Genomic DNA, 72,089 nt, shown 5'->3' on the forward strand with positions numbered 1-72,089 from the left:
GGCTGCCCATATGCTACTGGACTCAGTTCAAGAGAACTTCATTGGTTGCCCCTGGACTCACTTCAGTTCAAGCATTCATTTAAATGCTTTTAGCATTTAAAGCCCTTTACAACTTAGAGCCAATTTCCCTGAGAGACCACTTTGCCTTATATACCTGCCTGGCAAAAGCTTTTCTCTGATGCGATGTTGTTAAGAGTTCTGTATGTCCCAGAGGTACTCTTGACTAGGGAGGGCCAAATCTGTCAGTTTCAGTTTCTCTGTTTCTCATTTTTCCAGTCTTAAATGCAGCTCTCCACAGCTTGCAATTTTTTTTAAAAAAAAGTTCTCATGAAAATTCATCAGCATTCTAGTGTGAATTTTTCCTAATATACATATTTTGTATACAATTTATGCAAAGCAATGTTCCTAATATAATGCATTTTATATGATATTTTCACTAATGTATGCATTTATATAAACACTTCACACTAGTATATGCATTTTGTACACATTACTTGGCTAGAGAACTGCACTGCAAAAATCAGAGATGTGTGAATTTCAAAGTATGGCTGTGTTTTGATTCATGTATTGTTTTGGAAAGTGTAAATTTGGAAAGTTGATCTTTAAATGTGAACTAAATCAAATTTTTCTGCCATCCCTAGTCTTGACATCAACTAGAAACTGTACTTTTAGTGTTGTGGCTCCAGCTCTATGGAATCAGCTCCTGATCAAATTTATACAAGTGCCTAGCATCTTTGCTTTTAGGTAGCTGTCGAAAACATGTCTTTTTAAGAGGGCTTTCCCTGAAGAGTGACTCAGTTATATTACATTGCATACTATGTGGAACCAATGTAATCTGATGTTTCAAAGATTTGCTTTTTAGATGGTTACATATATATTTATTTTTACTATGTATTTTGGGTTTATGCTTTATTTTTCTGTTGTACACTACTTTGAAAACACATGTTGGAAAGCAGTTTATAAATCCTTAACTAAATAAATAAAGAACAGCACCTGTGCAGTCTGTAGCAGAACCTGCTGGAGCCAGATCAATATTAAACTGAGAATGTTCAGTATCCCCATTCCAAGTATACAGATACAGATACCCATCCAATATCAAGAAGTCATAAAATTTCTTCTCTTCAGTCTCTTGAGAGACCTCAGTTGTAGCTCTGCGACAGAACATTTGCTTTGCACACATAAGATTCCAAGTTCAGTCTCCAACATCTCCAGGTAAGACTGGGAAGGACTCCAGTCTGAAACCCTATGTTATAGAGAAGGTCCATAGCTCAGTGGTAGAGCATCTACTTTGCATACAGAAGGTCCCAAGTTCAATCCCAGGGATCTCCAGGTAAGGCTGATAATGTTCCCAGTCTGAAATCTTAGAGAATCATTGCCAGTCAGGGTAGCCAGTAGTGATCTAGAGGGACCAATGGCCTGATTCAGTATAAAGTAGCTTCCTGTGTACCAAAGTTGAGCTCCAGTGAAGGGCTTATCACAGTTTTGAAGACTGGAATGGGTTTTATCAACTGCTCCATGAGGTTTCTATTTAATGTGACTTCTGCCTCACTAGCATGCCATGTAAACAGGAGTTTTATTCAGAGAAAGGCAAAAGAAGTGTCCATTTTAATTTATTTTGTTTAGGTTATTTTAGATTGCCTAATGACAAAGGTTTTCTAGACTGCTTACAATGCAGAGCAATTTGATAAAACACACACACAAAGAACTACAATAAAAATGCAATAAGCAGCCACAAATTAAGAAAACACAACAGGTCAAATTGCACCACTTAAAACAGAAAATGTTGGAATAAAACACAGCATTAAATCAACTGAAAAGAGAGGGTAGAGAAGTACAGTCCACTGAGCTAAAATGTTAGAACCACAATACATTTTTAAAGGCAGAGAAAATAAAAGGTTTTTGCCTGGTGCTGTAATGACATTAAGATAGGCATCACTAGCCCTCCACAGCTTTTCCCTTTTGCTGCTATTAGTTTTCTCTCAAAGAGACATGAGGGAGTCAGCTGTAAGTCATCTAGCCTGGTGAGATGCCCCCATCTGGTGAGATGAACTGTATTTAAGCCAGAATGCAGAGCCTCCTAGGAGTGCAATAAGATCTGCATTTGCAGTTGGAACTTTATGGGGTCTTAATGTTCCTGTTGCTTTGTACTTATGTATTTAAGTTTAGATTATTTATTTTGCAATATTGCATTGATCTTTTTTGTTAAATGGTTGGTTTTTGTCTTATTTTAATTTTGGCATGTTTTGTAAGCTGCTTTATCCCCTAGCCTCCCCACCCCTCAATGTTTGCTATTTTGATACTAGGTTGGTGCTAGTTGTAAGCTGCTTTGGGCACAGCTCACTGTGAAAAGGCAGCATATAAAGAAAACCAATCAACCATTTCCTATGGAAGGAATCCTCCAACCAGACATCAGGATTTAGAAGGCTCTTCTGCTTCTTGCCGCTCACTATTAATTTGGCTCGTTTTCAGTTTATGAATATTTGTTATGAGTTGGAAGAGTATCTGAAAAGTCAGAGGAGTGGACTGAAAGTGAGAGGGAAGGATGAGTTGACAGACAAGAAAGGAGGTGGCTCTGAGAGAGAGAAGGGGGGCTCTAACCTATTCTTTAATGGTTGAGACTTAGTGGGAAGAGGAATAAAGAGACTGCAGAGAAGTCAAATGTCATAACCATTGTATCCAGCAGTGATCTGGATATGGAATCAGAGGCTGCAAGGGCACCAGATGGGGAGATGGGTCAGGGCTCAGATATGACTGCTGAAGACAGGGAGACCATTGCACCTGAGGCTGTTTGGAAGGAACTCCCCTGAGGAACCTCTTAGACCACCAGGACCAGAGCCTGAACCCTCACAATTCCCTTCCCCCAAAGAAGCAGATACCTCCCACTAAACATCACTAGTCCAGCAGTGAAAGGAGTGCATCAGGAGGGAGGTTATGGAATAGAGGGGGAGTGCCTGTCTACAGGCCACAGGTTGGGCCTTTAAGGCTCTGAAGGTCTCTCATGGGAGTGGAGCCTGAAGAAGGCTTAAAAGTTCTCAGTCTGATCTTTGTTGGAGCAAGTTGCTCATGTGGTATTGTCTGTGATCTGGCAAGCTTCAATCAGTCTTGTCTTGCCACTGTCTCTGTGAGATCTGACATTGGACCAGAACATGACATGGAATAAATTATTCACTGCAGAGGATATAGAGACTGTATCTGTTCTTGAACTGATATTTCTGGGGAAGGAATCTGAAGAATCAAGGCACTGGTGGTAGCAAGAGATAACATTCCATGCCTTGTTGATACATTTAAAAAAATCACTTACCAAGGCTAGATGGTATCCACCTGAGAATTCTTAAAGGACTCAAATGTGAAATTGCCAGTCATCTAGCAGAAGTATGTAACTTGATTGGTCTCTGTACGTAAGAACTGGAAAGTGGTCAATTGTAATGCCATTTTAAAAAGGAGGGGGCCCAGAAGGGGGATGCAGGAAATGACAGCCCTATAGCTGCACAACTGGCTTCACATGGCAAACAGTACCATAAGTCAGGTGCTAGGGCATTTTAATGGGGGAGAATCCTGACAGTCAAGCACCATCACTGTTAGCTGCTACCCTGGGCCCGTTTGATAGCCTATCAAGGTCCCTTTGAATTTTATTTCTGTCTTCCACGGTATTAGCTATGCCCCCCAATTTTGTATCATTTGCAAATTTGATAAGTATGCTTTGTACCTCCTCATCCAAGTCGTCAATAAAATGTTAAAGAGCACTGGGTCCAGGACTGAGCCCTGTGGTATCCCACTCATTACTTCCACCCAGTTTGAGAAGGAACCATTGATAAGCACTCTTTGAATATGATTCTGGAGCCAACTGTGGATCCATCTAATAGTTGTTCCATCCAGCCCACATTTAGCTAGGTTGCTAATCAGAATATCATGGGGCACTTTGTCGAAAGCTTTGCTGAAGTTGAGATATATTATGTCCACAGCATTGCCACAGTCTACAAGGGAGGTTACCCGATCAAAAAATGAGATGAGATTAGTTTGGCAGGATTTGTTCTTGATAAATCCATGTTGGTTCCTAGTAATCACTGCATTGTTTTCAAGGTGCTTACAGATTGCCTGCTTTATAATCTGCTCCAGGATTTTTCCAGGGATTGATGTTAGGCTGACTGGTCTGTAGTTCCCCGGTTCCTCCTTCTTGCCCTTTTTGAAGATAGGGACAACATCAGCTCTCCTCCAGTTATCCGGCACTTCACCGGTCCTCCATGATTTCACAAAGATAATAGAGAGCGGTTCTGAGAGTTCTTCAGCCAGTTCCTTCAATATTCTAGGATGCAGTTTATTGGGCCCTGCCGATTTGAACTCATTTAAACTGATTAGGTATTCCTTGACCATTTGTCTATGAATCTCACGGTCCAATCCTGACCCTTCTACTTCATGTTTCCTGGGAGGGTCATAGGCCCTTTTTTGGGAGAAGACTGAGCCAAAGTAGGAATTGAGGACTCCTGCCTTTTCTTTGTCATCTGTTATCATTTTGCCATCCTCATTGAGTAGTTGTGCCACCATTTCTTTTCTGTCTTTTACTATGGACATACCTGAAGAAAGTTTTGTTGCTTTTAGCATCCCTCGCTAGCCTCAACTCATTCTCAGCTTTAGCCTTCCTGACACCATCCCTGCAATTCCATGATACCTGCCTGTACTCTTCCTTTGTGGCCTGGCCTTCTTTCCACTTCCTGTATGTGTCCTTTTTTGTTTTCAGGTCATCTCAAAGTTTTTTGTGAAGCCACATCGGCTTCTTCTGCTGTTTCCCCCCTTTTTTCCTTGTTAGAATTGCTTGCCATTGCACTTTTAGAGTTTCCTTTTTTAGAAACTGTCACCCATCTTTGACTCCTTTTCTCATTAGGGTGGCTTGCCATGGAACTGTACTTACAATTGTTCTGAGTTTATTAAAATCAGCTTTCCTGAAGTCCAGGGTGCGTGTATGGCTACTCTCAGCTTTTGCTTCTGTTAAAATCAAGAATTCAAGTATGGTGTGGTCACTTTCCCAGAGTTCCCATAACTGCCACTTCATCCACCATATCATCTTTATTGGTTAGTTCAGTTCTTGTTGGAGAGAGATAATAAAGTTCTTGTCTAGCTTCCTGGCTTGTGTGACTTGCCACCAACCAAAACAGCCACTGGGATATTGTCTCAGGAAATCAATTGCTGTGGTCATTATTATATATATAAAGCACGTCTAAAGAAGCTTTCTGTTTCCTCTCCGCTGAACTCAGCCTATTAGCCTCATAATTTATTAGAACACTTTTATCACACCATGAACACTCACAGTTAAAATAAAACATTTGCCAAACATCTGGATTTATATTGATCTGTGTCCACTTTCCTTCCTGCACAGAAGAAAATTAACTGAATATTGTTTCCAATAACACAATGTTATAAAATGTGATGGCTTGCTGGCAAGCAGGGTTTCTCAAAATAATTAACACATTATGGTAAAAAGAAAATACTCTGCTTCCTTGAATTATGTTGTACAGGAATCAAACCAGGCAGCAATAAGTCTTTAACAACTCCCAATAAAAATAAAGTAAAATAGTAAGGCAAATGTATCATTTCCATGTATCAAGGAGTGATGAATGCTGGTGAGTTGTGGATAGGGCCAAGACAGACAAACAAGCCTTGAGGGATGACCCCTTTATGGATGCACAGTCATTCCTTTTAAGGCAGAGATGAACAAACGTTCTACGTGAACTGTGAATGAAGAACCTCCAGACATGCTTTTTATTGCACATTTCTGATTATTTGTGCTGAAGAGGCAGTTATACGTGACCCCACTTTCAATACTGTTTGTGCCTGCAAAGGTTTTAGGAGAGGCATACTGCTTTGTTTCCATGCATTGCTGTTCCATAGGTTCCTGCTAAAATCCGGTAACTTTTCATACCACAAGTGATGGCAATCATGCAGTAAAACTGGAGAAGCATCACAGAACTAATGAAGCAGAATGTTGTGTGGACGGTCCAGTATAAGCCCTAATTAAGTATATGGTCAGGAGGGGGGGGAAGAGGGAGGTGCTGCATCTCCTTTCCCCCCCACACACACACACACTGAGAGCAGGAGGGTTCCAGTCCTGTGGGGTGCAGGGCATTCCCACAGGGAAGGGCTTGTGAAGGACCTGCAGGATTGAATCCCAGCTCACCTTCTCCAGATACGTCCCTGCCAGGCCTCATGACCCATTTCCAAGCCCCTTTTGCTCTGGCAACTGCCTGGGCCTACCTCTGTCACCATGTCTCCTCACTTGCTTCTCCACAGCCAGGGCCCAGATTCATTGGTATGGCCAGCCTCCTGCAGCACAGCCATGGCAGCAGCTGGTGGTAGTAAGCTCAGGCAGTTGCCATGGCAATGGAGCCTTGGAAATGGGCAACAAGGCTGGGGGAGTTGAGATTTTGCTCAAAAAGGTTCTCTGCTCATAGTGCACTCTTGCAAACAGGTCCTGCTTGCAGGCTTCCCACAGGCATCTGGTTGGCCACTGCATGAAGAGGATGCTGGATTAGATGGGCCACTGGCCTGATCCAGAAGGCTCTTCTTATGTTCTCAGGGCACTCTTTTGCAATTGTCTTCCCCAAAGAGAAGGGACTTGTAAAGGACTGCAGGACTGAATCCTCAGCTCATCTGCTGGTGAGGATTTGATCCTGTGGCCTGCTGCTTTACAAGCTGTGGCCCTCATACCCTTGGGCCTTTAGTTTGGTGGTATTGGGCCTTTAGTTTGGTGGTATCTACCCTTTGCAACTCTCGAGATTACCACATCAGACATGTGCTGTCTCTATTGCCTTTTTAGCACCTGTTGAAGACCTGCTTTTAAAGCTTAAAGCTTTTTAAGTGGAGATCTTTATCCCAGTCTGTATTTCTATTGTGGAAAGCTATTCATAAATGGAATCAAATAAATAAATAAATAAAATCAAAGGGGTTTCCTGTTGACCATTGTTGGCCATGTTTGCATCAGTAAAAGAGTCTCTCTCCCACCGTTCTGCTTATAGCTTAAAATGGAGGAGCAATGCCTGGGTTGTGCTGGGAACTTTTGGTCTGGAAACATGCTAAGAGTCACAGCTATAAGCAGAACGGTAATTGGCCTTCCGCACTATTGAGGATGTTGTACTTTTTTCTGTGCATATTCCACTATATTCCATCCAAGCTAGTGGAAGAGGCATAGCTGGGTGAGAAGGGAAGTGTATGGGAAATGACCGCAAGACATCTCGATGTATGAGGAATCTTAGTGTGGCATGCTCCATCCCCCGACCCATACTCCTGTCTCATGCCTCTGCATCCCAGCCAGGTGGGCTTGCTGCTTTCTTTCTCACCCAGCTCTGCCCACATTTGTCTCTAGCCCTGTTCACTTACTGGCATGCAGTCCCCAGAAGGTTACAGCTGATGGCATGCAGCCCTCAAGCTCAAAAAGGTTCTCTGCTCATAGTGCTATCTGGAAAGCACATCGAGAGCTGCTTTGGCTGTACTATGTTACACTGATGTGAAAGGAGTAAGAAACACAAGTGTCTTGCACTTCCTGATCCTCCAAATCATCATCATATCTGAAAAAGGCATTCAACAGGGAGATCTGCATGCTCCTGCATTTCTCTCAGACTTTTCCCCCAAACGCAAATTTCACTTTGAAGGAATTCAGTGGTACTTCAGGAATGAATGGAAACCTAGTGAGAAAATGCCATAGGCTTGATTAAACCCATTTAGCTGTTCTTTGCATTCCTTCAAATGTTTCACCTGAGAAGCACCCCCTAAACTCACGTTGAACTTTTGCTTTTAACTGTATTTCTCAGCAGCTCTGTTTCCTACAATTGCCAGTGCAACCTGTCTCAATGGGGTTGAAATCACCAGAAACTTTGGCAAGCTCCATGTCTTTTCAACTTAAAGCTGTGGGTATGTTGCATTTCAAGAATCAGCCACACTGCACTTGGTGGTATACGTTAACTGGGTCTTACTTTACGGCATTAAGATCTAGGGCATCCCACACCTAAACTCTTGTTTTCCTCAAACAAAGAAGATTCCACTGAGTCACGCTTCTGCAAGTTGTTGCCAACAAAATACAACTTACCAGCTACACCTTGTGACAGGGATGGGCAACCTTTTTCAGGGTATGGGCCTCGTTCCCTTGTCTGCAACCTTCCAAGGCTGCTTATACAGAGGGGGTGGAGTCAGGCTTAGAAGTAGGTGTGGCTAGAAGTAAACATTGGGGAGAGCAACGGATGTAACTCTTGCCTTCATGCAGCATCCTACATTCTAACCTTGTAAAATGTTGAGATTTTTACAGCACACACCCACAACACACATACAACCTCCTCATAGTCTATCCAGTCAAGCAAGAGGCATGATCATGATTTAAGGGCTCTTTCTAGCCCGACAAAAGCACTTGAAAAGAGTTCAGAGCAGTACCAGTAAGGATTGTGCCTTGGGAGTTTCTGACTTGGAGAGAGTCCTGAGGACTGGATAGAAGGGTGACATTTGGTCCTGGGGCCAGAGATTCCCTACTCCCCTGCCTTTTGAGGAGTTTAGCAACTGCCCTGTGTCTGCAGTCCTGGGTGGTTTTTCAAGCTACCTTGAACCCACTAACAACCTTATGGAGTTAGTGGTCTATGTTCAGCTTGATAGATCATACGTTCTATAGCCATGTGCTAAGTATCTCAGATGGTGTCCACCTATACTGCAATCTAGAGTGTATTTTAGCCCTGTTCAGTTGTTCTAATTACATGTGAAATCAACATGTAAGGGAGAATGGGGCTGTGCTAAATATCTCCACCCTCCATCATGTGCACATAGTAGTCACTCCTCCTGACACCCATGCACACAGTGCAAATGTCTGCAGGGCTGAGGCTTTCACATGTACCATTGTATTTCCCAAAGGCTTCTGTGCAACCTGGTGTCCCAATCATGCAGAGTTCCAGCTTTCACATGCCCTTCCTGCAGTCATCTGTGCTGTATACGTCGAGCATGTCACTAATGGACATGACACCATGGAAAGGGGGCTGCATGGCATGTGTGATGTGGGGACAGGGTTATTTAGTACAGCCCTCTTTCCCCCTTGTATGTGGATTTAACACTTAAGTAGAATGTCTGGATTGGTCTTCAGGTTGTTTTTTAGGGATTTGTTCATAACAGATGAACAAATTTGCTTTTAAAGATCCAGGACTTTTTATTGATGGATAATTTTTTTACTATTGTAAAAAAAATGCATTAGCAACTCACAGTCCCATTTAATTCAAAATCATTTGTCACTTCATTGAAAAAAAGAAAGTTTTGTGGCATGTAGGGTTTACTAAAGACACAAATGATACCTTTTCTCATTTATTATGCAACACCTTTCTGGTTAGTTCATTTGCAGTGGCAACAGATTGACCTTACAGTTTAGTTTTCCATGAAAATACCTTGACTTGCTCCCATCACCACTACTTATATTCATAGCATAGACCATGGTTTAGAGTGCAAAGATGCCACAATTCAATAATTAACAGAATATAACAGAAAGGGGAGAGGAAAGAACACAGTAAACAAGGTAGTAATAAGTGCAAATGAGGGTATGACTAAAGAGCATTAAAGTATGCAGATTTAGGTTATCACTGTAGAAACGACAAAAGAAAGCTCAAAGAAAAACAGCTAATATAACTGTTCTACATCTCATAGACTTCCTAAAAAGTAAATGCAGGAAATGTTTCATGCAGATGAGAAAGGCCTTTAACAAGGTTTAATCATTAGGGAATAATATTACGTTGACACTGTCTACCATAGAAGGCTGCATGTTCCAGAGGTTGTTACAAGACAGGTCTCTTTCATAGTGAACATGCCACAAAATCAAATGCTGGGTTTAGAACAGTGTTTAAAAGCAACAGCTATGAACTAGGTATGGAGGAGAAATTCAATTTTGCTTGCATTGTAATAAGAAACCACCTGCCTCAAACCAATTCTTGAGCCCTTCAAAATTCGTACTCCAAATTTTGCAGCTCAGTTATCCAACCAGTGTGTACAGAAACACATATATTAGGGGGAAATGTGCTTAAAATGCATATATTAGTGAAAATAATTTACGAAGATGTATTATATTAGAGAAATCACTTGCAAAAATATGTATATTAGTCAAAGCTACATACAAAATGTGTTTACTGGGAGAAATTCACACTAAAATGCAGATGAATCATGGATTTTTTTAAAAAAAAATCTGCAGATTGTTGTACAAATGTGGAGAACTGAATTTAAGACTGGAAAAAAATGAAAAACTGGGAGAATTAAAACTGACAGATTTGTGGTCCCTACTATGAATTCAGTCCCCCAGTTTAAAAATCAATTTAGGCTTGAATTCATTATATAATGTTATGCTGGTTAACCTGGGACTCATCTGTAATATAGGGATAATTATATTGTCTGACTGTATAGGGTTGTTACCTGGATTATTGTGAGTCTTCAACAATACATATTAGTCAACGAGTGAGACCTTCTGATGTTACATGTGAAATGCTAGTGCAGAGGTAGCCAATGACATGCCCTCCAGATGCTGTTGGATTCCAACTTCCATCAGCCTCAGCCTGCTTAGCCAATCATCAGGGATGATTGGAGGTATAGTCCAGCAATGTCTGGAGAGTACCATGTTGGCTACCCCTGTGCTCGAGGATATACATGAGTCATGTGAGTGGCAGAATCAGAGGGCCAGCTCAGAGATGGATAATTTTATTTGGTTGCCATTTTTAAAGAAACTGACCTGATTTGCACCTCCCATACTAATGCATGGACAATAATTATCATTTGTGTGCTTCTCCACGTTTTGCAATACAATTCCTCTCAACTCAAAAAGCATACCAAAATGTGTAAGGGAGGATGAAACACCATGTAATGTAGGGTAAAATGTAATGTAATGTAGGGAAATGGACCTTTAGTGTGGCAGCATCTACCCTGTAGAATTCCCTACCCTTAAATATGTTTTTAATCTTTTTTAAAAAAGATATCTTAAAAGCTTTTAAAAATGTTTTTAAAGAATGTTTTGTTTTAATGTATTTTAAAGTCTGTTTTTATGATGTTTTAAAGTGTTTTTAGTGCTTTTGTTTGATGCCCTGGGCTCCTGCTGGGAGGAAGGGCAGGAAATAAATAATAAATAAATAAATAATAAAATGCATTTAGAAGTGTGTACGTTAAGATAAAGTCTGGGTTCAGGCCTGGTTATGGGACTGAATCACCCTTGATCGCCCTGATGGATGTCCTTTATCAGGACAGGTGGGAGTGTGACCCTGTTATTCTTACTTGATCTCTCAGCGGCTTTTGATACCATTCACCATGGTATCCTTCTGGGCCAACTTGGTGAGATGAGTATTGGAGGCACTGTTTTACTGTGGTTCCGATCCTATCTCCAAGGTTGCTCTCAGAGAATAGCATTGGGTGATTGTCTTTTGGCCCCTGGCAGTTGTGCTGTGGGGTGCTGCAGGGTACCATCTTGTCCCCCATGCTGTTTAACATCTATATGAAGCCCTTGGGAGCGGTCATCAGAAGATTTGGGGCGAGCTGTCAGCAGTATGCTGACGATACCCTGCTCTATTTCTCCGTAACATCTGAATCGGGAGAGCCGTGCAAGCCCTGGACCTCTGCCTGGACTCGGTGGTGGGCTGGATGAGGGCCAATAAACTGAGTCAATCCTAGCAAGACGAGGCACAGGTTGGTGGTTTCCAAGTTCAGATAATTGGTCAGTTGCCTGATTTGGATGGGGTTGTACTCCCTTTGAAAGAGCACGTCCATAGTCTGGGGTGCTCCTAGATCCATCTTTGTGACTAGAGGCCCAGAAGACTTCAGTGGCTAGGAGTGCCTTTTACCAGCTTTAGCTGGTAAGACAGCTGTGACTGTTTCTGGACTGGGATGGCCTGACCACTGTTGTCCATGCACTGGTAACCTCCAGGTTGGATTACTGTAGTGCGCTGTATGTGGGGCTGCCCTTGAGGTTGGTCTGGAAGCTGCAGCTGGTGCAAAATGTGGTGGCGAGACTGCTCACTGGGGCAGGGTATCGCCAACATGCCACCCCGCTGTGGAAATAATTGCACTGGCTGCCCATCTGCTACCAGGCCATGTTCCAGGTTTTAATTTTGGTGTACAAAGCCCTATACAACTTGGGACCAGGACACCTGAAAGAGCATCTTATCCCTTATATACCCAGTTGATCACTGCGCTCTGCAGGTGACGGCCTCCTGCAGATACCATCTTATCAGGAGGTCTGTTCTGCACAGCATAGGAAATGGACCTTTAGTGTGGCAGCACCTACCCTGTGGAATTCACTACCCTTAAATATTAGACAGGCACCATCTCTGTTATCTTTTCAGTGCCTATTGAAGACCTTCCTCTTTCAACAAGCCTTTTAAGTTGAGACCTTATCCCAGTCTGCGTCTGTGTTGGGATTGCTTTTTAATATGTTTTTAAACCTTTAAAAAATGTTTTTAACCTTTTTTAATGATGTCTTCAAAGCTTTTTAAAAAATGTTTTTAAAGATGTTTTGTTTTAATGCATTTTAAAGTCTATGATGTTTTAAAGTGTTTTTAGTGCTTTTGTTTGCCACCCTGGGCTCCTGCTGGGAGGAAGGGTGGGATATAAATCAAATAATAAAGAAATAAATAAGCTCTCCTATTGTGCTCACCAGTGTGGTGAAGTGATTAGAGTGTCAGATTGGAATGTGGGCAATCAGGGTTTCCAGTCCCTGCATGGCCATGGAGCTTACTGGGTGACTTTGGGCCAGTCAGTGTGTCTCAGCCTGGCCTACCTAACAGGGTTGTTGTGCAGATAAAATTGGGAGGGAGAAAACCATGTTTGTACAACACCTTGAGCTCTTTGGAGGCAAGGTGGGATATAAATGTAATAATAAATAAATAAAAATAAATGCGAAACTGCATGTTGGAACTGGCTCAGTAACAGAAGTGAAAGCATTAACTGCAGTCTGGATTTGGCTTACATATATGAAAAGGTTAAGGCTGGTTAGATACACAATTTAGCAAAGATCATTATTTCCATTACAGATTCCAATGGTTAATGTTAATAGAAAAGGCTACTAAAATACTGTATCCAGAAGAGTTTATTATAGCCATGCAAATACATGATGCTATCATGAATAATTATAAAAAGTGTTAAAATATATGAGATAGGTTTTTGAACCAGCGTTTGAAAGGATAATAGATTCAGCAATAGTAATTGAATATAATTAGGTAATAAAGAGAATCTTATTTTATTTGTTTAAAAAATCAGTTTTTTATTAATGACAAGCAGGGTTCAAGTAGCATAGAATGAAACTGTGCACACAATTGCTTTATAACTGGTATAACATTATGGAATTGGTGGCACCTTTTTTCAGAGGCCAACATGACACACAAACTAAGAATACAATCCTTTACTGAGATGCCATAGGATTTGGAAGAAGCCCCAGTACATTGGCAGAACACAAGATGTGCCACCATTGTGGCAGGCAAAGTGGCCTAATTTCATTCCATTTCAGTGACCTAATTATAAGTCTATTCTATCCCATTTTCTGTAGATTTTTTTAAAGAATGCATGAAGAGCCTACATTTCAATTGCATTCATTTTATCCATACTTTTTATGTAAAGCGCACACTTTTAAAGTAAAACTGCACTTTTCAATGCACCCATGCTTAAAGGAAATACTCATTTTGTACACATCTTTTTGGTAAAGTTCATACTAGGGCGGGGGAGCTTACACACTGGAACTGAAGGGCAAAATCCAGAGAAGTGTATAACCTGACTGGGAGCGTTTCAGGAGCATAGGATTGGGTTAGTCCACTGCAAAGTAGACCAAAGTTTCTCTTCCATCCCTAGGTAGAAAACTTCATCAGCAGGGTTGTTCCACTGCTGAAAATACACTGGTGGAAGGGCTGAAACAGAACAGAGTTATGAGCAAGATTGACATTGCAATCCAAAGCCCGTTTGCACTGGTTGTTCGACTGAGTGGAGGGACAATCCTTCCAGCCTCCACCCACACAATAATGCCAGCTCCACTGGATCCCAAGCCAGCCCCACTGTCAGGCCTGATGCAGGCCCAATAGCTGCGCCAGCTCCAGACAAGCATAAGATATTCTAGTGGACCTGCTGCTCCATTCTGTTAAGCCCCAATAGGCAATAGCCCATTGCACGGATAGGCAGCCCAGAGGAGGGGCAGACTTAAGCCATATCCCATACTCCTTCCATTCACAGGCACATCACTGTTGATGGTACAAATGTACACCAAACACAGATCTGACACACAGGAAGTTTCCTTTCTGTTGAGGTGCACAATGACAGTTGATTATAAATTCTTTTCTACAGTCAGTTCCATTGAATTGAGGCACGACTTCTAATTGCTCGTACTTTTTCCATATTATACTTCCTTAATTTTTTTTAAATAGTGGAACAGATGCATGCACATGTGCACACTGCAGTTGCAATGAAACAAAGATTAAGGTGGGAAACCCCCTAAAATAATGTTCAGCTTACATCTTGAAATCAAGATCCGTCTTGAATAGGGATGGCCTTGCAATCAAATAATGTTTCCTTTTGGAAGGCTTGGAAAACATGTTTTGTTCATGCTAAGTTACTGATCATATGCCTGAAGGCCCTAACGACTTTAATATCTGCAGCATGTGGGTCAGCTTTCTTACTTGACATCTATGTACTATATATTTTGAAATATTGTTTATCTATAAACTTATACATTTGGACACCACTTAAGTTAACTTAACCAAATTGGGACTGTTGGTTCCCGAGGTCATGGAGGAGGGTTTTTTTATTTTTGGATACCCCTCCATGCCATTTGAAACAAAATGATGACATCACAGTTAACAAAAAAAAACCCTGCAGTAATATAGCTATAGTAACCAAAGGTAGCATGATGGTTCACAAAGTTGAAGAACAGATTTTGTTCTATTTTTGGATATCACTGGGTGCCATTTTGAAATAAATTAGCCTTTCAAAAAAGCACTGATTTGGATGACTCTTTAAGATATTGTAACCAAAACTGGCACAATGGCTTCTGAGATTGAGAAGCAGGTTTTGGTCTATGTTTGCATAACATTGGATGTCATTTTGTAGGCTCATCCTTTCAAAACTGAAATGATTTGGACACTTCTTCAGCTATCATACCCAAATTTGCCACAATGGTTCCTGAGACAAAGGAGCAGTTTTTGTTTTCTTTCACTAAATTTGGAGACCAATCTAAATCAAGATGGCGGACTGAATCTTTCAAAACTGCATTTATTATTAGTTAATATTGTTTTTGGCTTCTCAGAATTCCTGCACACTAACAGGTACTCCCCGCTAGTTTGCTATATAGACATCTTATTGAGGTGAACATTTTCTGGCCTGAATTGCTTATATTGACAGGTGAGGAAGTAATATGTGGGAAGTTCTGCCTTGAAGAGGAATTTGGTTTAAGGTGGAAGCTGGTGACCTTTGAGCTACTTTGAAGTGTATGGTTCTTAGAGTTTAGTTGCCCATTGTATGTTTGGTTGACTTTAGACAGTCAGCAACTCGAGGTCAAGGGAATTATGAGTTTTTAAGGAATGTGTTATTTTATGGATTTTATGGATTTTTATTTTTCTACTGTAAAGCACCCTATGACTTGTGCAAAGGAGGGGTATATAAATTATCTAAATATCTCTGTCTTCAGAATACTGAGTGTTAATCATCTGATCAGCACTCTTTGACATTCTATATGTATGTATGATCATAAAATTAGAATTAATGTTTGCAGTCATTCACCAGACAAAATGACAAAAGACACATTAAATTTGCTTTAAGGTTCAGAAAAATAATTTTACAGTAAATATATTGTTTTAATTCAGCTGGGTTTCATAGAAAGTGGCAGTACAAAAATAATAATCAGGAATCTCCTAAAAAGGTCAGGCTATGGTAATCAACCCAAGTAATTCTGTGGGACTCTTTGGAGAGGGGTAGAGAGGAGATATAGTTTGGATCCTATTCTTGTAAAGCATATTTTGTACACCTTAAAATTCAGTCTTCATCGAATATTTTATATAGATATATATAGATAAAGATACACACACACATGCTGCACATGCAAGAGGTAGCCCTTGCCTTTTAAGGCAGCTCACAAGATGTATTCAAGTGGTAAAGTAATCTTGCAATTTCACCCATGAGTTGAGGGCTATGCAGGCAAATGCACTAATTTCATTCCCCCCGCCCCTTCCCCATCACCCTTCATGAGTTGAAGGGCTTTTATTTGTATTGATTCTACATTGCTCTGGAGTCTCCACAAGTACAGAAGGGTCTCCACTTCAGACAGTGGCCCTTCAACTTACAGAGGGTATGGGGACAGGGATAGAGGCACTGAGCTATTGTGCTTAACTCTCCCCCCCCAGCAGGTGGCATTTACATCTGAATAGGCTTCTGTCTGGTGCACTGCCTTGGCCAAGCACCAAAATGGTCCCTCCCTTCTAGGGGTGGTGGTGGTGCAAACTCACCCTGCCCACAAGCCACAGGCCAGAAAATTACCAGTGCCAGCTACGCTACTTATAGTGTGCTGTGCACTGAACGTAATTTACCTTTAACACTGAGGATCTGGGAGAAAAAATTCAGAGATCAGTGACTGTCTTTAAGGGAATGCATTTTATTCTGGGGAATTTGGCCTGTGGGGAAAGCTTATATAATATCATCCTTGATATCATATTTGTTGCTGTTTTTGATTTCACCTAGAAAGGCCATATTTTCATCAGAGGACTTGGAACTGACAGGAATTAGACTTACCCCAGAGGGAAATCTACTTTTAAAACTCCAACATTCAACAGTTGCCAGCCAAATGCGTCTAGAATCCTTATTCCAGCAAGGGTTTAGACTTTTCTTAAAACAATTGTCTCTGTTAAATGTTCACTTCTGTCATGTATTCTGGTTTTGATGTTGATTTTTACCATTTAATGCTTGCCTTATTTTCCTTCTTGTAAGCTATCTGGGATGCATTTTACATAGAAAGGCGGGGTATAAAATAATTAAACAAACTTTTGTTTTAACATGTTGTGTTAATGGCTTTCTATGTTCACTCAAGCTACAAAATGCCAGAAACTTATAGCTTTTAAGGGTCCTACCCTTAACAAATATGTTATTTAGGCAGTGGCAGCTGTTGGCTGCATGTCAGTGGGGCAGTGGAGTCTGCTCCAGGTTTTAGTGAAAACTTTCAAGGAGTTAGGTTTCAGCATCTTGGTCAGCTCCTTGAAAGTTTCAACTAAAACCCAGAGTGTATTCCACTGCCCCACTGACATGCAGCCAACAGCTGCCACTATATTTAAGCAATATTGAAAAGATATGATATCCTATGCTGTAGTTAGATCAAGCTTCACCACTACTTTGGAGCCGGATAGTTGTTATTGGCAAACTGGTAGACCTAAGCCCCAGACTGGTCTGTTCACTGGTATAGATATATGGAGTGTGCAAGTGAAACTAATTTGCAATAGAAGCTACCACTTCAAATGACCAGTAGGAAACCAATACCATCTACATAGCATGAATAAGTATGCTGAATAAACATAATATTTGTGGAACCCAGGTAAGCTGTGCAAGGCATTTATTTTGCAAAAAGTGCAGCTGTCAAATTCTGCCAAAGCTCCGAAAGTGTTCTGAAGAATCACACTTGTGTTGCTGGGGTTTTCTTTCATTATAAAAATATTTTATTTTAATTTTTTTTAAATTAAAAATACAGTATGATTTACAAATATTTTAGAATTGCTTCAGCATCTAATAATTAAAATGCCGTTTCTTTAATGGCACTAATAAAAAATAATATTGCCTTGAATGAAATGTGGATCAATCAGCTTGGTTGACATCATATTGCAATTTTGATTACTGGCTTGAAGGAATGCATTGAAAGCAACCCTGTGTCTCATGGCTGGAACATTAGTAGGTATCATAGCATTATCTGCTAGCCCCATGTCAAAATCTCTTAGAGTCTTAGAGTCACAATATGAGACTCTATTAAATTAGTACAAAATGTTAAGCCAAAACTGAGTGGGGATACTATTATTTTAATCCCTTACAAAATGAATATATCCATCATTAACTTGCAAAGACATTTTTGAGTATTAAAGTGAGAGGTCAAAGACATATGAGTGTAACTCTTGTTCCAATTATCATTGGTTATAGCTTTGCTCACTATTCTTATCATCACTGGTTATGGCTTTGCTCAAGATGACTCATATACACCCTAACTTTAGGGTGTATATATTGAGAATGAATTGAAAAACCTTGATATTATCCCCTATTGCATGTTAGTTTTAGTGTTTTGTTATTTCTTTAATCCAGGAGAGATGCACAGAGTCCATCTCAGATACTTAAAAGAAACAATGGAAGACCAAAGTTTGACTCACTGGGCAGGAAAGAAGGGAAAGAAATTCACATTTTCATGTGAAATGACCTAATTCACACTTTTCAGAACAATATGCAAACTGAAATACAGCTGTCCTTTGAAATTTGCACTTTCCCAAATTTTGTGCTGCAGTTCTCCAAGCAAGGAATGTGTATAAAAGTGCATATATTAGGGGAAAGTGTGCATAAAAATCCATGTATGAGTGAGAGAAAAACATACAAAATGCATTATATGAGGAGAAATTGCTTGCAAAAATATGTATATTAGAAAAATATGCACTAAAATGCTTATGAATGTTCATGAGGATTATTTAACAAAAAATGCAAACTGATACGGAAATGTGGAGAATTGAAATTCATTGGGAAAATGACAAATGGAGAGAAACTGAAATTGACAGATTTGCCTATCCTCCTTGGCAGCGACTTTATTTATTTATTCATTTATTATTACATTAGTATACCGCCCATAGCCGAAGCTCAAAAACAAATATACAAATATGCAAATTTAAAAACACATTTTTAAAAAACAATTTAAAAACACATGCTAAAATGCCTGGGAGAAGAGGAAAGTCTTGACCTGGCACCAAAAAGATAACAGTGTTGGCGCCAGGCACACCTCATCAAGGAGATCATTCCATAATGAAGACGAGCAAAGGATTAAAAAAAAGACACATGCATGAAGTGTTGGCAACCATTTATTTTGTTCACAACATGGGCTGACAGTAACAGAGTAGTATCTACCTCCTTTATGAGATTGTGGAGATCATGACTACTTTCTGCATGTATTATGAGATGAGTGAGAACAGGAATGAACTATGGAGTGCAAAATACAAGTTACGGACAAGAAAGTATTTGGAGCGATGTATGGTGGATGGGGTGGAGAAAATATTATGTATAGGGAGTATAAAAATCAATAAAAATCTGTTTTAAAAATGGAATTGCCCATCCTTACCTTATTTTTAAAAGCTTTAAATATGGGTGATTTATATCCTGCCCTTCCTCCCAGCAGGAGCCCATGGCGGCAAACAGAAGCACCAAAAACACTCTAAAACATCGTAAAAACAGACCTTAAAATACATTAAAACAAAACGTTAAAAACATTTTTTTTTAAAAAAAACCTTTAAAAACATCTTTTAAAAAAGGGTTAAAAACATTATTAAAAAAAACATATTTGTCAAGAATAGCTAACTTTGGTCAAGCTGAAATGGGTCAGCCAGAGAGAATTCTGGGAGCCTGTGCTTCCATAGGACTCCCTACTGTGGAAGATCTGAAGCTCAGTGTCAGACAGGCAACTTGCAGCTTCGCAAGGGGATGCAACTGATCCCTAGCTGTTATCCCTTATCAGCTTCCTGGGATTAAAAGTCAGGAAGAGGGGGTGTTGTAGATCAGGACCCCTGGGTGATGCTGTCTAGCTCCCTTATCTTCAAAGACTTCAAAGAAGTAGATCCCCTGCAGGGGCGGGATAGGGCTATTTGCTTTCCCCCCTCCTTGTTGACGGTTGAACCCCATAAAAAAGGAAGGATAATCTTCCAAGTTCAGTTCCCTATTTTCCATCTACCGGGACTCGCTGAAATATGACAGAGAAAGTCTTTTCAGGAACCAGGCTGATCTATGTAAGTATAGGACCTAGCTTAGAGAGTCCTTTATTTTATTCCTTTGTCTGTATTGAACCTCTCCCCTTTGTCATGCCAATGTACCTCATGTAACCCATCTGACGGTGATTAGCTTTAAGGAATCAAACTATTGTTCTCTTTGTATATACTATCCTGTTTATCTTTAAATAAAATATCCTTTTATAAACGGTGTGTATTGGATTGGAACTGAGGATTCTAAATCTAGTCCTTGATTGCTGGACGTTACCTATTACCTTTATTAATGAGGGTTAATCTCTTAGAATTCACACTGGTCTCTGAGGTCCCTTCCCTCAGAGAAAGAACCTGGAAGGAAGGGTGGTGGTGGCACTACTAGGAATAATTACTCCTGAAGGAGGGAGAGTTTTGCCTGAGAAGCAGAGACCCAGGAGAGTGGGACTGTTCTCAGAAGCAAAGATCCCCCTTGGGAGACCAAGGACAAGGAACCCCAGGGGGACAAGTCTTTGACAATATTAACAAGCAATTCTAACACAGACACAAACTGGGATAGGTCTCAACTTAAAAGGCTTGTTGAAAGAGGAAAGTCTTCAAAAGGCGCTGAAAAGATAGCAGAGATGGTGCCTGCCTAATATTCAAGGGGAGGGAATTCCACAGGGTAGGTGCCCCCACACTAAAGGTCCATTTCTTATATTGTGCAGAACGAACCTCCTGATAAGATGGTAACTGCAGAAGGCCCTCACCTGCAGAGCGCAGTGATTGACTGGGTATAGAAGGGGTAAGACGGTCTTTCAGGTATCCTGGTCCCCAGCTGTATAGGGCTTTGTACACCAAAGCTAGAACCTGGAACTTGGCCCAGAAGCAAATGGGCAGCCAGTGCAACAAAGTTGTCTCTGTTGTGGCTCCCAGACTGTGAAACACCCTACCCTCTGGCAGTTTGGACAGTGGAGACCCTGAAGGCTTTCCAACACAAAGTAAAAATGTTCTGATTTTGGGTGAACCAGTGATGCCACTCTGTTTTCAGTTCTTTGGGCTGTTCTCTTATTGTTGATGTATTCATGATTTATTTATTTATTTTAATTTCTATACCGCCCAAAGCCAAGAGGCTCTCTGGGCGGTGTACATAAGAGTAAAACAGCAACATAAAATACAAAAACATAGAAATAAATAGCAAACTCAACAGAACAAATAATTAAATAGCATTAAAATACAATAAAATACAATTAAAGTGTAGTTAAAACAAGCAAAGACTCACAAACATACACACACCAATCTCATTCACACCACACAGCATACATCCGGCGACAATGTCCCACGCCGAAGACTCTCCTCGTGCAGTGCAGCAGCAACTATGAAATAGGCTGGGACCTGGTCCTGCAGGGCGTGGCAGCTGTTAATAGCAGCAGTCCAGCAGGAAGGGTGGTGGTGGTGACAGCCAGGGGAAGCAGCACAGCAGCAGCAGATGACGAGGGGCTCTCCCTCCCTGGCAGCGCAATGTTCCTCTTCCTGCAGGCAGAAAGTCTGATAGCTTTAACTGATATACATATCTGTAACTATTATTTATTTTATGATATTCTGGAAATGGCCCTGGGGTCACTGTAAATGATACTTTCTTTTTATTTATTTTAGTAAAATTTGTATACCACTTGATTGTTGAAACCTTTAAGCAGTTTTCATAAAACACAAAATATACAATAAAATGATCTATAAAAAACAGGAATTAAAAACAAGTTGACCTAAAAACAATCCCAAATATTAATAAACCACCAGTTAAAAAATAAAAGGTGGTATTCAGTGTTAGTCCTACTCTGAGTAGGTGCATTGAAGTTAATGAACTTAAGTTAATCATGTCTATCAACTTTAGTGGGTTTACTCAGAGTAGGACTAGCACTGACTACCAACAATTAATTTAACTGTGTCTGCTCTGAGTAGTACCTAGCTGAATACTCCCATAATGAATAATAAGTAAATAAATTATCATTATTATTATTATTATTAACAATAACAACTACTACAACAATAATAACCCACCCTTCACCCAGAGGTCCCAGGACGGGTTACAGCAATTTTAAAATACATAATTAAAACAGTTAAAAACAACCTAAACAACATTACAGAAAATAGGGTGGTTCCTGAAAATATAAAAATATAAAGCTCAATTTTGCATCGTCCTCTTCCTCTGTTGCTTGTAATATCTGCGACAGTAAATTAAGCCAAGACTAGGGAACCTCAGGCACATCGGCTGAATGTGGCCCTCCAGGCCTGTCTACCTGGCCCTTGGGACTCCGTTCCCCAGGCCACACTCCTCACCAGCCCTGGTTCACATCCTCCTTGAGTGCTTTTTCCTGGCTGAAATGTGTCCCTGAACTGGGATAATGCCTCTTGCTTATCTGGAGAGAGTGTGGAAATATAAGGGTGCAGAGAAACATCTGAGATTTGCATGGCTGGGATGTAGCCTTCTGTACAAAGGGAAGAGTCACATCTATTGCTCTGCTTCCTTTTGCCTCTGACCCCTTCCACCACTGGCATGCGGCCCCCAGGAGGTTGCCCATGAGGGAATGTGGTCCTTACACTGAACAAAGGGTTTAAGGTGGCTTAAGGTGAAGCATATTGTTGTGCTTGCCTTTCCCTCTGCCAACTCACGACAATATTAACTGCTGTAGAACAGCATCAAAAATTATGAGGGACAATTTTACATATCTTTACTTTTAAACATATGCTGAATGAATGGTTAATTATTTGAGACAATTTAAAGATACCTTAATTTCTATGAAGCATAAAGCCGCCCAGCTCTTGATAAAATGTACAGTTCTACAGCTCAGTTTGCTATCTTTAAAATTACTTACTTCATTTCAGTCAGCTCAAGATTTTCTTTGCCATGATTGCACTCCTTTCACACCCATTATGTCTCCTTCACCTGGATAGAAATAGTTTTACCCATTATTATGTCACACATTTTACACGTTATGCATGGTATACTAGGCCAACATCTTCATATTTCATTGGCACAATTTTAAAAAATAAAGTCAATTTACTCTGAATATGTTATAACAAAGTTTGATGGTTGTTTGCTTTTAACAATTTTTTAACATTGCATTTCTAATCTCCAGTGCAGTATTAAAGTAACAATTAGTACTTGACTACAATCACTTTTAACATCCAAGCTCCTAGTTTCTACATTTAGAGCTCTCAATTTCTGTAACTATTTTTTCCAGAATCACCATGGGTTGACTTTCTTACTAGATTTGTACATCTGAAACTTGCCATGTTTGTTCCCTATGACACAGCCCATCCAGGCTCCACCCATTTAATAAAGTTTATTTTAGAACCCAAAGGGGGTGGAATTGGTTGATGTTATGACAGATGTGGGGAAATTGGTGCTGTATCCACAGAACAGAGAAAAGGGAAAAAAGCAATGCTAAAAATAATTTTTGGGTTAAATCAGGAATGGGAACCCTGTGACCCTCCAGATATTGTTAAATTAAAATCTCCATTATTCCTGACCATTAGTCATGGTCATAAGGCATCTTCCTGTGTTCCTATCTTCCTTGTGTAGCTTTTGCCACATGCTGAAGATTTTATTTAGCTTATATACTGTTTTTGTCATGAGTGTCCTCGAAGCAGTTTGCATAAAAATAAAGAAATCAGATCATTACAAATCACAGAACAAATTACAAATGAAATCACAATTAACATAATAAAATATCAACATTGATATCAATAGTAAAACTGCAATATATAAACAATAACTTATCAGCAATACCAGTAATAAAACCACAAAATCAATACTATAAAATAAAGGCCCAAAACAATATAGCCATAGCCACCATAGGAAAAAAACCAGGCAAATTTTCATCAAAGAGTGAACTCACAACCTCTTTATGCTGACCTTTAACAATGAAGGCATTTTGTTTGGTGGGACCCAACTCTTTTGTTCAATCTATATTGTTATGCTTTGGTTGTAACATTTTATGTATTTTACTTGTTTTTATCATTGTAATTGTCCTGCTTGTGTTTATAATTGTATATTATGTTGCTGTAACCACCTTACAGTGAAGGGCAGGTACGAAATCTTACACATGGCCATCCCGATCACGCAGAAGAAGAATACAGCCATTAGGTACATGAAGATGGATTAACCAATTGGCTATCAGATCTCTTGAAATGTTTCAAATATCTATTTTCTTCTTCCCTGGAGGAAGATGTTCACATTGAATATTCTGGAGAGAGCAACCATTTTATGACTGCTTCACTGTTGAACAATTTCTCCTGAGGAAGAACATAGATGTTTGAAATGTGATGGGAAATCTGATAACCAATTACTTAATTAGTCTTCTTCAGCCTATTGGCCTCACTTTTTCTTCATCCTTCTGCCCAGCATTCTCAACCAATGACTATGAACTGAATTATCATGCTAATATAAGGAATTTTAGTTGACCTTCAGATCATGAAACAAATATTGCCCTTGCTGAATGATGAAACCTATTGATAGCCAATATGCTCTTAACAGAAATCCCCAGACTTAAGTCTGCTGGACTGACTGGGCCTTACCTTCTCTACCTTTATTTGAATCATCACAGCTGCTATCACAACAAAGCAAAAGGAGAAAGTTCATTAAATTCTTGCACTTTGTCAGCTTTTAATAGTTCTGATTGCCTAATTATCTGCTCCAGTGCAACGGTAAAGTATTGCACATTTCATTTCCCCCTGAAGGAATGAACACAGTCTCGTAGAAGTTACCATCTGCTGCTTTTTCTTTAAATACTAAGGTGGAAAAACACCCCATCAATTCTCCCAACTATTGTCAACTATTTTTCATTCTGGTTTCACAAAGGAACCATATCCCCATAAAAAGTAGTTCACAGTATAATTTTAAAGAACTTTGGACATAGTCCAAAGGTGCCCTTAAGACATGCCACCCTGGGCTCCTACTGGGAGGAAAGGTGGGATCTAAATCAAATAGTAAGTTAATAAATGTACCAGGACTTCCATGTGGGTACTACTGTAGTCTAGCAGCTGCTTGATTTATATTAGACAGTACTTCTAATGTTCTCTCAAATTTCAGTGACAGCTTATTACAAGAGTAGCCAATGTGGTGTCCTCAAGATAGTGCTGGTCAGCATGGCCAATGGTCAAGGATGATAAGCAGTCCAACAGCCTCTGGAGGGCACAACATTGGCTACCCTTGGCTTGTTTGGTTTATTGTTTCTATAAAATTGTGTTTGGCGTATAATTCTTTGGACTGGATAGGGCCATTCTGAAGCATTTCCAGTATTAAAATATCCCTCATAGTGGTTCCTGGAGCTCCTGACTTGACAGCACATCAGCTAATTCACTTGTCCCTCTATTCCAGAGGAGGGGAACCTGTGACTGTCCAGATGTTTCTGGGCTCCAACTCCCATCAGTCATAGCCAGCATGGCCAATAGCCTGGGATGATGGGAGTTATAGTCTATCAACATCTGGAGGGTTAAATGTTAGCCACCCCTGATCAATTCTTTGAACCTTGACTACATTCCCCTCCTGAGCAAGGTTCATTTCACCACACATACGCAGTTCCATCGATTTCAGTAGGTCTATTCTGATTATGATTTAGGGACACTCCCAACTCAGTGGGATGGGTGGAGTTTGGAATAGGTCAATCTCTGGTTGCACTGGCAAAGCCTGGGCTCAGCTAGAGCTATTCCTGCTGAAGTCCCTCATCCTGGTTCAGCCAGGGCTCAGCTGAAGTTGGCTGAGTCGAGGTTGGGGTAAGTTTTGAAAAAGGGGTGTTCCAGGGGCATGATGGGACAGGGTAGGGAGTGAATTACTGTGTTCCAAATTCCATTTAGCTCAGTCATGTGACCCAGCAACCCAGTAGAAGTTACACTGGCAAAAAAAGGTGGTGTAAATCAAACTCTATTTTAAAGGCTTGTTTTCCCTCTGCCAGGCTTGGGCCAGCTCAGCTGACAGTAGCCCTGTTCCTGAACAGAGTTTGGATTATAGGTAAATTACACTGGCATAATTTGCCCCAGCATAAATTACACTGGCTTCTAGTTTGCACTGCTCTGCCCATCAGGTGCCAAAGTCAGTTGTTCCTTCAGTATCTATCATGGGATTTATTCTGAGATACATTTTAAAAAATGACAAAATAACAGGAGGGTGCTTCAGAAAGTATTTGCACAACTTGACGTTTATGCTCTGTTTTGACAATGACTCTGGATATTTTAATAGAAAAGCCATATATAAATATTAAGAATAAAAATAAATCACAATTTCTTTCCAAAATACCCTCATAGTGATAAAAAAAACCCTTCAGCCATCCTGCTCTTGAAGCAATTTGCATGTTTGCTATTTATATGCATACGGCATATTCATGTCTTTTTATAAACTAATGATGTCTGTACCCCTTTCTACTAACATAGAATGCCTGGTGGTGGTGGTGGTGATGGTGTTTTTTTAACTGACATTTTAATCTAATAAAATTACTAATCATGACCTAGTTTTCATTGTATTACAGAATAAAATCCAGAAATTACATACGACATTCCACAGGGAGGGTGGGGAACAGAACAGCTTCTTCATTGACTTTATTCTCTCTGTTAACATAACAAATATAGCTTGCATAATAAACAATAATTTGAAGCAACTGAGATAAATTACCTTTTTTCACCCTTTGACATGCCTGTTAGTTAGCCGGCTTTGTCAACAGAAGAATCTTTCCAATTTCTAATGCATTTTTCACTCTCTTTCAGTTTTCAATTACATACCTCTAATTAGGGTTCTGTAAGTAAATCTGAGGTTGGAACCATCAGGGGAAATGTCTCTGTTAAATCCAGTCATGGTAATAAACACTGGCACTTCCTTATGCTCAACTTCAAACAAACTGAACTGTGACAAGAGGTCAGATAAATTTCTGAAAAGGCTTGTGTAAGATTTTCCATTCCTGGCTTTAGCTTTTGGGGACAATATATGATATTCATTTTCCACTTATTTGTTAATAAATGCCTACCCCATACTTTAAATAAACAAAATATCCACAACAACAAAACTCACTTATATAGGACACAATATAAGACACAAAAGAATATCACAACACATATGATATACTCCACAGACGTGGAGAAGAAAAGAAAAAGAAAAAGAAAGAGAAAGAGACAGCAGACTAAAGGAACAACTAAACTACAAGAAAATGTTTCACCAATGTCAATTGAAAATTTACTAAATATAGAAACCGATAATTCAAGTGATAAAAGAGAAGTGACTATTCCTATTTCTATTTCTACTCCTATATGGCAAAATCAGGATACAAGTATGATAGAACTGCCACCTATATTTACAACAAACATAAGTCCTCCAGCATTAACCCAAACCTCTAATGTTTGGGACTTAATATTAAATCCAAAAACTTTGGCCATAAGTAATTATCCAAAATTAAAAGGACATCAATCGCTGAAGGATAGAAAGCAACATCTACTAAAGATAATAAAAGAAATATCTCCTGGCGCTATTAGGATGGATGACATTACAGATGTTAAATATCTTTTTTACAATTACATAAACGCAAGAGCCATGATAACTTTCGTGGATGAAGATAGAGCGAAATTTTTCTATACCAAAAGAGACCTGTTATCAGAATATAATTTACATCTTACTCGGGTGTTTGAAAATCGAGCCCCTTTACAAAGACTAATTATACATTCTTGTAATACTGATAACTCGCCTTCTATATCCCGAAAAGATGTTGGAACGAATATGCCTTTGGAGGGTATGAATGAAGCTGAAAAAAACCAAAAAGAATTAGAACAATTTTTACCGGAAGAGTTAACTCTAATAGATACCTTTACTACATTGCCGACGGAGACAAAATTACAAATTCGGACTAAATTGGGAAAACTAATATCTACACTTGAAAAATTAGAACATAAAGAAGAAAATCAAGACCAAGTTACCCTAAATAATATAAAAAAGAGTGATCAACAATCCCCACAGAAGTCTGTAAATGAACATATCATCAAAAGTGGGAAGATGGAAGTTCGAACTGTACCTTTGTACAATAAAACTAAAAACTGACAATACGAAAGCTCAAAAACACACAATTTGAAGATTGTATCATGGAATATGGCAGGATGGAAGAATAAAATAATGGACCCAACTTGTATGAATTTTTTAGATCAATTTGATATCATATTCATACAAGAAACTTGGGAATTAGAAGAACTGCGTCTAAATGGATATTCGATATATCAATTGGAAGCTATGCCTAGCAAGAGAGGGGGACGCCCAAGAGGAGGCCTATGTATTCTCATTTCTACTACAATTAATGTGCCAATTGTTAAATGTGATCCATTACCTGAATTAGCAATTGCGGTACTCTTAAAGCTCTCTTGTTATACCCTGATGTTACTCAATGTGTATTTACCACCGAGCAAAAATAACGAAATGGCTAAGAATAATATAGCTAAGTTGGAACGTTATATATTAGAACTAAATACATTACATCCTGAGGCCCTATTATTAATAGCCGGTGATTTTAATGCAAGAATGGGACCATCAGATGAAATATTATTCACAAAACATCAAATGACGTGCCCCTATTTGGATGGCCCAAATATTATCCCAACAAGGCAGGCAAAAGACAGGGGTGTAAACTATACTGGCTTCTGCCTAATACAAATGATAATAAATTTAAATTTAATTCTTTTAAATGGTCGCACAAAGGGAGATCTAGAAGGGGAATATACTTTCATATCCAGTAGAGGAACGTCTACAATAGATCTGGGAATAGTGTCACAGGAGTTGTACCAAATTGTTGAGAAATTTAGGATAATGGAGCGACCTGAAAGTGATCACTTACCTATAACTATTGAACTTTCAGGTGGTGAAAGTCAAATCTTTATTGAACCACAATCTTTTCCGAGCACTGTTTATGAGATTTGTCCAAATAGGATACAATGGAGACCCAAATTGGAAAAAGAGTTTATATCAAGGTTAAATTCACATGATTGCCTTGTCTTAAAGGAATCTATATTGTTAAATACTCAACAGACTAATCCATACCACTATTTTCATAAATTGATAAATATTCTCCAGATGACATTTGTTTCGGATACAAAGACCAAATATAATAATAGGCTGAAGCACTCTAAACCCTGGTTTGACCAGGAATGCGTAGATAAAAAGAAATATTTAATAGCCAACTTCAAAGCATATAATCAGGATAGATCCCCTGAATTACTACAGATCTATTGCGAAACAAGAAAACAATATAAACAATTACTAAATAAAAAAAAGAAAACAGAATGTACATTACTCTGGCAACATATTATAAATGCTTCAAAATCAAAAAATTCATCCTTGTTTTGGAGCTTAATAAGGACAAATTGGCCAAAGACTTACACCAATATAGACTCCTATATCCCGGCGCAAGTTTGGGAAGATTATTTTTCCAACATATATAGGAACAATATGCCCGAACAATCTAACATCAAAAGAACTAAGTTGATGCCTCCGGAATGGGACCCCGTTTCTAGGAAAGAAATTCTGGATCTAATAACACAGTTGAAACCAAACAAAGCCCCAGGTCCAGATAACATTCCTGCGGAAATTTTTAAATAGAATGCAGAATGGTGGGCTCCAATATTGGCGGTCTTATTTACATATATTGACCGTACTACGCAAATACCTAGAGACTGGGGTGGCGCTGTAATCATTCCAATATATAAAAAAGGTTCAATATCTGATCCGGCCAATTTTAGGCCTATTAGTCTACTAAACATAATTAGTAAACTTTATGTGGCCCATTTACATAATAAATTAAAATTTTGGATTGACACTGAGCATATCCTAGCCCAGGAACAAGCTGGCTTTAGGACTGGACGCTCCACTACTGATCAATCTCTTATCCTCCAACACTTGGTAGATAAATATTCAACAAAAAAGGGAAATATGCTATTTACCGCTTTTATTGACCTAAAGTCAGCTTTTGACTCAATATCAAGATCTAGATTGTGGGAAAAGCTTGGCAAAACTAATATAGATCCTCGATTGCTCCTATTAATTAAAGGGATGTATGAGAACACCTATCTTCAAGTGAAATGTAATAATAAAGGACATCTTACAAAGCCAATAGCCACATTTAAAGGGGTCAAACAAGGTTGCATCCTGGCTCCACTTCTCTTTAATATCTACATAAATGAGATAGTTGACTTTCTAGCACCTGTCATCTCCCACCCTCCAAGGATGGCTGAAATACCAAGAGACTTACTTCTCTATGCAGATGATATAATTTTGTTCTCGAGATCACCTATTGGCTTAAAACGACTATTGTCAAAGCTGGCGACATTCTGTACAAACGAACAACTTGAAATAAATTATGGAAAATCAAAAGTCATGATCTTTAAAAAGAAACAAAATAGATCAAAACACCGCTGGCAGATAAATGGGCATTTAATAGATCAAGTTACTACCTTTAAATACCTGGGAATAACTTTTCAGGCTTCAAATTCATGGCAAATGCATAGGAAGATGATAGTTATGAATGCAAGAAGAACTCTTAAAGCTCTGCTATCCTTTTTTTATAATAAAGGAGGACAAATAATACCATCAATTATTACAGTCTTTAAGACAAAAATAATACCACAATTGATCTATGGCATGCAAGTCACTACATGTCAGAATTTTACAACTCTGGAGGCGATACAAAACAGTTTCCTTAGATCTATCTTGGCTGTTCCTTCCTGCATACCTAATTTTATTTTAAGATTGGAAGCAGGATTACAAACAATTGAATCCAATGTTTGGGCCCATAGAATTATATGTTGGTTAAAATTATTGTTTAATCCCGAGATGTTGGTATCTTATATATTAAAGGATAGTCATCAATCCACCTGGAAACAAATGCTGATAAATAAAATAACATCGTTAGGTTTTTCCATACCAATAATTTTAGAGCTGGGATATGTAAAAGCTAAAATAAATATTCTGCAGAGAATTAAAGATATAGATTATCAGCAACATTTGATGTTAATGCGAAAACATAGGTATAATTTAAAACCTTTGACACCTATGCCATATTTAGCCAATCTTACCATACCAAAATGGAGAAGGGCGTTTACGCTGGCAAGATTTAATATCTTGCCATCAGCGCTGTTAGAGGGTAGATACAAGAAAGTTCCTTATAATGATAGAAAATGCCCTTGTGGAAATGGAGAAATTGAAACTGTCACTCATGTTCTATTTTATTGTCCCTTTTATTCTGAAGTTAGATCTCAACTTATCGCGCCTATTATAAATTCCCTTCCAGGTAGAACTGATGATTTTTATACGGAATATTTATTAGCAGATCGCTGTAATGATTTAACAGAGAGAGTAGCTAAATACTGTGTCATAGCCATTAAATGCAGGAAAGCCTTAATAAAATGATGGTAATATTGTAGCCATAAGGGCTTAAGCTAAAATAATTCGCACTTTAAATCCATGGCAAAACTGACATTTTGGGATTTAGATAGAGAAAATGTCTAGATAAATGTCTAGAAAAGACCTGTAGTCTATGCTTGCTCCCAAACGAAGTTTTAATTATTTTGATTAACATTGTGATGATTTTAACATATTCTGAATTGGTATATTAATTTTATTATTTTTGTTGCATATAGTGTTTTTAATATTTTAACCTTTCTAGGAGATAAAATGTATATATATATGGATACTTATCTGGTCAATGACCGTAATAAACTGAACTGAACTGAACTGAATATAAGACACAAAAGAATATCACAACACATATGATATACTCCACAGACAATTGGTCATATTTCAGGGTTAAAAGGAAAATAAAATGGCCTTCCACTAGCAGTCCTGGAATTATGGGGGGAAAGGGACAGGAGCTCCACCGAGTTCCTGGTTTGGGGAACTGTGGCTCAGTGATAAAGTGTCTGCTTTGCAGGTTCAATCCCGGCAGCTCTAGGAAGGGCTGGATAAAAATCCCTGCCCGAGATCCTAAAGCACTGCTGCGGGTCAGTGTAGATAATGCGAAGTTAGATGGACCAGTAATTTGACTTGGTATGAGGCAGTTTTCTGTGTTCCTAAGTCCCCCAAGTTAACCAAATCATGATCTCTATAGCCTTCTGACAACACTAGAAAAGCAACTGGCCCCAAAGGTAAGAGGGTGTCTGGTCCAAAAAGGGCAGCAATATAGATGCCACACATGCCACTTTGGGAACAACATTCTACATAAGGTGGACCACCACAGAGAAATCCCTCTCCCCAGATGCCACCTACCACATCCAAGTCAGAGAAGGCAATTGGAAAAAAGCCTCCAAAGAGAAAGCAAGAATGGCTTCCCATCACCGATTTGCTTTCTCTGTCAGTTTCACAGACATTCACCAGATATCTTAAAGCTTGTGCAATCTAAGGGCTAACAATATGAGCAGTTCTGAAATGTTGCCTCTAGATGACCTTGGGCAAGCCCAAGAACAGAGTTGGTGACACAGAGTATGGAAGAGTAGACACAAGAGACACTAAATTAGGTCTGGGAAACCTGTATCCCCTCCCCAGATGCTGCTGGACCACAGCTCCCATCATCCCTGACCATTGGCCATGCTGACAAGAGCTGGTGGGAGGTGGAGTCCAACAACTCTGAATCCAACTCCATCCTTGCTCTAAATGTGATAAATAAAGCTTGGCCAGATTTCCCCCGAAGATTTCTTCATTTGTAAAATAGGAAAATAAAGATCAGCCTTTTTTTAACAGTCATATACATCACACAATATTATAAAATGATGCAAAGTTTTTCAGGTTATTCAGAAGTTTGTTTCATAGGTCATAAACCATGCAATAATTTTTGATCCATACGTCATACAGTGAATGACTACAGCTGTTTGTCTGAGAAGATCTTTCAACAATATGTATGGACCCAGTGGCCCAGCTCAGACTTATGAGAAGACCATGATCCCACTATACGAATGCTCAGAAACATTTGCTTCTGCTTTTAAACAAGTCACAGTTCCCCATTACATCTAATCTCAGTGAACTAAGGTTTGTTTAAACTCCAGTTCATTCAAATAAACCAGAATCAAACTATGGTTTCCAGTTCTGGCATGCTTACTAACTAAAACTTTACAAACCACAATTCTCCAGATTTTGACATAACCTTTAAAAGCAGAAGCAACCACAAATGAGAAAAAGACATAGGAAGTGTACAAATCCAAGGCTCCCCTCAGCTCATTCACATATAGTTTATCATTACATATGTAATAGGCCAGTGATTCCAACTGCAAATTGCTAAACTGTGACCTCCTGAACATATAACTGTTGTTTTTTTTACTAAGATAAAGTCAGCACTAGTTTATATCAAACTAAGTTCATGTTGGCAGCAGGCCAGCTTTATATAATATGTGACATGCTGATATTAAATAGGTGACATTTTGACAATCCACAATCTCAATAGAACCCCACCCCACATCAGCAAGCATCAGAGCTTGGAAGATTACTTTTAAAAAGGAATAAATTACAATTACTGTTATATGGCCCCAAAAAGGAATACTGTAAATTACCATTACAATTACAATTGCTCTGAAAGGAATTGATTACTTTACCATTACTCAAAAGTAATCACTACAATTACACTTAAGTTACTTTTAAAAAACTAGAGTGCCTACAAGGTGCTGGCCTTTGCTGCTGCACACTAAGTTGCCCAAAACAACATTAAAAATAAACACACACATACACAGAGGTAGTAGAATAATTTTTATCCATAAGATAGCAATGGTGGTCTCTCAGCTGGTAAGAATGGTGGGAAGGGAGGCAGAGACCACTACTCAGAACTTTGCACGTCAAACCAAGTGCAACCCGCACACACACACACACACTCCGCCAGCAAGCATAACGTCTCTCACTTAACCACCTCCCAAACCCTGCCCTGCCACCAACTAAGGAACAACCACCCACACAAACATTTCCCCCTGAGATGCAAAAAAGTTAAAACATTGCAAATGCATCAAGGTAGCCAGGGAGGGCAGTGGAGGCTGCTTTGTGTGCCAAGTGCAAACACAGTATTCACACACACACACGTCATCGTTCACCTTCACAGTTCTTTATCTCCATTCTGCTGCTGCCTCCTTCTCCTCTGTTATCCATGTTCTTGCCCTCTGGCTCCTTTCTCCCTCTACTCCATTCTTCACAACCACCATCCATTTTTTTTAAACAATTGTTTTCTCCACTCCACCCCATCTTGTTCTCCACCTCCTCCCTCATCACCTCCTACCCACCCACAGAAAATAAGGGAAGAGCGATGCTGCACAGAAGCCCAGTTTAAAGCACATGATTTTCATCTACAAATCAGAGGAGCAGAAGACTTCCCCTGCTCCCCCCCCCAAGTAATGCCCAAAAGTAATGCTGGAAACATTACAATTACTCCTCACAGTAAGCCATCTGTCGGGAATGCTTTGATTTGGATCCCTGCATTGAGCAGGGGGTTGGACTTGATGGCCTTATAGACCCCTTCCAACTCTACTATTCTATGATTCTAATAAAATTACTCTTCATTCTATTACAATCAAAATTTAAAGGAATTACCCACTCATTCCTCAAAAAAGTAATGAATTAGAAGTAATTGGTTTTTGTAACCAATTACTTCCAAGCTCTGGTAATCATAGAGTGTTTCATTAAGACCAATGGAACTTCTCATCTGCAGGAATGAAGTACCTTGCACTGACAGCATCAGGAAGTGCTCTTAAGTAAGCAGAAGAATCCCCTAAACCTCTCCTGCACCACCCATTGTCAAAAATGAAATGCGAAGCTCTGTAGTGAATCATTAGAAACAATTTTAGAGATCGCTGATTATTCTGATATGTCTATGGAAATAACACTTTGTCAGGTTCATAAAGGGTTCGTGGCAATGCTGCCCAGACCAACCAGACGAAAGAAAACATAACCAGTATTTCAGGAGTTAGAGGTTACAATTTTTGCACCAGCCTGCATGAAGCTTATTTGTATGATAGACGCCTTGTCAGGAGGGAGCAACTTTTAAGTGCATGACAGCATAAACAGGGAGAAATGTATGCTTGTCAACTTGAATTGTGCCAGGAATAGTTGGCACAGGATACTTTTAATTAGTGGGTATGCAACAAAGTCTTGTATAATTAAAAGTGTGATACTTGACAAAAGATGGTTTAATTTCTTCTTTTTTCCTTTGCATAAAACTGAATGGAATCACTTGAATCTCATGCTGAGAAACCCACAGGAGCTTTTAGCAGAAATATGGCATGTCTGTTTCCAGGAAAGGACAAAGGGGAAAAAAATAAATGAAAGGTATCATAACTTGCACTAGGAATTCTTTTACCCTGAATTTTCTCTTCTATCCCATCTATTTTCAAATATACACAGCTATTTCACAACATACAAAAATCATTAAGGCACTTACATCTCAACGGGGTGCTGTAGACACCTTTTTGTACTGTATGACCGGAACTGATTCATTCTGTTTTCTTCAGTATCATAAAGAATACAAGGAGCTTTGAAACCAACTTAATTGCATTTGAAGTCTACAATGGATTCAAAGGGCAGTTACTGTATTTCAAAGCTAATCATTGTAAAATTCAATCCCTGAAATGTATAAATTCATTGGTTTTGCTACCTTTATCCTATCTTCATAATTGGTCTGGGGCCTAAAACTACTGTTATAATAGCTAAACCCACTGGGCCTGTGTTACTTAAAACTACATAGTATTCGATACATGTCACCTTAACGATTCAACAACAAGGAAATAAGTTTTCTCCCCCTATGTTTATATATATATATATAAACACGTAATTGTGATTAACCAAACAGAGGTTTTTATTATATTAACAAAACGTTTCAGCTTCCGCCTTCATCAGCTGCCAACATATAAATGCTGTTACCAAAGTGGCAGTTATAGAGCTTTGAGGATGGAATGCTCAGAGGGGCTTCATTTGCAGAAGCTAAGTAGTGGTGGTACTGTCCTCCAGGTTCAGGCCATGTGGTGCCAATGTGTCCAGAGAGTAAATCCAAAAGTTCTCCCTTTTGGTCAATGCTGCTGGATCTGCTGGCATCTCTATCGCTGTAATGGAAAAGTCAGGCTGTGACCCTTGATGTTAAAATGGTTTGCAACTGGTTGCTCCACTTTTTTGTCACACTTGCCGACTTGTGGTTCCTGAAGTGCGTGCGTAGGTAAGTTGTGGTCTTTCCTATGTATTGGATATGACATCCTGGTCTTTTGCACTCAATGATGTAAACTATATTGCAGGACCTGCAGGTGATGTTCTGTTTGATGTAATATGTCCAGCGTTTGGAGTGACAAGGATGAGACCCTGGATTGGTGATATACACATATACACACACACACAAATTATGCATATTTATGTTAAAGAGAATATAAGTTGAATGGTTAATGTGCATAGTAACTTGCCATTGTGCACATTCAGCAGGGCTCATGGAGAATGTGCACATTAACCTTCCATGAAGAGGGAATTGTGCACATTTCCTGGTTAATATACATAGCAGGCCTTGGGAAATGTTAATATATCTCCTGAATCCCCAAGGCCTGTTGGGGATTATGCATAATGGGTGGAAAATGTACAAAATTTAGCCAAGCTATGCACATTCCCCAAGGCCTGATGGAGATTATGCATATTCTTATGCATATTCTCCTTGACGCCTGGTGAATGTGCACAATGGCTGGTTATTATGCACAGTAACCACTTAACCTACATTCCCCTTAACACATACCCACACATATGTACATACTTACATGTGTATATGTCATGCTGTAGTTTGCAGTGCCACATGCAGGTGGTGCTATGAAGTGTTGTGTGAATGCTCCCACTCCCACCTGCACACTGCATGCACCACCCACCTCAGGAAGCAGACAAGGCGGCAGCCTGGTGGGGAGGTGGCTGACCAGCCAGTATGCTGCACAGCAGCAACATCATTTGTCCAGGTGAAGCAGTGATGTGGGGTGGGAGCAGTGGCAGCCTGAGCGAATGGGTAGGAGGCTGGTCTACAGCCTACCTATGCTGTGATGTCCTGCACTGCATGGCTTAGCTGCACAGTACAGTAACACTGTTTGTCTGGGATGCCGACAGCGAAGGAACAGGCAAGGCAAGTGGGTTGGTGAGGGGAGTGGCTGAGGGTTGGCAAAGGGAGGGTTGGCAACGGGAGTGGGGTTGCCTGAGGGGTGGTGGAGGGAGTTGGGATTGGGAATTGGTGGGGTGTGGGGTTAGCGAGTACAGCAAGAGGGGTGAGGATTAGCAAATGGGGGGGTGGCAAGCACAGCAACTGGAGGGGCTTGCTCTTGTATATCCAAATATGCATTTCTAAATAACATTTTAAAATGAATTAAATATATAGTGTTTAGCATTTGAATACAGGCAATGCCTTTAAAATCCAATTTGCATAGGTGCATATTGCATTTTGTCTACAAAACTGTCCACATGAATTCATATTTTATATCCAAACTGTGGATATCTAGATGAATGGCAGGGAAGGGTGGTTTCCTCTCACTCTCCTTTAGGTGTATGGGTCTTAGAGAAGTATAATCCAATCTGGAACACAGACAACTGTCTTACCAAGTAGTCATTTTCTTATTTTGTTGTGAGTGATTGCTTTACCATTTATCCCAGAGGTGCAGAACTGGATCCAGCAAGTGGACTGGATTGCAACCTTTCTCATCCCCTGCAGATTGGCAGGGCTGCCCACCTGTCAATCACCTGATATTACCATGACTATGCAGGCAAACTATGCAGGCAAACAAACAAGATTTTGCAGGCACTGTCAATTAGCTGGTACAACTTATGTTGTATCTGTGATACAGCTGATTAAATGGAGGTCTGTATAGCCAATCAATAAGTCCTAATTTAGTGGACACAGTACTTAATGTTCACAAATAAGTACACAACCCAAAGATTTATTCTGATATTGGTGTTAGATATCTTACACCCAGGAATACATCAAGTTGAACTTCAAACTCTCTGGAAATGATTTCTGGAAATAAGGAGAAAATATACAGCATTCTGAGAATTTAAATCTCTCTTTTGTCACCCTGGGGAGAATTTTATTTTTGCAAGGCAGTATAGAAATGTATTAAATAAAATAAATAAAAATAAATTTAGTGGAGAAAATAAACTTACATTTCTGTAAAATTACTACGAAGCAAGCCCATAAATTGCCAACACAGTTTTAAAGAAGAATTGTGAAACAGAGTAATGGTGGAAAGGCCATATTTATTTGAATATAACAATAGAAGATCTGCCTAGTAATAGCCAAATTATGTAAGCATGATCAGGTGGTTTGAATTAATGTATATGAGGGAAGCATCCTTCCACTCTCCTGGGCATGTAAAGAGCCCATGGTTCCCCAGTCAAAGACTGAGAGAAAATTCTCCCTCCCTGTTAAGTGAGCTTTGGGTATGTGGACCCAGCATGCACACCCAAGCTCCACAAAGTGTGCTGCACATGAGGTCTAAAGGGCAGCACCAAAGACCCCCCAAGCTGAAAGCTGTGGAAGGTGACTCAAGAGTGCTCTTAACCCAATGATACCTCAGGGTGCCTGTGAATTAAGTTCTTAAATTCCCTTACCTGCCCACACTGAATGCCAAACAGATCAAATAAGTACGTACATCAAGAGTAAATCAAAGAACCCTACAGTGTGGAGTAGACAAATAAAGAGACATCCAAGAGCCAATCAGGGGCTCCCCCAAAAGTTCCTACTCAGCCCCCTATGGAGGGAGGAGGTGCAAAGGAGAAGTAAGTGGAGAGGGTGGTGTAAATAGCAGCCTGATTGCCCCTTTCCTATATGACACTCAGTGGCGTCACTAGCGGGGTGCGGACCGCACCCGGGTGACACCATGAGGGGGGTGACATCCAGAGCCGCCCCGTCGCGGGGCACGGTGCCCGCGCCATTGCCTGGGAAAGGAGCCGAGAAGCGCTCTGGGTCGGCGTCGGAGAAGCCAACTCCTCCTCCTTGGAGGCAGGCGGGCGGGCGAGATCAGGAGCAGCGTCAGCGGGGTGAGGGAGGCGCGCCGGCATTTCCAGGCCTGTTTCTCCGGCTGGGTGCCCCTCCGGCGCGCGCCCTCCCAGGAGGCATGGGTGGCTGGCCTTGTGCGCGCGCTCAGCAGGACATTTGGGGGCTCACCAAGGAGTTACCGCACCGGGTGACACCAACCCTAGTGACGCCACTGATGACACTCCAGCCCATGAGATCCCTAAGGCCTTCTCCCCTAGGGAGAGACCAACTCAAAATCTTCTCCCAAAAAAGGGTGGTATAGCAAATTCACCCCTGCTAAAAAGGAGAAGCATTCAAGAAAAGCATACTTCAGTTTGTTCATTGTTTTTGGCTCTGTCTTCTGCCTGGCAGAGATCTTATTGTATACAATGAAGAGGAAAGTACAAGCTAATTATCTTAACACACCAACTCCTGAAATTAGTGGTGTTCTTTAATACTGAATGCAGAACTATCACTCGGGTGCTTCTAATTATTTTAATTAGCTCTGCCTTTTGTCATACTGACTCATGTGACAAGCCTAAGAGACTGGGGCAGGAGAGTTGGCTGCCAGGATTCTGGATAGCACAGCAGGATAATAATGTGACTTGCATCACATATAAACACAGCTTGTGGAACCTTGAAGCACAAGGGATCTTGGAATACCTTGAGACACTGACTGAATACAGATGACCAACTTACTTACCAAGTGGGATCGGCCACTTATTATTGTGTGTACTGCTAAAGTCATACAGTACAAGACAATACAAAAGAATAATTGCTAAAGGCTACTGTATCTGGCTTTGAACTGTTCGGTGGTGGTAGTTGCTCCATCTCTCATTACTGTTTTGTTCTGTGGCTATTAAGACCCCACTCTCCATGCACTGCTGCATCTTTGCATCTCTGGATCTTTCCATAATGAAGGAGATGGCTCACAGTCTGTGAGAAAGTGTGGTGAGAGTACTGGGCTATGATCTGAAATACCCAGGTTCAAATCCCTGTCTCAGGCATATGATCCTTGTCTTTTCATTGTCTCTCAGTCTAACTTACCACACAGGATTGTTGTGAGGATAAAATGGGAAGAAGGAGAACTATTCATGCCACTTTGTGCTTCTTGGAGGAAACAACAACAAAAAATATGGCTTTTTACAAAAGAGATTGCATTGCTTTTAAGCCTGGAAAGCCACCTACAGTTTGCAGTTGACAGCATGGAGAAAAGAAGGGAAGACAAAAGGTTGCATCCAGTGCATGAAAAGTTCATTTTTAAAAGGAACTGGTGCTAACTCAAGTTCCCGCTGTCCAAAAAGGAACCAGTTCCAGATCAAGTCCATCCATTACCAAAACAAACTAGTTTGGTTCAAGTTCATCCAGATAAACATTTTAGTTCATAAAAAGTTCATTCTCAACAATGTTTTTTAGCATTCTGAATGCTACAAACTGCTGTGCTGCAGTATAGGGTCCAAAAATAAATCAGGAGCCACACACAAGTAATAAGATGTGTGACAAGCAGAATGTCAACAGGTGAAACTTTCCCCATAATTGTGCTTTCATGCTAGAAAAGGTTTACCTGTTTAATTTGTGCCAGCCACACAACTGTTAAAGGCACATGGCGTTCCTGCACCTGTACTTCTCACTGCAAGATGCTCCTCCTGGAAGGGACCACTATAAATGCAACAATTGCAGTGTGTGTGATACTACTTTCCTGTATTTCAGAGAAGATCCAGATCCTACAACAGTAGTCCCTCCTTGCAAGAGAACTGACCCTGTAAATCTCTTCCTAGAACTTCCATATGCGGCGGGGGGGGGGTTAGAAAAGAAAAGAGGCACACGAAGCAAGAACATTCTTTGCTACATTATAATTCAATGTTCTCTTATAGAAATATTACTAACCAGAAGGGCGGGAAGTGATGATAATAGTATCAAGTGAAAAACTGCATCACTAAAATATATTGGCATATCATGAAACTCACATTGTGAAGGAAGAATGTTACGTAACCAAAGCCATTTACACAGTGCTGCAAATTTACTTCATAATTTTGTGACAAAAAGCATTAAAATGATGGATAGAGCTAAGGATGTTTCTAATTTCCAGCTAAAGTTTAAGGAAGAAACTACTTGTTTCAGGTATGTCCCACATTTCAGCTAATCTGCTAGAAAAGGAGAGAGGGGTGATTTGCACAAAAAGAAAGTGTGTTGCTGAAGGGTGAATTACTTTATGATTAATGAGTGTGCAGGAATTCATGAAAATCTGGGAGGCTGGAAAAATTAGGGATAGAATAAAATAATGTTCTGCTAATTATAATAAATTGCAAATGTAAGTAAACTGTGTAAATTAATTTTTATGTGGAGGGGGAAAATGTGCTGCCATTAAAGAGGAGAGAAAGTTGCCTACATAAAATGGCTTAATTCAGGGAACCAAGAAGACAGAGGAGAGCAGCCCACCTGGGGAGATCAAGAAAACCTGGATTGTCTTCCCCCTATTTCCCCAGATCTCCATACATACCCCTAATGAGGGTAAAGTTGCTTGCCTCTGTAGCAGTCTTGATGTCCCATCCACATCTACTGAGGTCCCCAGTGAGGTGTCCAGTGCAACCTTTGCTCCAACTTCTTGGGAACAGTTTCAGTTGATGCGGTCTGATGAAGTAGACAAGGTGCTTGCAATGATGCGGACAGCAACATGTCCTGTCAACCCTTGCCCTTCTTGGCTTATTAAAGCTTCCCAAGGGGGTTCGACCTGTTGGAATATGTGGTTCAACTCCAACTTGTAGGTTGAGGCTGCCTGGGGTTAAAAAGGGTAGCTAGAGAGGAGACCTCCTGATTGCTAGGCTAATACCTATCCTTTGATCTCCTGCTGTCTCTCCCTTTCATGCTAGACTGATATGCATAGGATGTTGACCACATCTCCTCCCTCCCTCCCTTCTTTTTTCTCTTGAGAGGGAGAGCAGACATATTCTCTTTGTCTCTCCCTCTCCTTCAAGCATGAGGGCAAACACTAGGCTTAGTATTTGCATCTCCAACTTAGCTAGTTAGCTAGATGTAGAACTCTTTCCTATCAAGTATGTACTTCCAGAATAAAGTAGTTATTTCTTATTTTAAAGCTTAAAGTCTCTGTCTGACTAATTTGCAGGGAAGGTGTAATCTTTAGCAAAGATTCAAACACATAAAGGCTCACTCAGTCTTTCCATTCCCAATTTCACCACTCTGTGACATGACCGAATGGATCCAGGGTGTGGTCAACACATCATTGCAGGAGGGAGTGGTTCCAGCTGCCTTGAAAGAGGTGGTGATCCAACCACTCCTGAAAAAGCCCACCCTGGACCCATTGTGACAACTACCGACCGGTTGCAAATACCCCCTTTTTAGAGAAGGTAATTGAAAGGGTTGTGGTGCAGCAACTACAAGTACTCTTGGATGAAACAGATTATCTTGACCCATCCCAGGCTGGGTTCAGGCCTGGTTATGGGACTGAATCAGCCTTGGTCACCCTGATGGATGACCTTTGTCAGGAGAAGGACAGGGGGAGTGCAACCATGTTATTCTTGCTTGGTCTCTCAGCAGCTTTTGATACCATTGACCATGGTATCCTCCTGGGTCGACTTGGTGAGATGGGTATTAGAGGTACTGTATGACAGTGGTTCCAATCCTATCTCCAAGGTTGCTCTCAGAGAATAGCATTGGGTGACTATCTTTCGGCCCCCTGGCAGTTGTGCTGTGAGGTGCCGCAGGATACCATCTTGTCCCCCATGCTGTTTAACATCTATATGAAGCCCTTGGGAGCGGTCATCAGGAGATTTGGGGCGAGCTGTCAGCGGTATGCTGACGATATCCTGCTCTTTTTCTCTGTAACATCTGAGTCAGGAGAGCCGTGCAAGCCCTTGGTCGCTGCCTGGACTTGGTGGTGGGCTGGATGTGAGCCAATAAACTGAGTCTGAATCCTAGCAAGACAGAGGCATTGTGGGTTGGTGGTTCCCAAGTTCACATAATTGGTCAGTTGCTTGCTTTGGATGGGGTTGTATTCCCTCTGAAAGAACAGGTCTGTAGTCTGGGGGTGCTCCTGGATCCATCTTTGTCGCTAGAGGCCGAGGTGACCTCAATGGCATGGAATGCCTTTTTCCAGCTTCGGCTGATAAGACAGCTGCGGCCGTTTCTGGACTGGGATAGCCTAACCACTGTTGTCCATGCACTGGTAAGCTCCAGGCTGGATTACTGTAATGTGCTCTATCTGGGGCTGCCCTTGAGGTTGGTCTGGAAGTTGCAGCTGGTGCAAAATGCGGCGGGGAGACTGCTCACTGGGGCAGGGTATCACCAACATGTCACCCCACTGCTGAAAGAATTGCACTGGCTGCCCATTTGCTACCAGGCCAAGTTCAAAGTTCTAGTTTTGGTGTACAAAGACCTATACAGCTTGGGATCAGGATACCTGAAAGACCATCTTACTCCTTATATACCCAGTTGATCACTGCACTCTGCAGGTGAGGGCCTCCTGCAGATACCATCTTATCAGGAGGTCCGTTCCGCACAACATAGGAAACGGACCTTTAGTGTGGCAGGACCTACCCTGTGGAATTCCCTCCCCTTAAATATTAGGCAGCCACCATCTCTGTTATCTTTTTGGCGCCTTTTGAAGACTTTCCTCTTTCAACAAGCCTTTTAAGTTGTGACCTATCCCAGTCTGTGTCTGTGTTGGAATTGCTTTTTAATATGTTTCTTTTTTAACAATATGTTTTTAACTCTTTTTTAAAAAGATGTCTTTAAAGCTTTTTAAAAAGAATGTTTTTAAAGTTGTTTTGTTTTAATCAGAGCTTGAAAAAGTTACTTTTTTGAACTACAACTCCCATCAGCCCAATCCAGTGGCCATGCTAGCTGGGGCTGATAGGAGTTGTAGTTCAAAAAAGTAACTTTTCCAAACTCTGGTTTTAATGTATTTTAAGGTCTCTTTTTATGATGTTTTAAAGCGTTGTTAGTGCTGCTCTGGGCTCCTGCTGGGAGGAAGGGTGGGATATAAATCAAATAACAAACAAACAAACAAACAAATAATAGACAAGCTGCAGGATCTAAGAACAGTGCATGTACATTTCTGGAGCATTGTGTATGTGCAGTGGGCATTGTATAGTGGGGGGGTTGTATCCAACTACTTTTTACTCAAAGTAGGCCCACTGAAATAATTGATTATTATTATGGGTCTGCTTTGAGTATGACTAGAGACAACTCCGGGTCTTCCCGCTACAGCACCCTCTTCCACATGAGATAGAAGAGATCTGTAACTGATTTGTGGGTCTGACTCTCTCTCTCTCTGAATTGGGGCAAACATGACAAATTTGAAAATAACATTCTCACGTTTAAGTGGGGGAGGTTTGCCCTCACCCCTCCCTGTTGGAAAATAAATAAATAAATAAAATTTTATTTTTAGGCTGCCTATCTGGCTGAATGAACAGCCGCTCTAGGCGGCGTACATAATTAAAATTTAAAATACACATATAAATACAATTATAACATATTCAATTTACCCACATCTGTACACTAGAATTAAAATTAACCAGGGATTCTGTATGCCCGCTGCAACAGCCATGTTTTTAGTCCTTGGCGGAAACCTACCAAGGAGGGGACATGGCGTAGGTCATATGGCAGAGAGTTCCAGGGGGTGGGGGCCACAACCGAGAATGCCCTCTCTCTGGTCCGCACCAGTCTAGCTGTTTTAACTGGTGGGACCGAGAGAAGGTCTTGAGAGGCTGATCTCGTCAGGCGGCATATTTGATGATGCTGGAGGCGCTCCTTTAGATACACTGGACCGAAACCGTGTAGGGCTTTAAAGGTTAACACCAACACCTTGAATTGGGCTTGGTAAACAACTGGTAACCAGTGCAGATCTTCAAGCACTGGGGTGATGTGATCCCGCCAGTGGCTATTCTTAATCAACCGTGCCGCCGCATTCTGTACCAGCTGTAATTTCCAGACCGTCTTCAAGGGTAGTCCAACGTAGAGCGCATTACAGTAGTCTAAGCGAGAGGAGACCAGGGCATGCACTACCCACGGGGCAGATGAACTGGAAGATAGGGTCACAGCCTCTGTATCAGATGTAATTGATACCAATCTGCCCGGCTCACTGCTGATACCTGAGCCTCCTTGGACAGCTGGGAGTCAAGAATGACCCCGAGGCTGTGAACCTGGTCCTTCAGGGGCAAATTAACCCCATTCAGCACCAGGTCAATATCTCCCAATCTTCTCTTGTCTCCCACAACCAGTACCTCGGTCTTGTCGGGGTTCAGTTTCAGCCTATTACCTCCCATCCATTCACTTACGGACTCCAGGCACTTGGAAATAGTCTCCACAGCCAACTCCGGTGAGGACTTAAATGAGAGATAGAGCTGAGTGTCATCTGCATATTGGTGGCACTGCAGGCCAAATCTCCTGATGATGGCCCCCAGCAGCTTTACATAGATGTTAAATAGCATGGGAGAGAGGATAGAACCCTGTGGCACACCACAATTAAGAGGCCAAGGGTCTGAAACCTCCTCCCCCAATGCCACTCGTTGGTGCCTGTCAGAGAGATAGGATCGGAACCACTTTAGCACAGTGCCCCCAATTCCCATTGGACTCAGGAAAGTTGCTCCCAAAGGAAGGGGTATAGGATGGTATAGGGGTATAGGATCATATAGGAGTATAGGCTATAGGATGCCCCACAGCCTATAGGAGGAGGGTTGAACAAGGTTTAAAGGGGGTTGCTCCATCTCTCTAGCCTCTCCTTCCATCTTTCTTGTGCCCTCCCTCTCGCCCTCCCTCCCTCTATGCAGTATGGGTAAGTGTGCAATGTCTGTCAAGGGGCCAAGAGGGATTTTTTTTGGTTCAGCCCCCTTGTTGGGGCTCTTCTCGGTTTGCCTACTTCATACTACTGGGTTTAATTTGATTGCCTTCAGGGAGTGGTGTGGTCACTCACCAGTTATGGCATTGTATACAGGCAGGTGAGGAACATGAAGGGGAAATTAGGTATAATGAGGCATTATTGGGTAAGGGTACCCTTCAGGGATCTGCCAGGCCTCCGAGTCTAGGGGAACTGGGGATGCCACTTGTGTCCTGTCAGGCACATTGGGGTAAATGCAAATACAGCGGGGCCATGTTGTGCATGAGGGATCCACACCCAAGGCTCACCTAGCAAGGAGTGAGTGGATTATTCCACATTCTTGGCTGGGGAGCCACTGCTGTTTGCTGTATCACATGCCCAGGGGTCTGGAGGGATCTTTCCCTACCAGAATTAGTTGGATTCCTCACCTGCCCATAGTTTTTGATTTGGTTAATTGGTTTTATACAATTCTTCCTCATGTTATATTTTAATTATACAGCCACGAGAGTGGCTGTATACTGTAGCCACCATAGATTTTTCACAATGCACAATGTTAAATTGAAAATACCCCCATGCCATTCTGCTGTTTCCCATAAGCTCATTTAAAAACAAAACCTTATAAAACTTGTAGTCCTGAACTCAGAAACGCTTGCTTAACAACCTTCTGCGTTCTCATGCTGATACACACAACAGTCAGAGAGAATCGCAAGTTAAAAGTGTAAAACAAAAGAAAAAAAATCCAGACCCCTGTTGGACTTTTTTTTGGTCAGTGGTCTCATGATTTGTTGAAATTAATTAAAAATCAGAGTACCTTTAATCCTGTTACTGACCTTGCCCCATACTCCAACCTTCATCTTCTGCAGTTTAAAAGTTTAAAAAATGCATGGCTGATTTTTAATTAATTTAAGAAATTTAACATTGAAGTCTATTATAGTGTCAGGCATGCTCTGTAACAACTGTCAGTGTTCTAAAAGCCAGACTCACAGATGTTTGGCTTAGCTAATCAGGTGGCCACACCCACGCTGGACATTTATTTCACTTTAGACAGACATGAGGCTCAGAAGCACATGCTACCAAATTCTTCCAAGCTACACAGGAAGTGGATTGGACTGTGAAAGACCAATCCAAATTGTGTTTGCATTTTTACAAATTTGTAGGGCAGTACAATATCTCAGAGAGGAGGTCAGGTCTCCTGTTCCCCTGGTGTATTCACTATAGCTGCCCAATTTCCCTGCTTTTTAAAGTTTGATAGAAACATCTGTTGGCTATAGGTACATTCTTAAACTGCAAGGTGCTTTTTTGCCTGTTAGTGAATAATTTTCTAGGTTAGATTCTCTGTAGAAAGTAACACAGGAAAGAAGCACAGTAAGAAAAACACCAACAAACATACAAAAATGTAATTCTCTGTCTTTGGAGATGGCAGGTGTTGCCACCACTCACCATATGCTCAGAGGCACATATTACCAAATTCTTCCAAGCTACACAGGAAGTGGATTGGACTGTGAAAGACCAACCCAAATTGTGTTTGCATTTTAACAAATTTGTAGGGTGGTACAATATCTCAGAGAGGAGGTCAGGCCTCCTGCTCCCCTGGTGCATTCACTGTAGCTGCCCAATTTCCTTGCTTTTTAAAGTTTGATAGAAACATCTGTGGGCTATAGGTACATTCTTAAACTGCAAAGTTTTTTCCAGAGCTTAGAAAAGTTACTTTTTTGAACTACAACTCCCATCAGCCCCAGCCAGCATGGCCACTGGATTGGGCTGATGGGAGTTGTAGTTCAAAAAAGTAACTTTTCCAAGCTCTGGTTTTTTCTGCCTATTAGTGAATAAATATAACATTTAATCCAAATTCTTTCTCACGAGTCTTCTTTGCAGGTGTGGGGGCAATAGTCCCATGGCTAGGGAGGTATGGAATCCTCCTGAGAAATTCCACTCTTATTGAAGCATTTTGCTTCCCTTTAAATTTCATGGACACCTTGTCCAAAACCACCAATGTCAATGTCCGTGAGAAGCCAGTCCACTGACCGCCATTCAGCTCCCCAAATCTGCTCTGCCTTCAGGCTGTTGCATACAGTTTATCATCACATGTATTTTGTAAATTGTATTATTTTATTGATGTATTTTATATTATATTTTTATATTTGTGTTTTTCGTAAGCCGCCTTGAGGGCCTTTGGCCAGAAGGCGGGGTATAAATAAATAAATAATAAAAAATATGCTTCGAGATTATAGTTCAGTTGAATTTGGTGGCAAAGGATATATAGACAAACATAAATAAAATAAGGTTGAGCAGTTATCCATGACTGCTTAGATCTGATGCTGGAAACAATAGCAAAATTAGAAAGAATGTAGTCTAAATCTGGGAGGTTTCTTGATTTATGGCCTATGCACAGTCAATTGACATTTGCATGGAGTGTAAATCAGAACAGAATTTGATCCTTGCAATCTGGACTTCTAGAATAAATGCATGTTAGGAAAATTAACAGATGGTTGAAAACCACAGGTCACCTCATTAAACTTATATTGTTTCAGCTGTTTAAATAATCTCCAAGAGAAGTAACTTGTTCAAAACTATTTTGTTTTACATTTTCCTTGGAGTTAATATTTATTGGAGTTAGTGCCAAAGGCAGAAAATAAAGGGGATAGGCCACTGATTTTTAACAGTCAGTTCAGAGCAATTGTTTGTTTATTTGTTTGTTTCTCTGGAAAATCCAGTTCTGCATACAGCAGCAGTCAGTATTTTTGACAGTACTGTGTAGCAACTGATATTAACCAATATTTGATCAATGGCTTGCAATGGGATTTTGTATTGACTTCATGCATCAATTGCAAACAGAAAGTGTTGCATTTATTTTGATTCCAAATCAGAATATCAGTCGTTGAACTTAAGTGGGGCTTTTTTAATTCAGTTTTTATTATTTTAACATAGAAAAAATATTCAGTTCAAACTCTAGAGAAACAAAGAGTAGAAAACTACACATGAGGTTGGATATTATCTGAAAATGTACATTGTAAAAATTAATAATCAGATATCATCTTTATAAAGGGAAATATGAAGCCATTTTATAATCTTGGCCAGGGTTTGCCAGTGCAGTGTCCATGGGTGCTGCACCACCCTTGGAGACCTTTCATGATGCTCATGAGGTTCTCTGCCCTCTCCTGCCATTCCCTCCTGCTTCCAAGATTCCTTAGAAACATATTTACAGCATGGCCAGATGCAAGTGGGGTGCACCAGTCCCACCTTGACAGCTTCATTTCTCCAAAGTGCCTGTGGTCAGGCTCCATGTGGGCAAATTAAGATGATGGGTGGCTCAAACATCTGCTGGTGCTTTGGTAAATTTATGGGAAAGGGAAGAAAAGTGGGATATTTGGGGCAACACTTGTGAGGGGGGAGAGAGAAGGAAAGGACATGGAGCAATGTGGGGAGGCGCAAAGTGGCCAGGGCAGTTGTGGTGTGGTGATCGTGGGGAGAAACCCTCATTGCACTATAAGAAAATAAAAGAGCAAAGTTGTGGCCAAGGAAGGACTGAAAAGTACTTGTTAAAAGAAGCAAACCAACGTGTAAAAAGATACGGTGAATGTCAAAGTGGATAGTCCTTTGAGGGATCCTGATTTATCTCAATTATCTCCTTAATAATGTTATCTTGTTTGATTCTGGTAATGTTTGGTACTAAGTTGAATGCATTACAGTTCAGTTAACCATGCATGCTGGTTGGCCACTGGCTTGATTTCAGTCTGCTGTAGGTGACGCTCTTGAAGCACACAATATCAAATTCAGTCCCAGACATGTCTATATTCAGTGAGCACGAGGGGGAAAAAGATGAGCAGACACCTGAATTTCATAACATTCAAGCTGTTGATCCTCTGAAGTGTACATGCTCCCAATAGAAGTAAAAACTTGCATCAGTTGATGATTAGAAAAGTGAAAAAAAGAATAGATAACCTGCTAACAATTTGTTTGAGCTATTGGTCATCAGCTGCTGCAGGCTAGTCAGATGGCGGTATCTTCATGGACAGAAATTTGTCTCATAAAATTCCAACTGGCTGATATTTGATTGCTCTTTTTGCAGAATGGAGGGCTATGTGTGATGTGCTGATTTATTTTGTTTTTGTTATCTAGAACACTTTTAACATTGTGTGAAATATTCTTGATATTTCCTTCAGTGGAGATGCTTGCCAGATCAGTATGCTTTCAGATGTTCTTAATGTTTGTAAATGTTTTTATTTTGATTTGATTTTTCTCAGCCATGTCCTATAACTGTCAGCTCTTTAGCAGGAGGATCAGAGAGAACTGGAGTTATTGGCAAATGCAGGCTGTATTGATCCTACAAACCCTTATTTTGTTTTATATCACTTTAACAGTTATGATTTCCCCCAACAATCCTGGGAATTGTGGTTTGAGTAGTTGCTTAGCATTATCTTGTACAGGCTCCCATTCTTTACTCCCAGAACTACAATTCTCAGGGTTTCCTGGAAAGAGAGAATAATTGTTAAACCAGTTTCACTCTTTATATGCCCAGAAGCGCAGAATGTTAAAGGTATGTATATGATGCCTACATACACTAGGCATTCTGAAACTAAGGCGCAGAGCTTGGAAAAGTTACTTTTTTGAACTACAATGCCCATCAGCCCAATCCAGTGGCCATGCTGGCTGGGGCTGATGGGAGTTGTAGTTCAAAAAAGTAACTTTTCCAAGCTCTGACAAAGTACACATCATGTTTAAGTCCTGCTTTAAAATAAGCAAAGCAAACATGAGGAAATGTCGGGGTAAATAGCAGTTGGGGGAGATTACTTTTAACAGGAAACCAGTGGGGCATATCCACGGTCTGGAGCACATGTAAGGCAGTTATCCAAGAGGAATCACAGAAAAGACTATCCCAGATTAGACGCTGTTTTGTTCTTGAACAGAAAACATGAGACTTCCCAGAGAAATCTGACTTTGTAATGAGATTATGACAACTGGCTTTTGAAACACAATTCAAGAACTGTTCTCAGTATGTTGTTGTTTCAAAATGAAAATTGTTGATAAAACTTTCTTTGGGTTTATTCAATAGAGGGCTTTTGCTCAGAAGTGGAATGGTCTATTTAGAGATTTGGTGTTGCCATTTTGCTACATCTTGGCTTTGCCCGTGTCTTTGGGCAGTAACAGAAAGGTGCCAGGAAGAATTTGCTTTCTGGATGCCCTACCACAGTGCACCATGTTTGCTGCTGTTTACATTTGCTGCTACCAACTTCACCATCATTTTCCACCATCCACACTGTTAAAAGGGTACTAGACAAATTCATAGAGTATAAGGCTATCATGGTTGCTTAGTCACATACTATATCCTATCTCCAGCACCTGATGCAGTATTCTCTGATTACTAGTTGCTGGGGAGGTCATGAGTAGGGGAGGACTATTGCATTCATGTCCTGCTTATGGATTTCCCAGAGGCGTCTGGCTGACCACTGTGAAAACAGAATGCTGGGCTAGATAGACCTTTGGCTTGATCCAGAAAGGCTCTTTTTATGTTCTTCTATTCCTCTGTGTGTGCTCTACTGTGGTCTGGCGAAAGTTGGGAGACTGATGTGTGAAGGATTTTGCCCTTGGGAAGTTTGCCTGGACTTCATAAAGCTTTTGATCTCCTGAAAGCATATCATGTTATCAGTTCAATGGTTGGATTAGGTTGATGATCATCGTATTTCATCCCTTGTGGTCATATTTGAGGCTAAACAAAGCTTTTCATAGAATCATAGAGTAGGAAGGGGCCTATAAGGCCATCGAGTCCAACCACCTGCTCAACACTGGAATCCAAATTAAAGCATACCCAATGGGTGGCTGTCCAGCGAATTCCTGAATGTCTCCAGTGTTTGCAGAGAGCCCACCACCTCCCTAGGTCATTGGTTCCATTGCTGTACTGCTCTAATGATTAGGAAGTTTTTCCTGATGTTCAGTTGAAATGTCTCCTGCAACTTCAGCCCATTATTTATTTATTTATTTATTACATTTATATACTGCCTCATAGCTGAAGCTCTCTGGGCGGTTTACAGCAATTAAAAAAAATAAAATACACACATTTTAAAACACAAAAAACAATTAAAAACACAATTTAAAAAAAAATTAAAAACAATTTAAAAACACATGCTAAAATGCCTGGGAGAAGAGGAAAGTCTTGACCTGGCACCAAAAAGATAACAGTGTTGGCGCCAGGCACACCTCATCAGAGAGATCATTCCATAATCTGGGGGCCACCACTGAGAAGGCCCTTTGCCTTGTTGCCAGACTCCCAGCTTCCCTCCGAGTAGGCACCTGGAGGAGGGACTTAGATGTTGAGCATAGTGTATGGGTGGGTTCATGTCGGGAGAGGCGGTCCATCAGGTATTGTGGTCCTAAGCCATGTAAGGCTTTATAGGTCAAAACCAGCACCTTGAATCAAGCTCGGAAACATACAGGCAGCCAATGCAAGTGGGCCAGAATCGGTTTTATGTGTTCAAACCGTCTGGTCCCTGTTACCAATCTGGCTGCTGCATTTTGCACAAGCTGCAGCTTCTGAACCATCTCCAAAGGCAGCCCCACATAGAGTGCATTGCAGTAATCTAACCTGGAGTTTACCAGAGCATGGACAACTGAAGCCAGGTTATCCCTGTCCAGATAGGGGTGTAGCTGGGCCACCAACCGAAGTTGGTAGAAGGCACTCTGTGCCACCAAGGCTACCTGAGCCTCAAGTGACAGAGATGGTTCTAGGAGAACCCCCAAGCTATGAACCTGCTCTTTCAGGGGGAGTGCAACCCCATCCAGGACAGGTTGGACATCCACCATCTGGTCAGAAGAACCACCCACTAGCAGCATCTCAGTCTTGTCTGGATTGAGCCTCAGTTTATTAGCCCTCATCTAGTCCATTGTCACAGCCAGGCACTGGTTTAGCACATTGACAGCCTCAGCTGAAGAAGATGAAAAGGAGAAATAGAGCTGCATGTCAGCATACTGATGGCAACGCACTCCAAAGCTCCGGATGACCGCACCCAACGGTTTCTTGTAGATGTTGAAGAGCATGGGGGACAGAACTGACCCCTGTGGAACCCCATACTGGAGAGTCCAGGGTGCCGAGCAATGTTCCCCAAGCACCACCTTCTGGAGCCGACCCGCTAAGTAGGAGCGGAACCACCACCATGCAGTCCCTCCCACTCCCAACTCAGCCATGGTTGATGGTATCAAAAGCCACTGAGAGATAAGGAGAATCAATAGAGTCACACTCCTGTCTCTCTCCTGACAGAGGTCATCATACAGGGCAACCAAGGCTGTTTCTGTGCCAAAACCAGGCCTGAAACCCAACTGAAATGGATCCAGATAATCAGTCTTACACAAGAGTGTCTGGAGCTGGCCTGCCACCACTCGTTCAAGGACCTTGCCCAGGAATGGGACATTTTATAATCTGCTCCATAATTTTCCCAGGGATCGATGTCAGGCTGATTGGTGTGTAGTTCCCAGGTGCCTCCTTTTTGCCCATTTTGAAAATAGGAACACTATTTATTTATTATTTATTTATTTGATGTATATCCCACCCTTTCTCCCAGTAGGAGCCCAGGGCAGCAAACAAAAGCACTAAAAAAAACTTTAAAACATCATAAAAACAGACTTCAAAATATATTAAAACACAACTATTAAAAACTTATTAAAACAAAACATCTTTAAAACATTTTTAAAAGCTTTAAAAACATGTTTTAAAAAGCTTTTAAAATATATTTAAAAGGCACAGAAAAGATAACAGAGATGGTGCCAGTCTAATATTCAAGGGGAGGGAATTCCAAAGGGTAGGCGCCACTACACTAAAGATCTGTTTCCTATGTTGTGCATATCGGACCTCCTGATAAGATGGTATCTGCAGGAGGCCCTCACCTGCAGAGCACAGTGATCAACTGGGTATATAAGGGATAAGATGGTATTTCAGGTATCCTGATCCCAAGCTGTATACACCAAAACTAGAACTTTGAACTTAGCCCTGTAGCTAATAGGTAGCCAGTGCAATTTTTTCAGTAGTGGAGTGACATGTTGGCAATAACCTGCTCCAATGAGCAGTCTCACTACTGCATTTTGCACCAGTTACAGCTTCCGGACCAACCTCATAGACAGCACATTACAGTAATCCAATGCAGAGGTTACAAGTCCATGAACAACAGTGGTCAGGCTATCCCTGTCCAGAAACGGTCACAGTTGTCTTACCATCTGAAGCTGGTGAAAGGCACTCCTGGCCACTGAGTCACCTGGGCCTCTAGCAACAAAGATGGATTCAGGAGCACCCCAGACTACGAACCTGCTCTTTCAGAGGGCATACAACCCCATCCAAAGCAAGCAACTGACCAGTTATCCTTCATTAGCATTATCCCTGCTCCAGTCATCTGGCACTTCACCCATCCTCCACAATTTCGCAACGATAATAGACAGTGGTTCAGAGAGTTCTTCAGCCAGTTTCTTCAGTACTTCAAATATGCAGTTCATCGGGCCCCCAAGATTCAGACTCATTCAAAGTGATTAAGCATTCCTTGACCATTTGTCTGTCAGTCTCAAGGTGCCCCTTGCCCCTCCTGCCCATTCAACTTCACGTTTCCCAGGAGGGTCATACACCCTCTTTTGGGAGAAGACTGAGCCAAAGTAAGAAATGAGCACTTCTGCTGTTTCTTTGTCATCTCTTATCATTTTGCCATCCTCATTGAGTAGCTGTTCCACCATTTCTTTTATCTGTCTTTTACTGTGGATGTACCTGAAGAAAGCTTTTCTGTTGCGTTTGGCATCTCACTAACCTCAGGTCATTTTCAACTTTAGCCTTCCTGACACCATCCCTACAATTCTGTTCTACCTGTCTGTACTCTTATACTTTTGAATAAATGTTCACACATAAGGGTATATTTTCCAGGGTGATGATCCATTGTTTCACCTGAATTTTGCAGCTGCCCTATGTTGATATCATTTATATATCCTAGACCGGCAATTTTATACATCTGACTTACTCACTAAGTCACTTTTTTTGGCAGCTCAAAATGATTTACAACAGTAAAAACAAAACATAAATGCCAGCATAAAATGACATTAAATAAGTGACAACAAACTATTACATTTTGAATACCTACCACCACCCCAAAAATCAGCTCAGATGGCAGCTTGATGAACAAGATAGGGTTAACAACCTCTTCACAGGATCACTGAAGAAGTGGCTCTTCTAACAATAGTCTTTGAGCTATAACTGAGCTAAGACTCAGATCCTCACTTTTATCACCTTAACCAGCTGCCAGGAAGGAATCGACAACAACACTTATTAACTAGACATCTGTTGGCAATTGGGCTCATATGGAGAGTGGTGGTCTTTAAGTTAAAGGGTCCCTGGCTGTGCAAGGCTGTAAAAGCTAGAGCCAGCATCCAGAACAGGGCTCAGAATTAAATTGATAAGAAGTGTAACTGGCACAAACTCATATGACTGAGATCTCTGAGTTTGAATGTGAGTGTATGCATAAGTGTATATGTGAATGAGTGTGTGTGATGTTGTTAATCCCTGTTTTAAATGAAAATTCCAGGGATTAAACCTGGGACTAGAGGGAGGGGGAGAGAAATTCAATTAAGTTTTCATTTAAAGCTGAATCTATCAAATTTGCACTTTCTGAAACAATATGAGAACTGACGCATGGCCATCCTTCAAAATTCATACTTATCCAAATGTTGTGATGCAGTTATCCAACCAACCAACATTTACAAAAATGCGTAAATTAGGGGAAAGTGCATAAAATGGATATATTCGTGAAAATGACATACAAAAATGCATTATATTAGGAGAAATTGCTTACATTAGCCAAAACTGTGCACAAAAAATGTGTTTATTTGGAGAAATTTACACTAAAATGCTGAAGAATTTTCTTGAGGATTTTTTTTTAAATGGCAAATTGTTGCAGAAATATGGAGAACTGAATTTCAGATTGGAAAAAGGAGAAACGGAGAGAACTAAACGTGACAGATTTTTCCATCCCTACCTAGGACCTTCTATTCTCTGTGTGAAACATATTCCACCATTCAACTATGCACCCTATTCTTAATTTTGCATTGGATGGAGTTATACTTCCCTTTGTCCACCCTGAACTCATATCAACCAAATCCATTGGGTGTCCTGAGTTGTAAAAGAGAGAGAAAATTCTCTTCACCTATTTAATCCTGGTGCAAGAAATTTGTTGTTTTTGCTTATAATACTCTGTGAAACTCTGTATGCATAAATGGTGCTGTATGGCCATGCAGGAAATTGGTGTGTGTGTGCGCGCACATGTAAAGTAGAACTGCACAACTTTTAAAGTTAATTACGACTTGCCAGTTATGTATGGTAGCTCACCAGGGACTTCATAAACCTTTTTTCCCCTTTCATGTGCCTGGGACTGCAAAATGAAAGAGACTCATCAAACAGCTGGTCTGCCACAATACACGTTGAATATGCTGTGTTCAGCTTGGTAGGTTGCAAGGTGAACAGTCCTGGCATAACGTCATATGTTCTCCCAGTGCTTACTTTATCATTTCTTTGCTTGGCAAACCCATTCTGTTTTGTTTCACTTGAGCTGTGTTTCTAATGTACCTTCTCTGAAGTTCATCTGTAGCAGCAATGGCAATATCACGTTATCCCTCTGAGCTTTCCTTGAGCTGCATCTGACAACCTCTTCTGACATCAATCCAGCACAAAAGCATTCAAAGACTTGAGCTTTTGCCTATTTTAGCTTCTGACTGTTTCTGACTTTCACAATACTCTCTCCACATACTTCTCTGTGCTCCCTCCCCGCCTTCTTGCTTCTTCCCAGAAGGCAAATCTGCTTTTGGGAACGAGAAACACGGAGTATGAGTTTCTCAAGAAATGTTAACATGCCATTTTGTTAGATCCATTTGACAATTTAGATTGTATCCTTGAAACAGTTTTATGAGAAACACTTGCTAGTTCTCGCAGTCAGTAGTTGTCTCCAACAGGGGTGGGTTGGGAAATTCAGTTCACTTTGCACTTTAATGCAAACCTACCAAGTTCATACTTCCAAAAACAACTGAAATGCAGCTAACCTTTGAAATTCGCACTTCTCTGTTTTTTTCGATGCAGTTCCCCAACCAAGTCAAGTGTACCAAAGTGTGTAACAGGGAATGTGCACATAAAAACATGTATAGTAATAATAGGGGAAATTGCATAGAAAAAAATAAGGGGGAAAGTGCATGAAAATACTGATGAATTTTTGTGAGGACGTCAAAGATACAAGCTGATGTGGAAATTAAGACTGAAAAAATCAGAAACAAAAAAACCATGGTGGTCAGATTTGTCTATCCTTATTCTCAAGGCCTCCAATGGCATCACATATACTAGCCTTGTTAGCATATCATACCCATCCTCCTTTCCTGTCAACTAGGGATGGGCAAATCTGTCCATTTTGATTTCTCCCAGTTTCTCATTTTTCCAATCTTAAATTCAGTTCTACTTAGTTCCACATCAGTATGTGATGTTTAAAAAAGGTGTCATGAAAATTCATCAGCATTTTAGTGTATGTTTCACCTAATATACACATTTTTGCAAAGCATTTCCTCCAAATCGAATGCATTTTTGCATGTTATTTTCACTAACATATGCATTTTATGTACACTTAACTAGCAAATACATTTTTCTGCTCATTACTTGGCTGGAGAAGTGCATTGCAAAATTCAGAGAAGTGCATGTTTCAAAGAGTGGCTGTGCGTCAGTTGGTATATTGCTAGGGATAACCAGATATGGCCAGATTCTTATGTCCCCACACTTCATGGACCAAAACTGACAGGTGGGCAGGGCCATCACAATGACATCAGTTGATGATCCTTGGGACTTCAGAGCACTGCACAAGGCTTGAAAAGAGCTCTTGGTGGTGTTTTGAAGCACCACTGATGAGCAAGGGTCAAGTCACCACTCATCAATTAATGGACAATGACTTCAAGCCTGCTTTCTTCAGGGATCGACTGTGCAATGGGGGACTCAGTCACACCAGCAATCCAGCTTCTCTACCTGCCCCACACCTGACATCACATATGGCATCAGGTGAGAGGCAGGTGGGTGTGCTTTGGGGAAAACAGCTTTATGGGCCAAATTGGGACCCATGTTGGGCAAAAGTTGGCCTATGGCCCAGAGTTCCCCCCCTCCTCCCCGGCCATTTGGTTCAGGAAGTGTGAAATATGTAGTTTGACTTGAAATTTGATTCAATTCATATTTATTCCCCATCCTTGCAGTCAACTTATCATTTATGATTTACAGTGTCTGTTTGTGTGTCTCTTGTCCTGTCTGTGTTGTTGGCCACACTTCATTGATCAGATCTCCCCTTGCCGCAGTCCTGTTGTAGCCCATGATTTAAATTTACTGCCTTGAGAGATCTATTTATTTAACTTAAGCCCAGTCTTTTGCTTCCTCTGACAGTACCAGAAAATATTTGACTGTTCCTTCCATTCTTTGGTCATCTGCTGACAAGCCAGCTGTGCAGATATCATATCTCCTGTTGTGCTGTTATGTGCCTTCAAGTCAACTACGACTTATGGCGACCCTGTGAATCAGTGACCTCCAAGAGCATCTGTCATGAACCACCCTGTTCAGATCTTGTAAGTTCAGGTCTGTGGCTTCCTTTATGGAATCAATCTATCTCTTCTTTGGCCTTCCTCTTTTTCTGCTCCCTTCTGTTTTTCCCAGCATTATGGTCTTTTCTAGTGAATGCTGTCTTCTCATGATGTGTCCAAAGTAGCATAGCCTGAGTTTCATCATTTTAGCTTCTAGTGACAGTTCTGCTTTAATTTGTTCTCACACCCAATTATTGGTCTTTTTCGCAGTCCATGGTATGCGCAAAGCTCTCCTCCAACACCACATTTCAAATGAGTTGATTTTTCTCTTATCAGCTTTTTTCACTGCCCAGCTTTCACATCCATACATAGAAATCAGGAATACCATGGTCTGAATGATTCTGAATTTGGTGTTCAGTGATACATCTTTGCATTTGAGGACCTTTTCTAGTTCTCTCATAGCTGCCCTCCCTAGTCCTAGCCTTCTTCTGATTTCTTGACTATTGTCTCCATTTTGGTTAATGACTGTGCCAAGGTACTGACAATCCTTGACAAGTTCAATGTCCTCATTGCCAACTTTAAAGTTACATAAATCTTCTGTTGTCATTACTTTAGTCTTTTTGACGTTCAGCTGTAGTCCTGCTTTTGTGCTTTCCTCTTGAACTTTCATCAGCATTCATTTCAAATCATTACTGGTTTCTGCTAAGAGTATGGTATTGTCTGCATATCTTAAATTATTGATATTTCTCCCTCCAATTTTCACACCTTCATCTTGGTCCAATCCTGCTTTCTGTATGATATGTTCTGCGTATAGATTAAATAAATAGGGAGATAAACCCCCCTGTCTCACACCCTTTCCAATTGGGAACCAATCGGTTTCTCCATATTCTGTCTTTACGGTAGCCTCTTGTCCAGAGTATAGATTGCGCATCAGGACAATCAGGTGCTGTGGCACCCCCATTTCTTTTAAAGCATTCCATAGTTTTTCATGATCTACACAGTCAAAGGCTTTGCTATAATCTATAAAGCACAGGGTGATTTTCTTCTGAAATTTCTTGGTCCGTTCCATTATCCAACATATGTTTGCGATATGATCTCTGGTGCCTCTTCCCTTTATAAATCCAGCTTGGACGTCTGGCATTTCTTGCTCCATATATGGTAGGAGCCTTTATTGTAGAATCTTGAGCATTAGTTTACTTGCATGGGATATTAAGGCAATAGTTTGATAATTACTGCATTCCCTGGGATCCCCTTTCTTTGGAATTGGGATGTATACGGAACTCTTCCAGTCTGTGGGCCATTGTTTAGTTTTCATATTTCTTGACAGATTTTTGTCAAAATTTGGACAGATTCCGTCTCAGTAGCTTGTAGCAACTCTATTGGTATGCCATCTATTCCTGGTAATTTGTTTCTTCCAAGTATTTTAAGAGTAGCTTTTACCTCACATTCTAAAATTTCTGGTTCTTCATCATATGGCTCCTCTGTGAATGCATCTGTCATCCTTGCATCTCTTTTATAGAGTTCTTCAGTGTATTGCTTCCATCTTCCTTTTATTTCATCTCAGTCAGTCAGTGTGTTTCCCTGTCGATTATTCAACATCCCTTCTCGTGGTTTAAATTTCCCTTTCATTTCTCTAATCTTTTGGAATAAGGCTCCTGTTCTTCCCTTTTTGTTGTCCTCTTCTATTTCTATACAATAACTATTGTAATAGTTTTCTTTGACTCTACGTACTAGTCACTGTATTGTTGCATTTAGGGTTCTGACCATGTTTCTATCTCCTTTTGCTTTCGCTTTCCTTCTCTGTTTAACCATTTGAAGAGTTTCTTTAGTCATCCATTGAAGTCTTTCTCTCTTTTTAACTAGAGGCATTGTCTTTTTGCATTCTTCCCTGATAATGTCTCTGACTTCACTCCATAGTTCTTCTGGTTCTCTGTCAACTAAGTTTAAAGCCTCAAATCTGTTCCTTATTTGATGTTTATATTCTTCTGGGATGTTATTTAAATTGTGTTTTGGCATTATGATTGCTTTGTTGTTGTTCTTTAGCTTTACTCTGATTTTCGATACGACCAGTTCATGATCTGTACCGCAGTCTGCTCCTGGTCTTGTTTTTGCAGAAAGTATGGAACATGTCTCCTGCTTTTCTTGAATTGTGTGCTTGAATTGGTGGCTAGATTTGGGCTGTGCAGTTCTAGTGCAGGAAACTGGAATATAAGACCAAGGTGATTGGCTGTGCAGCTGCTCACTGATTTAGACCATAAATGTGTTTGTTTATTGTAAGAATAATAGGTGGCTTGTGGTTAGAGTAGTATTGGAAAATTAGGAAGAAGTCTAGTTGATCCTTCCTGTGGGGTTGATTGTTCTTTTAAATGTAACACCCCACTCTAACAAGCCACTCCACAGTTAGAACAGAGTCTCTTGTGTCTTTTACTGAATACCAGCTATTTCAGATTCACTATGACACATAGAATCAAATGGTGGCTAGCATGTGTGAATTACATTAAATCAACAGAGAGAGAATTTTTAAACAGTCGAAAACATGACGGCAATGCACAAATTCAGAGGTATACTAGCCCTTTTCACATTGTTGGAAACCACAAAAGCCAAAAATATGAAGGGGGAGAATGATTTCTCCATTGTCTCCATAGAGACTTCTGCATGTACATGGGCTCCATGTACATAAAGCCTACATGTATAAAACTTCTTCACATGCAGGCTCAAATCCCTAGAATGCATGGGGGTTGAGAGCAGGGACAGTGGATATGATCCCCTTCCAGTTAGCCCCTTTTACATGGTCAGGTACTCAGTTGTCAAGTAATGGGCACACATATGTGAGCCATCACTTTGTACACCACATAGACAGCACTCCAATTAAGGGGTATATCAATCTTCTAAATAAACAAATGAACCAGCCCTTAATAAAAATGAGAGCTCTATGTCCTACATGATACTTTGATGAAAACTGCAAGGCCTTAACTTGTTGTCAGTGAGTGGTGGCATTTACTGGCTGGACTGAGTTCTGATCATAATCACCTATGTAGTAAGGCATACATAGCACAGGCCAGTGCAAATACTTGTCATCAATTAATATGTGCCTGAGCAATATGTGCCTGAGTTAACAGTTGAGCTAGAAGGTCTGAAATCTTACCTAAACAACTTTCAGGACCTTAGTGTAATGTTGCAAGCATGTTTTTTGGACATGCAAAATGACCTTCACTTTAGACTTTTGTATAGTTTGTAGGCAGAAGATGTTTGCTTAATGACATTTAAGAATTGGTGGTTAGTAGCTACTTACACATCCCACCAGGTTAGAGAGAGGCATTTGGACCCTGTTGCACTGTTGATAATGTCATTGGGAATGCACTGGGTTCCAAAGTGTAGTGATGTGTTTGGAGGGGAAACCAAGCTTTTTTCTGATTTTTAAAAAAGCAGGTTAAATCCAATTCTGACTTGAGCCAAGCAGGTTCATTCACCACCAGGGATGTGGGAGAAATTTGATCCAGTTCACATTTGAAGGTGAAACTACTTAATTCTCACTTTCTAAAACAATATGAGAACCAAAACACAGCCTTCCTTTGAAATTTACAATTCTCTGAATGTTGTGATGCAGCTCTCCAATCAAGCAATGTTTACAAAAATGCATATATTTGGTAGAAATGTGCATAAAAATGAATATATTAGTGAAAATAAGTCACAAAAATTCATTATATTGGAGATAATTGCTTGCAAAATATATACACATTAGTCAACACTGCAAACAAAAATGGTATATTTGAAGAAATTCACACTAAAAAACTGATGAATTTTCATGAGGATTTTTTTTTTAAATCACAAATTGCTGCAGAAATGTGGAGAACTGAATTTAAGATTGCAAACAATGAGACACTGAGATGACTGAAATTGACAGATCTGTCTGTCCCTATCCACCACTAGTAAGTTCATGATCAGATTTCACATTATTGGCAGAAAGTGGCTTAAAGTAACATCTGAATTAGCCTTGATTTAGTATAGAGCAACATGGTGCCCTCCAGATGTTGTTGTACTACCTCTCTCATCAATCCTGCACTATTAGTATGTTGGCTCGGGCTGAGAGCAGTTGGAGCCCAACAACATCTGGATGGCACCACTCTGGCTACCCTGTGATACAAGAAGCTACAAAATTGTAACACAGTCATCTTTTCTCCTACTCCCACAGTATGGATTACTGGATTAATTGTTGGTCAGTGAAGCAGGCTGTGAGACTCACAGACAGGGTTTTTTAGCAAAGAGAGTGAAACCTGAAGCAGAAGGGTTAAGCTGTGAGAACAGAGCGCCAGGTTTGCCAAGGTCAGTAGCTGGCTGGGAAGCCTGATAAGGTGGGAAGCTTGGAAAAACTGAGTGTGGGGGAAATGTCTGTGAAGAGAACTGTGTCTAATGTCTTTGCCTAGTAAAGACTCTTACAAGAAACTTGCCTGGCCTGGCTTATTCCTGTTCTATGCGGCTCTTGGATTCCATCCTTGTATGATATACACACGCACACACACAACAGGGGTTATGGGCCCAGCTTATCATACATGGTAGCGGGTTCGAGAGCTGTTGACGTGATGTTGTTGCAGAGAGAAGTAAGAGGCAAGTAAGAGTGGGCAACATGGCTGTAAACCTGTTATCTGGGATGCCGATGGAGAGGGTGAATGCTGTAAACTACTCCAGCTGGAAATGGAGAATGAGAGCAGTTCTGATTAAAGAAGATTTGAATGATGTCGTAGAAAACCCCCCTCCGGCAGCTCCTTCAGCAGCATGGTTGAAGAAAGATGAGAAAGCGAAGGCTTTTATTACTCTGGGGCTGACTGATTCTCAACTGTTGCTGGTGAGTAATGAGCCGACAGCTAATCAGATGTGGGAGAAGCTAAGAGCCGCTCATGTGCAGCAAACTGCTGGGAGCAGGCTGTGTTTAGCACGGAAACTTTATCAGATGCGTTTTACAGAAGAAGTGACTATGACAGAGCATCTGGCTGACTTTCGTAGATTAAATGCTGAGCTGCAAGATAGAGGAGTGCATCATAGTGACATTCAGATGGTCTATATCCTGTTATCTTCATTTGATCAAAAATGGGAGGTCCTGGTCTCTAGTCTGGAAACTTTACCCGACGGACATCTGAATTTGGACTTTGTAGAACAGAAACTTCAACAAGAGTGGAATAGAAGACAAGAGAATAAGAAAACAGAGTTAAAAGAGACTGTGGCTGTACAACAACAACAAAATCAAAGAAGCAGGCAAGAGAATAAAATATGTTACTTTTGTGGGTCCCGTGGACATATACAGAGACATTGTTTAAAGAAGAGGAATAACAGGGGCTTTGAAAGTCAGAGAACAAGCGTGAACTTTGTTACTAAGGAGGACAATAAACTCATTAACTCTAAGTGGCTTCTCGACAGTGGAGCGTCTAATTGCCTAATCACAGACTCTAGTTTATTTTACACTTCAAAGCCGACGCAGGAGAAGATTTATCTGGCTGACGGATCGACTCAGGACGCGATTGCAAAAGGCACGCTCAGGTTGTGTAATTTGGGAATATTGACAGATGTATTACTGGTTTCTGGTTTAAAATATAACATTCTATCAGTAAGAAAATTGGCTCAAATAGGTTGTAAAGTTACATTTGAAGGGGATAGATGTTTTGTGAGAAAAGATGGTGAAATATGCATGCAAGGGAAATTACAGAACCAAATGTTTATGGTTGAGTGCAATCTCGATAAACACACGTGTGCTTGGATAGGAATTAATAAAGATAAACATGATAATTGTTTCCATGAATGGCACAGAAAATTGGCACACGCACATTTCGAAAAGATACAAAACACCCCAAAGCATAGTCAAGATTTGAAATTAACACATTGTGAGCATGTGGATGAGTGTGAGGTATGCTATAAAACAAAAATGACTGTGACTCCGGTAAATAAGAGCTGTGAAAGCACAACCACTGAACCCTATCAGCTCATACATGTGGATTTGGCTGGACCTTTCCAGTGCTCAAAAGGTGGAGCAAGGTTTTATTTAGTGATTGTGGATGACTTCTCCAGATTTACACATGTGTTCTTATTGAAAAAGAAAAGTGAAGCAGAAGAGAAATTGAAGGCATTTATACAGAGAACAGAGACACAATATGGGGTTGTTATCAAAAATATCAGATCAGATCGGGGTGGAGAATTTACCAGTAATTCATTTAAAACATATTTGGAAAAGAAGGGAATAATACAAAGTCTCACTGCTCCCTTCAGCCCATCCTCCAACGGAACTGCAGAGAGGAGGAACCGGTCATTGCAGGATTCAATGAGAGCCATGCTAGCAGATGCAGATATGAATAACACTTATTGGGGTGAATGTATTCTGTACACTGTTTATATTCAGAACCGTCTTATGCACAGAACAATAGGCATGTCTTCCTATGAGAAACTGACTGGAAGAAAACCCAGGGTGAAACACATAGAACGTTTTGGGGCTAAATGCTGGGTACATGTTGCAAAACAGAAAAGGCATGGTAAATTAGGCTCAAGAGCTCAGGCAGGACGCATTTTGGGATTTCAGAATTCATACTATAGAGTTTGGTTGCCTGAGAAACAACAAGTGGTGTTAAGCAGAAGCATAAAGGTGATAGATAAACCTTGGAGAGACAGTCAAACAGTTATCCTAGATAGTGCAAGCAAGCAGGAAGCAGCAGATGTTCCTTTTGGGCAGCAAATTCCATTAAGAACTGCATTGACTGATCTAATACACGGTGGCAAACGTACTGTAAAAAGGCTGAGAAGTGAAGACATGGCAATGCAAGATACAGAAATGCCAAGTACCAGTGCAGGAACAGGTGCAGGTCCAAGTAAAATAGAGAGTGAGGAAGAAATGGAAATAGATAATGTTAGAAGATCAGAAAGAAAAACGAAAGGTCAACCACCTCAGAGATTCACATTTAATGTTACACAACAGAATAATGAAACAGATACATATCCAGTAGAATGGGGAAAAGAAGGACCAATAGATAAAGAAACAATGGATCTCATGTGGAAGTTTTGTGTTGAGGAATGAAATATAAATGTATCATCAAATGAAAGTGAACAAAATGACTCTGTGAAACTTGTGTGAATAAAGAAATAAAGAAACAAGAACTGAATTGAAAATGTAAATAGAAATTGTAAGAAAACAAACCATGTGCTGATATGTATTGTAATGAAAAGTTAATATTGTAGAAATGTAATAATGAACAATTTGTAATCTGTGAATCTGTGAGTCTCAGGTGGGGGCTGTTGGTCAGTGAAGCAGGCTGTGAGACTCACAGACAGGGTTTTTTAGCAAAGAGAGTGAAACCTGAAGCAGAAGGGTTAAGCTGTGAGAACAGAGCGCCAGGTTTGCCAAGGTCAGTAGCTGGCTGGGAAGCCTGATAAGGTGGGAAGCTTGGAAAAACTGAGTGTGGGGGAAATGTCTGTGAAGAGAACTGTGTCTAATGTCTTTGCCTAGTAAAGACTCTTACAAGAAACTTGCCTGGCCTGGCTTATTCCTGTTCTATGCGGCTCTTGGATTCCATCCTTGTATGATATACACACGCACACACGCAACATTAATTGGATTACTTAATCCAATTATTATTGTCCTAGCACTGTGAAATAAAGGATTAATGAAATCTTTATCATTTAAAAGGCATGCTTGATGAGTCGGGAATCTTTGTGAGAGTCCATCTGTTGACTCAATTTTTTTTTTAAAAAAAAAAGCCAAGAGAGGCAGTGCAGCATTGTGCTTTGCAGTTTACTGACAAAAAGGGTGCATTTCAGAGAGTGCAAGCTTTTATATTGACACAAAACTCAAAAATCCTGAGTCTGCATTTTTCTTAGTACATCTCCCTTTCTTCCTATGCTGTATCCAAATGATTAACTCTGTGAGATTCGGTCCAAGCAGACAAAAACAAATATAAGTGGAGGGGTGAGAGGAGGAAGAGGCTTATGCCAAAGCAAATTTAACCTTCTACAATTTTATCTAAAAATCAAAGAGCAAATTCTAATGTTTACACTAGGCACACAGATTCCTTTAAAAGTGGCAGCCATTATGCTGACTGCAACAACTGGGAAGTTCAGAAGATGAACCTCCCCAAAACTACTATATAATGTGAACAGCGCCCAAATTGGTAACGTTTGTTAACAATACCTCATTAGCGTTGCACAGAACAGCAGAAACAACATCTCTCCTTGTATTTTGCACTTTTGGTTTGTCTCCAGATGGCAGTGTTACAGAACAGTATGGGTAGTTTACACAACTTTATCAAACACCTACTGTGTTATTTGACTGAAGTTACACAAGTACATTATGCTACAAATCTGGATTAGAGTTTGAGATGTGGCAGTAGTGATGAATTTGCCTGGCAACAACGTCATAGCAAATTGCAAAACATGGACTTTTTGTGGGTTATCATTATCCCCCTTCACACATAATCCATGTGGTGAAACTCTATCACATCATGTTATTTATGTAACTTCCTGTAAAATATATCAAAGGGGCTTTAACAAGGTGAAAAAATCAGCAATAAAGCAATTACAAAAATGTCATACATAAAACAATTACAGAAGTTTCATACATTAAAAACAATTTCAAATCCAATACAGATAAGTATTACATGACTAAAGGGTAGTGGGGTTGCACCATTGGCCCCACCACTTCTATTGCATCCCCTTACCTCTTTCTGCCTTTCCCATTTCCGTGCATTGATTGAAGGTCTGAAGTAGAAGTCAGCCACACATAATAAGGAGCACTTGTGGCACAGGGGTCCCTTTTCAGCAGAGCTTGGAAGATTACTTTTAAAAAGTAATAAATTACAGTTACAATTACTTGGCCAAAAAAGTAGTAATTACAGTTACAATCACAATTGCTCTGAAAGTAACTGATTACTTTACTTTTTCTCAAAAGTAATCGCTACAATTACATTTCAGTTACTTTTAAAAAAAAATGCCTACAAGGTGCTGGCCTTGGCTGCTTCACATCTAAGTAGCCTAAAACAATATTAAAACTAAACACACACACACAGGGGGTAGTAGAAGGGTTCGAATCCCCACATAGCCATGAAGCTCACTGGGTGACCTTGGGCCAGTCACTGCCTCCCATGCAAACCCTATTCATAGGGTCACCATAAGTCGGAATCAACTTGAAGGCAGTACATTTATTTTTTTTATTTTGAAGAAGGTGATTATGATAATGCAGCATTTCAAATTAATTCTGTATGACAAGCATTCCATGCCAAGCTTGGAAAACCAAGGAGGAGGTATAAAATGTAGGCAAAAATACTTTTGACAAAATGCCATTTATCCTTTATATCTATATCTATAATTAACAATACAGCTGAATGATGTATGTAAAGTATTTTTTCTTTTTCCCTTTTTTATTAGTATTTTAGTACTACTGCTAAAGTTCTGATGAAAGAATAAAGCATTCATTAGCCACATTCAAATGGTTAGAACACATCACATAAATTCCACTGAAGTTGGAGTTTTTGCCATAGAAAAGGCAAAAAATACATACCCTATGATAGCCCAATAGACAATCAGAACTAATATAAAACCCTATTGCTTCTCATTTGCAAATGTTGCAAGATCTAAGGTAACTCTAGATCATGTGAGTTCAGGTGATGCATGTTATGTAAATTTGTATAGATATTAGCAGAGATTGTCAACAGTCTGAGATGTGTGTGTGCCAATGTGTGCGTTTACCTAAGTGGCAGGCTTTTACCCTGCACTGAGATCAATGAGACTTAAGACTTAGTAAAATAAGAAAAGCTATTTTATTTATAGAAATACATAGTAGATAGGAAAGGCATACCTAGTTCTAACTAACTTGGAGGCGCAACACTCAGGTTTGGGAGTTGCCCTCCTGGCTCAGGAAGGAGAGAACAGAGATAAAGGTGTCTCCTCTCTCTTGGATTACTTTATTGCTTAACTGTATTCTGTGTTTGCCTCTGTAATTCTCACTTTTTTTTACCCACTGTTTGAATGTCTTTTGGGAATGCCTACTGATTATTTGTTATCATTTTGGGCTGATTACCTTCAGCTATTATCTCACCAAAGTTGCATACACATGACAGATTTAAAGCACATTTCCACCACCACCCCAAAAAAGAATCCTGGGAACTGTAGTTTGTTACGGGTGCTGGGAATTGTAGCTCTGTGAGGAGTAAACTACAGTCCCCAAGATTCTTGGGGAAAAGCCATGTGCTTACATGTATGGTGTCTACTGGGAGACTCTTACGGATTGGTTCTATACTCCCAGAAGTAAATCCTATTTACTGCTATGGGAATTACTTCCAAGTAAGTATGCTTGGAATTGCAGCTTTTAGGTCATGCTTAATAGCCACCTTGTGTCAAACTGAACAGTTTCCAATCAGATTTAAATACTAACCACTTAAACTGGTCAGAGTGTCATTCCCTCTATTTCTGAAGCTCAGGCTGGAAGTATTGTTGCTTATGTAGCCATGGTATCACCATCCATACCACACATAATAAGGAGTATTAGTGGGCAAGACTCAGAGCTTGGAAAAGTTACTTTTTTGAACTACAACTCCCATCAGCCCATTCCAGTGGCCATGCTGGCTGGAGCTGATGGGAGTTGTAGTTCAAAAAATGTAACTTTTCCAAGCTCTGGGCAAGAGGGAACCCCAAGTGTTGCAGAATACAAAAAAGTGAGAGAGAAAACAGGAAGGGGATGACTCCCAAAACAGCCCAAATGAGTACTGAGCATGCTCTGTTATGAAATGCTCAGTGGCTGTGTGGGGGAGTGAGTGAGTGTGTGTGTCAGAGAGAGAGAGATGTCTGAGCTAACAGAAAATTATAGAATAGTAGAGTTGGAAGGAACCTTTAAGGTCATCGAGTCCACACCCCTGCTCAATGCAGGAATCCAAGTTAAAGCACACCTGACAGGCCAATTCCCCCCACAGAACTCCAGCCACAGAATTGTCTGAGAAGAGGGGCTGACTGTTAAACCACTCTGGACATTGGAGCTCTGTTGGGAGAATAGCAGTCTCCTAATAACACTCAGCACCCATCACAAACTACACTTGCCAGGATTCTTTGGGGGAAGTCATGACTGTTTAAAGTGGCATAAATGTCTGGCGTGGGTGTGGCCAGAAGGTCATCCAGCAAGTTCATGGCTGTGGTAAGATATGAACTCAGAACGTCCCAGCTGCACCCAGCATGGAACTACACTTTCAGCAGCGAATACCAGAAAACCAACTAAATGTGTGCTGTCAATGTGCAAAGCATTTGCTGGGGTGTATTTGGGTAGGTGAAGCAGGAGATAGATGGAAGGGGCTGTTTTCCATGCTTGCCACTTTACCAGTACAATGCCCCATGTATTTCCTTATTGACCTCCATCAGCTGGGGAAAAATGGCCAGGGAAGGGGTTGCAGATAAAAAGTTTCAGCAGCAAATTACCCCCTCTCATCACTTCTCCCTAACAAAATGCCCCCCACATCAGTAGCAGACACCAGCAGGGAAGTTCTTTTTTGAGTTGTAATTCAGCTCTCGTTCTGTTAATTCCCAAACTACACCAGTTGTCATTTTGACCTACATGCATAGGGAGAAAGACAGTGTAAAGGGTGTGCACAAGGGGGAGGGGATGACAAAGGATTTAGGACTTAAAGATTTAATATTCCATGAGTAGAAAAAAATACCCTATGCAAATGTCTATATTATTGCAGAAAAGTTCAGTTCTACATATGTTTGCCATCTTTTCCTCAAGCACAACTGTTTTTGAGATAACAGTCTTATTCTCTCTTGCCCTTCACCAAAAAGCCATGTTAGTTGTCCAGTATGTGAAATGACTGCAAGCAGGTGCAGCCCAAGACATTTTGCTACTTGAAGCAGAAGAGCAAATGGTGCCCTGCCCCCAAGTCAAGGTCATAGTACCATAGCTTGAAAAGTTATGTTGGCATTTGAGGCAGAAAATCTCACAAGTACCTCTTCCTGACAGTAAATATACAACAACCAAAAATTAAAATAGCTAATAATTTGTTGCATGGTGCCCCAAGTTAGTTGCTTGGGGTAGTCATCTCTTGCTGCCTAGTGAGAGTCGCTCTATGAGAGGCACATAACTGAAGCAAAACACACAAACAGAAGTATGAGACTGCACCTACCTCCTAGTCTCTTGCCAGTTCCCAATTTTCACCCTCTCTGGAGGGGTGCAAGGACAAGCGGAGTGGATGCAAAGAGGGTGCAAGGACAAGCGGAGGGGATGCAAAGAGGGTGCAAGGACAAGCGGAGGGGATGCAAAGGGGGTGCAAGGACAAGTGGAGGGGATGCAAAGAAGGTGCAAGGACAAGCGGAGGGGATGCAAAGAGGGTGCAAGGACAAGCGGAGGGGATGCAAAGAGGGTGCAAGGACAAGCGGAGGGGATGCAAAGAGGGTGCAAGGACAAGCAGAGGGGATGCAGAGAGGGTGCAAGGACAAGCGGAGGGGATGCAAAGAGGGTGCAAGGACAAGCGGAGGGGATGCAAAGGGGGTGCAAGGACAAGCGGAGGGGATGCAAAGAAGGTGCAAGGACAAGCGGAGGGGATGCAAAGAGGGTGCAAGGACAAGCGGAGGAGATGCAAAGAGGGTGCAAGGACAAGTGGAGGAGATGCAAAGAGGGTGCAAGGACAAGCGGAGGGGATGCAAAGAAGGTGCAAGGACAAGCGGAGGGGATGCAAAGGGGGTGCAAGGACAAGCGGAGGGGATGCAAAGGGGGTGCAAGGACAAGCGGAGGGGATGCAAAGAGGGTGCAAGGACAAGCGGAGGAGATGCAAAGAGGGTGCAAGGACAAGCGGAGGGGATGCAAATAGGGTGCAAGGACAAGTGGAGGGGATGCAAAGAGGGTGCAAGGACAAGCAGAGGGGGTGCAGAGAAGGTGCAAGGACAAGCGGAGGGGATGCAAGGACAAGTGGAGGGGATGCAAGGACAAGCAGGGGGTGCCAGGAAGAGCAGAGGGGGTGGGCAAGCAGGCTGAGGGAGGCAGGATGAGCGGGGGGGGCAGGGAGAGTAGGCTGGAAAGGGTAACACATACACTCACCTCCACAGCTCTTCACTTCCATTCTGCTGCTTCTGCCTTCTACTCCTCCTTGCCCTCCAGCTCTGTCTGACTCTCCACTTCCTCCCTCGTGCCTCCATAGAGCACGAGGGAAGAGCTAAACAGCGCAGAAGCCCAGTTTGAGGCACATATCTTTCCTCCACCATTCCACCAATCACAGCAGCAGATGATTTCCCCTGCTTTCCCCCCCAGTAAAGTCCAAATGTAACACAAAAAAGTTACATTTGCAGCTCAAAAGTAATGAAATTACCACTCATTCTGTTACATACAAAATGTAACAAAGTTACCCACTCGCTATGCAAAATTGTAACAAATTACAAGTAACTCGTTATTTCTAACGAGTTACTTCCAAGCTCTGCTTTTCAGTCCTTCACTCAATGCACAGAGGGTGAGTTGACTGAGTAGGTGCAACATCGGGGGCAAGGCAGCACAGTGGTTCTCTGCCTTTTAATTACATATAGCCCCTTCCATGGATAGGGATGCTGGAGGATCCAGACAGAAATGGGAGCAGAAACTGATGATGTTTGCTTATTCATGCCATGTCCAGAACAGAAATCAATCCAGTTGTTTTCAGTTTGCCATAGCAAATGATGAGGTTCCCCCACCCCCATTAGCATTGCTGTTCCTTTGAACTAAAATAAATACATTGAAATAAATGGTATGGAATAACATAATAATAAATGTAAAATTCCACCACAATGGACATAGAGATGAATAAT

Source organism: Rhineura floridana, chromosome 1, assembly GCF_030035675.1.
Source record: "Rhineura floridana isolate rRhiFlo1 chromosome 1, rRhiFlo1.hap2, whole genome shotgun sequence".
Lineage (NCBI taxonomy): Eukaryota > Metazoa > Chordata > Lepidosauria > Squamata > Rhineuridae > Rhineura > Rhineura floridana.